Source organism: Phocoena sinus, chromosome 17 (genome assembly GCF_008692025.1).
Source record: "Phocoena sinus isolate mPhoSin1 chromosome 17, mPhoSin1.pri, whole genome shotgun sequence".
Taxonomy (NCBI): Eukaryota; Metazoa; Chordata; class Mammalia; order Artiodactyla; family Phocoenidae; genus Phocoena; species Phocoena sinus.
Genome location: NC_045779.1, coordinates 77,558,870 through 77,630,163, shown reverse-complemented (window position 1 = coordinate 77,630,163; position 71,294 = coordinate 77,558,870).

Sequence of the window (71,294 nt, the reverse complement as noted above, 5' to 3'; positions counted from 1 at the left end):
GGTGAAGCTCAGGGGCTTGATTTCAGGCCCATCAGACTTGCGGGGATTGGGGTTCTGTTTTCATCTCGTGGGGAGGGTGCCTTTTCCCACTTGAATGGAGAGTCCAGGGAATCTGGTCCCAGACACCTTCCCAGCCTCACCTCCAATTTATCCTCCTATACTTGCCTCCCCCAGGGGACTCGCAAGGCTGGTCACCGCTGTTTCCAGACCTGCCCCAGCCCTCCCACTTGGAGAAATGGGAGAATAAAGCTACCTGGTGGGGTGACCTGAGGATGATAAGCAGGAAGGTGGGGTGCCGAGCACAGAACCTAAAATGTAAGAGAGTTGATGCCCCACATGGGCTTCTGCTCATCTTGTATCAGCAAGGATGCGGTTGACAGGCTGTGGAGAAACACAGAGACGCTGGTGGTCCCCTGGTAAGGAGGGGTCACAGACAAAGGTGTGGGCAGTGGGTGAGGCTCAGCTGAATCCAGGCTGGGCCACCAATGAACTGCACAGCCTTTGGGACATTTCCTGGACGCTCTGAGCCTTGGTTTGTTTATCTCTAAAGTGGGTGTAGTGGGTTGAAATGTGCCCCCCCGCCAAATATGTCCAAGTCCTAACCCTGGGTACCTGTGAATGTGACCTTATTTGGAAGTGGGTCTTTGCAGATGTAAGTTAAGATGAGGTCAGTGTGGAGTGGGGTGACCACCCATCGATGTGACTGTGTCCCCATCCTCCAGGTCTGCAAGGCCCCAGATGCTATGGGGGAGGGGTGGCTTCTCTTAAATCCCTTCCTGGTGAGGTGGTCTTCAGAAGAAGACAGAGGATTCCAACCAGACCCCAGCACCCCACCCCGCTTAATGCTTCTTACTGGCATTTATCCATGATTGCTTAGTCACTCAAAAATTTACTCTGGGTCAAGATAATACCAAGGGCAGGGAGAGAGAAATGTCGGGGCTTGCAGTCTGGTGGGGTCACATGAAATATACACGAGGCGCCCCGAGAGCGGACGCAGGGCGTGGAAGTGAGCTGGACGCTGGCGCAGAGTCCCTGCAGGGACGGAGAGTGTGGCAGGTGATGGAGACCAGGAAGGCGTGGCACTGGAGGCCAGCCTGTGACACGGGTGACAAGACGCCGGTGTCACAGGAGCTTTGGGATCCGCGGTGATGCAGCGTTACGGAGGGCATTTCTCGGAGGGCCTCGTGCCATGAGGGAGCTGGGGCTCTATGCCCTAGGCGGCCATCAGCATCAAAGTTTGGGCGGGGGTGGGGGGGGTCTGGAAATGCAGATTCCTGCCGCCCCGGAAACAAAGGGCGCGGCCCCTGCTGGCTTGTGGGTTGGTCCTGATGGGACTGAGTGGTTCTGCTTGGACCGTGGAAAAGCCACAGCCTCAGGACGTGCCCCAGGATCAGGCAAGAGTCTCCCCAGATCCCACGATGGGGCTTTTCATGTCACGTCCTAACCCGTTTCCCCGGACTTTTTTCTTGGTTGTCAGACTTTGGCTTTTCATTCGGTCACAGTGCCTGCTACCTCCCATGCTAACGGTGTGACCTGGGGACAAATGCACGGGCCTTCTGAGAGCACGTGGTGTGGGGCCCGCAGCGCAGCATCAGCCCGGGGCCCCAGGTGGCGCTCAGACCTGAGACTCTCCCCGCTCCCATGCACAGAGGTAGGAGAGGCAGGCAGAGGCGACGCCTCTGGAGAAGGACCTGGCCATCAGCGGTGCAGGGGACACCGGACATGAATTCGTCGTCAGCTGTGCCGTACCTGCGGAAGCCTTCGCGATTCCTGGTGCAGCAGAACCAGGCACTGTTTTCCTCCCATCGGGAAGGGGCCGGGAGGAACGGTTGGAAGTTTCCTCCTTCGAGACAGACGCTCCTCTCAAGGGCTGGGGTGACAGTAACGGATTTCGGAAAACGGCCTTAGGGAAATTCTTTTCTCCTACTCCCTAAGCAGAAGGTAACATTTGTTCATTCGGCTCAGGTTAAATCGCCATATTAATTATTCAAGGGACTTAATGCGCTCAAACCAGAATCCATGTACCGGATCTGGGGGGAACCGGAAACGAAATCGATGGGTCCAGAGGCCTTGAGAACTAATGAATAATGAAGTCTCCTCCCCCTTGGAGTGAAACTGGGAAAGAAAGTTTACACGATGTGCAGACATGACAGATAACAGAGACAGCGGATAGACAGACGGATGACAGATGGGAAGAGAGGGAGACGGGTTGATAACTAGATAGATGATAAATAGAATGGCAGACAGACAGATGATAGATAGATAAAAGAGAGACAGAGACAGAGACCGAGAGGGGACCTGGGGCCGAGTCCAGCTGAGTCTCTTTGTCCTGAGACCCGGCTCAGCTGTGGTCATCCGCGTCAGGAGTCACGGCACTAATCGGGTTTAAAAGTGACTGCAATTCCATGCGTCTTTCAGCGTGACCCTGCGGGAGGGGCTGGGCCTCTGCGGTACCAGGATGGGCTTCATGCCATCTATTTATATCCAAATCAATTCTCAGTCACTTGCAGGACTCTGCTTAATCGAATCTCTTGTCCTTCATCCACCAAGATGAGACGTCCGACCCTGTGCTTCTGGGGGAGCTGGGCCCTTCTCCAGGTGGCTGAGCCGCGGACCCAAGGCAGCAAGTTTTCAGATTGGCTCAGTCTGTGGGGGCTTGTTCCTGCTACTTTTCTGATGGCCCAGTATTTATTAATGAACAGTCTTGCAAAGAGCCCCAGGCTGACCGGGTGCTGGGGAGAGTTGAGGGTGCCCCGCCGCCAGGAATGTCCGTCCAGTCACTGAACTTCTTGGAGGAGCCTGGGTGCCCTTTGCAGAAAGCGGGGGTCCTGTCACTCACTGCACGTCCTGGGCGCCGGGAGGGGAGGAGGTGGAACCTGCACGGCCCTTGAAGGGCGAGTGGAGAGCCTGCTGCCTCTGCTCAGAGGCTGGACCAGAAACCCGGGGCTCACAGTGGCCAGCTCTGGAGTCTCCTGGGGGCCTCAACATCCCTCCTTCCCCAGGACCCCCCAGAGCATCATGGGGGCAACCACGGGCCTGGGCTGTGGAGCGGGGTGGGGAACGCAGCCGGGGTGACCAGAGGAGGGGTCCCTCCGTGCCCCGCAAACCCTCCCCTTCTCTTTGTTTTCCTGGGTCTCCCCTTCCCTCCCCTTATCATTTCTCCTGAGCTGTCCCTGGGGCACCGCCTTGGTGGCTGGAGACCTGGACCTCTGCAGCCTCTGGAATCGTTGGGAACGTGGCTCGGGGATCAGCGACCCTGGGCTCCAGCCCTGCAACTACGTGGCCTTCTGACTTCCCTTTTCTTTTCTTTTTTAAAAATGAATTTATTTATTTTTGGCTGCGTTGGGTCTTTGTTGCTGCACTCAAGCTTTCTCTAGTTGCGGCGAGCGGGGGCTACTCTTCGTTGCGGTGCACGGGCTTCTCATTGCGGTGGCTTCTCTTGCTGCGGAGCGCGGGCTCTAGGCGTGTGGGCTCAGTAGTTGCAGCATGTGGGCTCAGTAGTTGTGGCTCGTGGACTCCAGAGCGCAGGCTCAGTAGTTGTGGCGCACGGGCTTAGTTGCTCCGCGGCATGTGGGATCTTCCCGGACCAGGGCTTGAACCCGTGTCCCCTGCATTGGCAGGCGGATTCTTAACCACTGCACCACCAGGGAAGCCCTGACTTCCCTTTTCTAATCCTCAATGTCCTCGTCTCTAACGTGGAATAACAAATGTGCTCACCGGGGAGAGCTGTTGTAGGGGCGGGGTGGGGGGGTGAGATGATGACAGTAATAATAATGAAAGCCGCCAGGGCCTTAGCGCAACCCCTGGCACAGAGGAGGTGCCTGATGGGAGTGTTCAGTTACCTGTTCTTGTCTCACAAATATTAATGGATAATGTATCCAGGCTCAAGAACTCACCTATCTGCAGCGTAAGACACCAAATTCACACCTGTTGTGTGTTCCCCTGTGACAGCCCCTGGGGCATCAGCACAGGAAAGAATTAGCTGTGTGGTTGGCTCTGTATCCAGGATAACGGGGAGCCCAGGTCCCAGACCTGCCTGAGCGAAATCACAGATCACGGGGGAGGTTTTAAAAGCAGAGGTGAGAAGGCTTTCCTCTCCTCCTGGATGCTGCCGAACGCTTGCGTGAGCCGAGCGACCCTTCACCACATCCGGTGTGTGTGTGTCGGGGGCGGGGGCGTGGAAAGGTTAGGAGAAGGGAATCATTCGCCCGGGTGGTGGGGGTGCACGTGGTGGAGCTGGGCTGTGACTCGGTGGTCACACATTCTGTAGGCATAGGCTGCACTCTTGAAACAGCCTCTGTGGGTGGAATCTGGTCCCTGGGGGCTGACAAAGTGCCCCAGGATGTGAACCCACAGCAGGAATGGCCAATCCAAGGGGCAGGCGGGGTCGGGGAGCACTTGAGGAAGGAGAAAACCTCGATCTGCAGGATGGGAACTGGTGGCGTGACCACTGGGGAGCCATGAATCAGCAATTACATTCTTCCAGTTCCGGGTCACACTGAGCAGCCTTCAGCCATACCTGGAGCCTGCAGAACTCACCCACCATCCGTGGTAATGTTCTGTATTATTTCCGTTTTAATTAGAAACAATTGATTACACTTCTTACTCACCTGTCCTCCTCACCCCCTAGCTCAGTGCTTCAGGTAATGCATTTCTTTAATGGGTACCCTGGGGGTTTGTTGAAGAGGACAGTCTCATCTCACCCACGCACAGTTCCTACGGCTGCAGAACGGCCAGGGAACCAGTGGGCAGCAGAGGGCGCTGGGAGCACATGGCGCCCCCTGGGGGGGAAGCAGGAAGCGGTATGGTGGGGAGTTTACACGGTGTGGTCTGAAAGATGGCCTATAGTTCCCCATCCTCTTGGATCTCAGCAAGATTCTGAAAAATGTCCCCCGGGCGACTGCCTGAGAAGCACACGTTTATCTGATGAGTACCTACGCTGGATGCCCTGAGTTCAGAGCACTTAGTCGGTACAACTTAGAAGGAAACCCACAGACCTCTTTTTTTTTCTCTTTTCACCCAGCACCAGACTTACACCCACCAGTAAGACACCCTGGGGCAGAGACGGCCACCCGTTCACCAAAAAACATGCTTCCTCTCCTTCTGAGCACATAATTAGACTGCGTTCCCAGCCTCCTGTGGTAGCCGGTGTGGCCAGGTGACTGTGCTCTAGGCAGCAGGTGTGAACCAAATGCATGTTCTTCACTTGGGGTTTGGGGCCTGGGCCCCCCTTCCTCCAGCTGGGTGCAGACATCGTGAGGTCCTGGGTAGCACAGCCGCAAGAGGGGAGGTGCCTGGGGACTGTCCCTGGATCTCCCGAGGCCTGCCCACCCAGCTTGCCTCCAAGTGCTACGTGTAGCACATTCCCACCATGGTCCAGCCATGGTACCTGGGTACCGTGGGTCTGTCTGTTCTCCAGGTACCGTGGGTCTCCCTATTCTCCAGGTACCGTGGGTCTGTCTGTTCGCTAGGTATCATGGGTCTGTCTGCTCTCCAGGTACTGTGGGTCTGTCTGCCTGTTCTCCAGGTACCGTGGGTCTGTCTGTCTGTTCTCCAGGTGTGTGTGGAGCCACTCCTACATGCCAGACAGTGGACCAGGTGGGTGACAGCTGTGGCAAAGGCTGGGGGCTCTGGCCTCGTGGAGATTAGCACGGGGGAGACAGAGCAGACGTCACCCCTGACAAGTGAATCATCGGCAGGAAACACAGGTGCAGTGATGTGGCAGAAGACCCAGAGGCAGTGTGGTCACGAGGGGCCCTCCGAAGATGGACACTCCAGCTGAGGCCCAGGGATGGAGAGGAGGCCCCTAGAGGGTGAGAGGAAGGGTATGCCAGCACAAGGAACGGCACATGGGATGGCACATGGGATGGCCCGGCGGCAGGAACAAGCTTGGTGGGCTCGCGGGCCAGCGAGGAGAGTGGCATGGCGGCCTCCGGGAAAGACAGCGGGGGAGACGGGTCGAGGCAGCCACGGGTGGTCCTCCCCTCGGGCCACTGGGCACCACTCCCGAGCGCTGAGCTGGCCCCTTAGACAAGCGTTGGGTGGTGGAGTCAGAAGAGTGGGTTGGGAGCGTGGAAAACATGCAGGAGATGCTCTGCCGGGCCTGATGCTGCCTCTGCCCTCACATCCACCCTTCATCCCAAGCAGACCCTCTGGTGTGCCCAGCCCTGCCCACAGGCTAAGCTGGTTTGGCTGCCAGCTTTGCCTCTCGCCTGACTGGACAGGCTCTGAATCTCCCTGCACCTGTCATGGCTTCCCTCGTTCCACTGGGCACCCGCCTGCCCTGCAGGGCTGTGGTTGTGGTCCCAGGGGGACGTGTCTGTGAAGCACACAGCACGGCGTGGCCCACAGCGGCTCCCTCCAGCCCATGACCCCCTTCCCTTCCTCCCGACTCCCTGTTCCTGGGAGGGGCCCCGGGCATCTGTGGCCCATGCTCCTGCCTGAAGCAATGGCCTGAGGACAGCCGATGACTCCAATGATTCCATCCTTTCCAGCTCCAGACAGTGAGGAATGTGCCCTGAATCTGTGTGGTTTGGGAATCAATACTGCAATATCTTTATACTAGTGGGAGATGAGGTGAGGAAATAGAGCACAGCCTTTGAATTCTCCCTCAAGGCCTATGGAGGCCACGGCATCTGGGGGCCAAAGGACTACTGGGGACTTGTGAGCCCTCATCCGTGAGAGAGGGAATGGGGGAAAGTGGCGGTCAGGGCAGAGACCCTGGCGCCCAGGGCTAACCCGAGCAGGGCCTCTTGTCCCTGCTTCTCATTGTGGAGGATGTGAAGAGCTCTATAAACTGCCGAGTGACTGGCACAGTACATCAAGTTGTGATGGCAGAGAGCCAAATGCTGGGGACCCCGAAGTGCCCCAGCCCTGGGATGTGTTCTGCAGCGTCTGGATCTTCAGAGTGATGAGACCTCAGGCATCTAGCCTGGTCCCAACCTGACAGGCAGCATCGCTGACTCCTAAGAGATTAAGTTGTATATTCAAGGTCGTACGTCAAGTTGGGGTCAGGATAATTTTCTAGAACGTTGGCTCTGAGCTTCACTTTGCTCACCAAGAGGGTTTAGGAAAGAGAGGCTTTGCTCTGAGTCACCGTGAGACCGAGGAGGGGGCTGAGGGACAGGGATCTGCAGGTGGGGCTCTGCTCACGGCCTTCAAGAGGAAAACCGGAACACCCTCCTGTCAGAGCAAACATCCATCTGTCTCCTTGTTGTTGTTGTTGTTTTTTTTCCAGAGCACCTCTGGTGAGAAACTGACTTATTTGCCGTCGCGCTGAGACTAAAATAAATGACACTATTTCCTGGCTCATCTTGTGAGTGATATTTTCTTCTTTAAAGAAGAAGCATCTCTGTCTCCTTCTGTTTGCCCAGCTGTGTGGGTTACTCATTTGTTCAGATAAGTCCTCCGAGATCAGATGTTTCGAGCTCTCCTGGCCAATAGAGCGATCAGAGTCCAGCTCATCCATCTGCCGGTCAGTGACGCACTCTTCATCACCCTCTGAGCAGAGCCTGGGCTCCGACACAGGGAGTTGTGTGCAGTGCCCTCCACTGAGAAGGCAGTACCCAGCTTGGTCACAAAGATACAGCTCCTGACCCCAGGGCATCATCCAGTATGATGGCGGAGGCAGTTCCTGACCTGCTGGACAGATGGAGGAGATACAGCCCTTGATCTTCTAGTCAGATGGGGGGAGCATAGCCCTTGGTCTGCGGGTCAGATGGGGGAAGCATAGCCCTTGGTCTGCGGGTCAGAGAGGAGGGACATGACTCCTCATCTACTGGGCAGATGAGGGACACACAGCCTCCCAAGTCTTATGGTCAGGTGGGGACACATTACTTCCCCATCTGTTGGTCGGATGTGGGAGACACGATCTCTATTTTTCATGGTTCCCTGGTTGACTTGGAAAGGCAAGATCCTTTCTTCTGGGAGCCTAGTCTCCCAGGGAAACCACTGCCTCTAGGGGCTGCACAGCCCTCACAGAGATTGGAGACCCCTGGTCCCTGCCCTCCAGGCATCCTGCAGTGTGAAGGGGAGGGTCGATACCTGTCCGTGGAAAGGCGTAGGGAGGGCACCAAGGCAGGTGGAATCACTGCTCCAGAGACAAGGAACATATGCCAGGGCTGAGGGGGTGGTTGCCTGATTTGCTGTTATTGACTCTGGAGGGAGCTAGGAGACACTTAGCCGACTGGTTGACAGGGAAGTCCAGATGTTCTCAGTCACGGTCATGCTAAGTGGCACACGTGGCAAATCCCAGATGGTGGACTTGGTGTCTTTGCAATTCCGACCCTGGGCTCTGGCTGGGCTCCTGCAGGTGGCTGGGCCGGATGATTGCCCCAGGGGCCAGGAGGCACCATGAAGACCGTGACGTGAGACGTGGGGTTGGATGGGGGGTAGGTGTTGGAGGGAGACCCATGTCACATCCTCCACAAGAATTCAGGCCCAACCTGCGTGGGCTCTGCCTGGGGTATCCCAGGACCCCTTAACCAGCCCCTTTAGAATAAGACCCCAGAAGATCCATCCCTGTGGTGCTCAGGCTGTGGCCCAGGGCACTGATGTCCCTCTAGGACTCTGGAATGAGCCATGGCCTTCCCACAGTTTGAAGTCCAGGACTCTGATGGGTTTCCAGCCTCATCAGAACCTCTGTGGCTCCTGGACAGTCCAGGGCAGGAGAGGGGCAGAAAGCTGGAGCTAAGACCTGGTTCTCCACAAAAGCCTGTACGTTGAGCTCTCAGTGGTGCGGAAACCATCCACTTTCCCTGGCACTGCGTCTCTGTGTTACAACTTTTCTGTAGTCTAGGGCCACTGTGGGCCTCGATCAGAGTGGGCGGCTATCTGCCTGTGGTTGTAGGGCAGCCAGCTGTGGGGCCTCCTACCAAGAAGTACCTTCCCTCGCCATCCCACACGTCGTGAGCTGTCTGCGCACTGGAATACGAGGTCATCGGGTCAAAGACCCAGGTCTGTTTTCTCTGTACCCTGCACAGACCTGTACACGGTGTCCTGAGCCCTGCAATGCCTAGTCAACATTGCTGGGTGAGTGGGGGGAGATTCTCCAGAGCCTGCCTGGGCCTCGGGCCCAGTTCATTACCTAGTCCTGTGAGAAGTGAAGGAAGAGGGATAGAATGTAATAAATCTAAAGGGGACTCAGAAGGTAGCTTCCAGGATCTAGTTCTACGTATAATTCAACCTTCTAAAATAGCCCCTCCAATCTTTGTCTTTATGACCATCAGAGTCCCCATACCTTCCTGAGTGTGGTCTGAGGTCCTCCGAGGAGAGGCTGCCACCCTTCCTCTGAAGGTTAGAGAGTGCAGCCAATGGCAGGCAGCAACAAACCCCAAATGCCTCCATCAATGAGGGCTAGAGTTTCAAGAGCCAGCCTCAAGTATCCAACTTCTCTCTGTCCTTTTTGGCCCAAACTCATATTCAATAAACCTCCAGGATGCTTCCCCTATCATCTGAGCCAACATCGATCTCTTTCCTCCTGAGTGCCCGTGGCATCTCGTTTTCTGTCGCACGTGTCCAGGGATGATGGTATTTTCATATTTATTTTGTTCTCTAATTTCCTGAGTATTCCCCTTTCTGCAGGATCAATGTCTGATTCATCCTCCTACCCTTCATCACCTAGCACAGGGTCTTGACCTTTTAGGAAGTTATTGAATGAATGAGCAACTCCCATGACTTCCGCTCCTAGTAATACTGATAATAATTGTGTCCGTAGGGCACTGTTTTAAGTCCTTTTTCGCACTAACTCTTCTGTTTGTCCTCTAGACAATGCCAAGAAATCAAGTAGACACCGTTCTCAGTTTATATGTGGAGCACAGAGAAGCTAAAGAAACTGCCCAAGGTCACACAGCCAGGAAGCTTGTTCCCAGAGCCCGCCCTCCCTGAAAGAAAACAAGCAGAACCCAAGCACAGTGAATCTGTTCAGTGAGCTTAGGTGTATGGAGCGGGAAATAAAGTCAGTCCTGTCTTCCTTAGAAGAATAGAATCTCATAGGAATATGAGGCATTATAGATCATCTGGTCCAACAGAATGACTTTATAAATGAGGCTTTGCACGTATGAGGGGTAAGGAACTATACCACACTTGGCCACATGCAGATCGGGTTATGAGCAGGGCCAGGACGTCCCCACCTGTCACCTGGGGACCTGCAGGGCCACGGCAAGCGGTTATCTGAGAGCTAGAAGATTCCACGGGTGTACGATGCCTTGGGTCACTGTGGTGCTTGTGTTTCCACAATGAGGTGGTCATGGTGAGTTGTGGTATTAATTGCGGCCACCCTTATTCTCCGTCACATCTGGGCACAAAACAGAGCCCGGCCTGGAGCATATGCCTGCGAGTGAGGGAGGGAACGGACGGATGGCTGACTAATCACAGGCCTGGCCCGGGAGGGAGTGTGGCTGGATACTCACTGGTTAGATTCAAAGGCGCAGGAGGGCCTCCATCCCCCGGGCTGTGTTTCTACTCCCTGCTCTGAGAGTTTCTCCTTAGCACGTGAGCCTGGATCTGGTCCCAGCTCTAACGCCAGTTCGGGAGGTGGTCAGGTCACCCCCTTCTTGGACACCCAGTGTCTTCATTAGAGAGAAAGGTGGATTCCCTAAACCCTTTCTTGGTCTTTCCCAGATTCAGGGAACCTCCCCGCGATTTACTCTCCGGGTACCGCCCACCGCACAGCAGATCAGAGGCCGGGGCTGAACGGTTCGCACACAGGCTCCCAGCCCCAGGTTGTCAGATCATCGTCTGACTCTTGGGGACTTATGGGGAAGCCAGCTCTGCCGTCTGAGGGCTGACCCCAAACTTCTGGGGACTTGCCATCCACAAGCTGTGTGTGTCCTGCCCCAGCCTCTCAGGGGCACTTCTCACTCGAGGAAGGGGCCTCTCCCCGGTGCACCCGGGTCCTGCTCACCGCCCAGCAGCAAGGCAGGGAGGAAGGGGGTCTCCAGGCAGCAGGGCCTGGCCTTGCTGGCCTCTCCCATCTGCCCATTCGCTCTGGGACAGCGGGTTCCGTGCACGTGCCGCCTGCCAGCCGAGGGTGGGCCGTGGAGCGTGAGTGAGGTCATCCCAGGGCGAGGGCCTGACAGCTCCGGTTTGCTCCCCGTGTGAGCAATTTGCTTGTTTTTCTGCGAGGCGTCGTTGTTTGGACGGGAACCCTGCCAGGCCACAGACACGCCGCCACTGAACCGCCGACACGAGGTGCTCCTTCCAGAGCCGGGGCTGTTTATTGGAAAAGGGGCTGAAGGGCGCGCAAGCCCAGTTCTGTCGCGGCAGCCGGGTGGCCCAGAGCAGGTGCTGCCGCCCCCGCCTGGCCTGGGCTGCCTCAGGTGGGAAGTGGGATTCGCATCCCGCTGTGCCAGGCGGCAGGGCCCGGAGCCACGCCTGGAAGGGAGCGTGCGGCTCCCACAAGAGGGCCATCCGCCATTTGTGCGTCTAATTGAGAATTGCCCACACGATGCGGGTGTGACAATGGAAAATGAATTCGGAATTGGTGGGAACCATTCCAAAAAGTGTGGGCTGAATTTTCACCCTGGAAGCAGGTCGATTCCGACAAAGTTGCAGATCACCTCTGTTCAGATCCCTTTCCCCGGTGCCACCTGTCTGTCACCAAGGCAAGGGGAGCCCGGTGAGCATATCCCCTCCCTATAGGTCCAGGAAGTGCGGACCAGTTTGGACAGGGATGTGGGCGTGGGGACAGCGGGGGTGTTCCCAGAACACTTCTCCCACTGGAAACCTTGCCTACGGCCCGTCCAGATGTGGTGTTGGGCCATTTCCTTTGTCAGACACAGGTTCAGAGTGGACACGTTGTTCCAGCTGAGGCGGGAACGGCCCACGTGGACGGGAGCCTCCAGCTTCCGAATGCTGCCCTGAGGACGGAGTGAGACGTGGTATAAAACGCCAGCCGGTAGGGGCAGCGAGGGTGGCTCCTCCTTCTGAGAGAGGGCAAAGCCACTGGCTCAAGGGCACGCACTGGTCAGTGGTGACGTGCGGGGCGACGGGCTCACACCGACCACCTTCCTCCACCCAGCTCTGGAGATCCTAGTGCAAACAAGCTGCCGTCCTAGTGCAAACAAGCCTTCTCCTGGGCGAGGTGCTCAGCTAGACACTCCATTCATCATTTAATTTAGTCTCCAGACAGCCTTTTAAAGGGGCCCCAGTGGGATCCCCACTTTGGGGGGAGGAGCCTGAGGTCACACAGCTGGAAGTGGCAGAGCCGGGACTCGGGACTCGAAGCTCAGCCAGCCCAGGGCCGCCCCTCCTCTCCAGTCTGTGGGGCTGGGAGGCTGAGCCGCGTCCAACCACAGCCCTGACCTGGCTGTCGACATTCGGCATTTTCCAGCATTTAGAAAAGCAATAGCCTGCCTGGCCTGTGTTAACACACCCGTGGGATCTAGAACACGAACATTCTTGTAAAACACGTGGCTATCAGGTCTGTGACTTTCTGGGCAAGCCCATCTGCCGTGTGCTCAGGGTGGATTTTGCCCTCAGATGAGTTGATCTTTAGAGATGCTTGCCTCCTGGAGATGCGGGAGGAGGCTCAGTCCCTGGCAGGTGGCGAAGGTGACGATGTCAGGCGCACGGGTCCCAGAGGCTCAGGCCCACGGCAGGGGATGGGACACTCGACCTTCACGGTGGGTTTTTGTTAATTTTGAATTTTGTTCCATGTGCATTTTAACTATTTAACAAAAATTCAAATACTAAAAATAGTTGGTTCGGGCTTCCCTGGTGGCGCAGTGGTTGAGAGTCCGCCTGCCGATGCAGGCGACACGGGTTCGTGCCCCGGTCCGGGAAGATCCCACGTGCCACGGAGCGGCTGGGCCCGTGAGCCATGGCCGCTGAACCTGCGCGTCTGGAGCCTGTGCTCCGCAACGGGAGAGGCCACAGCAGTGAGAGGCCCGCGTACCGCAAAAAAAAAAGTTGGTTCATCACGGCAATGGCTGTGGCTGGTGTTCTCCGGACCCCCGGCGCTCGGTCTCCTGACCGCCAGCACACTCGTAAGGGAGCAGTGTCCGTGCAGCGGCCAGGGCAGCTCTGGACTCGGGTGCAGCTGGGCTCCAACCCTGGCCCTCCCGGCCTGGCTGCCGTGGGTGACGTCACCTATGCCTTCAACTCCTCATCTCAGAAATGGCCGTGACCTTGCAGTCGTGTTGGAGGCCTGGGCCCCGGCCCCAGGCAGTCGCGCTGGGATCTGATTCCATCTCATGAGCTTGCTCCGAGAGCCCCTCCCCTGGATGATGCGCTGAGGGGCGGGCGAATGGGTCTCAGGCGGCTTATTTCATCAGACACCCCGTGGCCTCACAGGATCGCCCCACGACATGGATATAGCCTGCTTGTCCCCTGCCAGGGGCCCAGGGTGGGCAAGAGATGCTGAAGGCTAAGGGGCCGTCAAGTCACATGTCTCAGAGAGAGGCTTCCGGTTAATCCCATGTCATTAAGCATCAGTCAGTTATGAAAAATTAATGACCTTCCGGCTGTGTAGGACACGTCTGATTACATACGTACTTGAGGTCTATAAATATTTTTAAAGGACCAACTACTGCTTCACTGAGGGACACTACTGATGACAGATCACACCCTGGAGACCCTCAGAGCAGAGTGGGTGCAGGTCCTGTACGGTCCTGCTCCCCCCGCGCGGCCCCTGCCCTCAGATCACATCTCCTGCGGGAGCCTCCCAGGTGCGCGGGCAGGACCCCTGGGTTTCCCGTCTCCTCTGCTCAACTTGTCATCAGGGGGTTTGTCCCCACCCCGAGTGCCGTGTCCTGTCCCCTTTCTCTCCCCCATTCTTTTTTCCCGGCTTTGTTGAGGTATCGTTGACAAATAAGAAGGGTACACCTTTACGGTACACAACTTGATGGTTTCACACGTCTGTATATCGTGAAATGGTCGCATGGTGCAGCTAATAAACACCCATCGCCTCACAGGGTCACCATTTTCTTCTTCTTCTCTTTTGTTTGTAGTGGGAACACTGAAGATCCGCTCTCTTAGCAGCTTTCAAGCACACAGCACGGTATCGCCAACTACAGTCAAGCTGTACCTTAGAACACAGAACCGACTCATCTCGCACCAGGAATCGCTGCCTCTGACCCCCTCCCCACGGCCCTCACCTCCAGGGCCCGGGAGCCTGCTCTGCGCTTCCGTGAGTTGTCTTTTGTAGGTTCCACACGTAAGTAGTATTTGCCTTTTCTCTGTCTGACTTCTCTCCCTCAGCGCAACCTCTTAAAGTCCATCCATGCTGTTGCAAAGGCAGGACTTCCTCCCTTTTAAGGCTGACGTTCCGTTGTGATCCATGTACCACGTTTTCTAGTCCGTTCACATGTCCGTGGACACCTGGGCTGATTCCATACCTTGGCCCTTGTGAGTGATGCTTCTGTGAACATCCTCTCTGTCTGTCTGTCTCTCCTTTTCTCTATCCCCTCTCTTCTCTTCCTCCATCAATCCCTTCTCTCTCTCTCTCTCTCTCTCTCTCTCTCTCTCTCTTCCCCTCCCTCCCTCCCCCCTTCTCTCTCTGTCTGTCTCTCCTTTGTTCTCTATCTCCTCTCCTCTCTCCCTCCATCAATCCCTTCTCTCTCTCTCTCTCTCTCTCCCCCTCTCTTCCTCCCCCCTTCTCTGTCTGTCTGTCTCTCCTTTTTTCTATCCCCTCTCCTCTCTTCCTCCATCAATCCCTTCTCTCTCTCTCTCTCTCTCTCTCTTCCCCTCCCTCCCTCCCCCCTTCTCTCTCTGTCTGTCTCTCCTTTGTTCTCTATCTCCTCTCCTCTCTCCCTCCATCAATCCCTTCTCTCTCTCTCTCTCTCTCTTCCCCTCCCTCCCTCCCCCCTTCTCTGTCTGTCTGTCTCTCCTTTGTTCTCTATCTCCTCTCCTCTCTCCCTCCATCAATCCCTTCTCTCTCTCTCTCTCTCTCTCTCTCCCCCTCTCTTCCTCCCCCCTTCTCTGTCTGTCTGTCTCTCCTTTGTTCTCTATCTCCTCTCCTCTCTCCCTCCATCAATCCCTTCTCTCTCTCTCCCCCTCTCTCCCTCCCCCCTTCTCTGTCTGTCTGTCTCTCCTTTGTTCTCTATCTCCTCTCCTCTCTCCCTCCATCAATCCCTTCTCTCTCTCTCCCCCTCTCTCCCTCCCCCCTTCTCTGTCTGTCTGTCTCTTTCTCCCTCCCTCTCTGTCTCTCGGGCATCTGTGCAGCTGTGATACATGTGTCCATGGCACTGCCCGTGTCACACTTGTGTCGCCTCAGCTGTGTTTCTTTGCTGCCAAGGAGACAGGTCTCTCTGAAGCCCCAGTGCTTGGTACCCCAGGAGCCCCAGGCCTGAGTCCAACAGGACACAGCAGGGTGGGCTTTGGAAGAGGCAGAGGCCCTCCCACCTTCTGCTCACCCTGTGGCCCTGGTGGGAGGGCCCCCAGAGAGCCTGGGTCTGTGGGGTACGGGACAGCCCCCCTGAGCGGCACCTGGTGGGTGGCACCTTCCCTTCCTGCTCTGTGGTTTCTGTCCGGGGAGAGTGTGGAGTGCAGGCTGCTCAGACATCGTTGTGGAGGACTCAGGTTTGGTTTGCCCTTGAGATATCGGGTGTGTGGACACGCAGAGGGTAGAGGGCACATCGATGGAAGAATTAAAACCCGTCCCGCTGGTCCTGGAACTTCACAATCACCCTCTGCTCTTTGTAAAGTCAACTTTATGGAGCTACAATTTACATACATAAAAGGCACCATTTCACGTGGCAGTTTGGTGAGTTTAGACAAATAGATAACATGACCACCAGCACAATCAAGACGTAGAACATTCCATCACCTCCAAAAGCTCGCCTCCGGTGGGGGGTCAGTGTCTCCCCAGCCTGGCTCTCAGCAGCACTGACTGACCGTCCCCATCTGCGTGCAGTTTGGGCCTTTATGTAAATGACACCACATGGCTGGTGCTGTGACCCTCGTGTCCGTGGGCTCTGTGGGCAGTGCCGCACGGCCCGAGGTCAGCCTCTCCGGTGTTCCAACATCAGATGTGTGAGACGATGAGCATTTGGGTAATTTCCACTTCGACCTGCTCTGCTGAGGTGGGAGGCTGAGATGTGGACCAGGGTCCTGAACAAGCAAGGGGCCTGGCCATGGCCGTGCGGGTGGAGGGTACAGAGCCCGGGGGCTCAGGGCTCTGTGCTCCTTGAATCAGCCCGGGGTCCCGCTTTGCGCCAAAGCAGACCCCCTGCCAGCTCCGCCTCCTGCCAGGTCTCGGGGGTGGAGGACACTCCGGCCACATCATTTAGAGACGCAGGTGGGTGGATTTCCAGGTGGGAAAACGCACCGATGCATTTCTAACCCACGGGGTGGGCCCTACGTGTGTGTACACACATGCACACGTGCACCACACACACACGCGGGTACAGCCCCCCACTCCCCTGAGGCCTGGAGTTGCTCAGCCGGGACCTCCTCACTTCTGTCACGTTTGGAGCAAAATAATTTCTCTCAGGACTGCAGTTACTGAGCCCGGGCCTGTCCACTGGAGACACCCTTGGGCCCTGTTGGGAGACTTTAATTAAAATCTTCTGTATGGTGAGGACTTGTACTTGGGTGTCTGCTGTGGGGAGGGAACGACGGGACAACTGCGGGGCCTGGGTGGGTGGGCCGCGGTCAGGTGGGCCCCCGGGCCATCGGGCGCACGCGTGGCCTGGCTCAGCCACGGGCACTCCTGGGTGCTGAGCATCGATTTATGGTGTGGGGTTGGGGGTCACGTGGGTGCCCATCACAGGAGAGGTGGGAGATCTGGAAGCAGCCCCTGTGACATACTTAGCGTCAGGTGGAAGGAAAGCATTAGCTGACCCCTAAGGGCACAGTACAGAGCAAAGCAGATGAGCAAACAAACGAGGCTGTCTCCGAAAATTTAAAGTATGGACACAAGTCGCAACACACATCTTGCCAAAACAAAATCGAACAAAAGAATCCACCTTAAGCCCGTGAGATGATAACCTGTGCGGTGGGAAGGGACAAACAGGGACCGACAGCTGCAGCAGAGGGGAGAAGGGCCTTGCCTGGACCAGGCTCACCGGGACGCGCGCCTGCCTCTGGGACGGAGGGTCGGGGGCTGGGGAGCGGACACGCAGGCCCCCGGCTGCCCGGCTGCCAGGAGTCACTCAGCCGTCTCCCGCTGGCCAGGACGGTTTGGGCAGCCTTGGCCTGGTGCTGGACGGTCCCCTCTGGAGGCTGAGAGTGGTGTGGTTTGTCCTCACTGCTGTCCATTCACTCTTCTTCCCACTTTCTCTATAAATGCTGGACGGTGTCACCCTGAGTCAGGCGGTGCTGTGTGCTGGGGTCCAGGATGGCAGGAGCGCCCCTGCCTCCCAAGGGAGTCCAGGGGAGGCTCCTTAGCCGGCGAGTGCACCTGGGAGACTGCCTGGAGGAGGGAGCCCCGAGCAGAGTCCAAGTAGTGAGGGGAAGGGCTGCACAGAGACGCCAGGCTGCGTGGGTCCAGCACGGTGGCCGAGACTCCACCCTCTCTGGGTGCTGCCTGACTCTCGGGCGCTCATGAAGAAATCTGCCTCATGGCGCCGCCTTTGTGAGGACCAAAGGAGGAAATGCACGAGAGAGCTTTGCCCCGTGCCTGGTGGCCCTTAGTTCTCACTCTGCTTCCCGGCCGGGGGCCCTCGGGGAGTCCTTTCCTCTCCCCACGCACCCTCTGCGGAACCCTAACGCCCCTGCGTCTACGGCTGGCCCGGCCCAGGGGACCTCATGGACACACCCACGGGAGACAGGCACGGCACCTCCGCTCCAACAGTGTGGGCTTCCCACCCCGTCTTTGGATGGAACTGGGAACGTGGCGCACGGAGACCTGCCCCCCTCCCCCGACCCTTTCTCTCAACCTCACACCCAAGAGGCTGGCACGTCTGCAAAGACCGACCCCACTGGCCTGTGTGCCTCAGCCTTGACTGGACCATCTGAGCAGTCTCCTCACTGGGTGTCCTGCAGGCCTGTTTGTCCTCCTCTGACCCCCTTCCCATCTGTCCTGCCCCAACAGGAGTTCTCAGTGGCTCCTGACCCCAGAGATACCTGGGCCCCGCCCCCTTTGCACCTCAATCTCCAGCAATGTCAGGCTGCTTCTGGTTCCTGCAGGATTTTACACAGCACAGTGGGGAGGGTATTACTCCCCTGAACCTCTGCACCCGTCGTTCCATTTTCTTGAATGGCTTTATGCCCTAACTGGCAACCTCTTATCCATCCTCTAAAACCCTGCTAACACATCTGCCTGCTGTGACACATTCTCCGACGTCCTCAGACAGGATTCAACTCTCCCCGCTATGCTTAGATGGCTTTATTTTTTCTGTATCCTAATTTGTTTACCTGCCTGTCTCCTCCATCAGATCAACAGTTTCTAGAAGGCAAAGCCGCACCTGCGTTTCCTTAGCCGAGGTCGGCCTCAGACCCCCGATCGATCCACAGGCAGGTTCCCTGAGTGGCTGAGCAGAGGGACCAACGAGGGCCTCCCGGGCGTGGCCCGTCCTCTGTTACAAGTCCAGGGCGGTCAAGGTCAGGCGTAACACTTGCGTGCTCGCGTCACACTGACTCCGTCTTGGACCAAATGACAGTGTGTCTCCAGAGCCACTGCCAACTCGGTGGCCCGCCAGCTTCAGTCAGGACGGCCGCTCAAACTAGGTCAGAGGCCCAGCTGCCCGCCTGGTTCCAAGGAACGTGCTCTGCGATTGTAGAAAAGAGTTAAGCTTGCGTGTGATTATTTATCCATTTGGCTAATTAGATTTTAATAGGGCCTGCACACGGCGCCCCGCAGCACTGCGAGAAGAATTGAAGTGCGCTGGGCCAGGAAGCCTGTTGGCATTGGCCACTGACCAGAGGCTGGAGCAGGGGTGGGAGGGGCATGGAGGGGGATGGGCACGAACAGCAGGGCCTCTGCCGGCCTCCCGGCCTCTTCCCGCTGCCCCTGGGCCAGCGCTCCTTACTCACATCCATCTTCCCTTCTTTCATGGGGCGCCACCTGTGCCGGCTCTGAGGACAGTGGGGAGGGGGCTGCCCGGAGCCTCCCCTTGGGGCGTACAGTCTGTTGGTAGAGGAAGACACCGATGACAGGGCCACGGCCCCCGTGGGTCGTACCAGGGCTGTCAGAGCACTTGGCGCATATGAACTCATTAGATATTCTTATCATCCTCTCCCCACATTTTACACACCAGGAGATCAAGGCACAGAGAGGCTAAGCGGAAGGCCCAAGGTCACACAGCTGCAGGTGGAAGAGCCAGGATTCGAGCTCAAGCTGCATGCTGGCGGGGCTGTGTGTTTACCTGCCCATCTTATTGCCTCTCCACATCTACCAAATGCATAGGGGACGATGGTGCTAGGCGTTCAGAGAGAAATTAGCCTCGGGGAGAGTCAGGGGATGCTTGGACCAAGAGTCAAGGCCACAGGAAGCTTGTGCAGCAGAGGGAATAGGAGGTGCAAAGGCCCTGAGGCGGGAGGCCCCTTGGTGAGTGGGAGAAAGTGAGTGAAAGGCTACCTGGACTGGGATGGGGGTGGAATCAGATGAGAGAAGGAGCATCAGGGAGCCGTGGGGCTGCATGAAGGGAGTGGCCGTCCCAGTGCCGTCTCCCCGTTCCTCAGAGGGCAGGACAGGGGTCCCGCTCAACTCTCCTCCTCAGGGAAGCCCATCCAGGTCGCTCCCTTTTCAGGAGAGGCAGCTGGTTGGCTGAGGTGGCCTTTGGTGACCTCTGTCTACCTCTCTATTCCCATCCCCTCTCCAGGTGACTCTGCAGACGTACGTGTGGTATTCTGGATGGAGGGTAAGTCAGGCATCCTGGGTGAGAATCCAGACCCTGCCCCTTTTGCTGTGTGATTCTGAGCAGAGGACTCAGCCTCTCTGAGCCTCAGAAGCCCCATCTGTAAGGGGAGGATATGGGTTCATGGGACCAGGCGTGAAGGGCTGAGTACAGACCCCAGGATGCAACAGATGGTCAATTAGCAAGACGTCTGTGTCCTGCTCTCACTCACTCCCTGCCTTTGCCCCTCCAGATTCCGCTCCTTGGCCCTTCCTCTGTGGGAGTAAAAATCCAAGAATAACCGAGTGTGTGTGGGGGCAGCAGCCCCTCCCCAGAGCCCCTCCTGGGCCTGGGCTGAGGAGGACAGCTACACAGACGCTCTAGCTGGTACAGCCCCGCCCCATAAGTTTGTCTCATTTTCGTTGAGGGTGACAGCCACCCTCAATCTCAGCTGACCCTGTCACTGGCTTCTCTGTGGCCCAAGTGAGGACAAAACCCTTTTGTGCATTTTGCTCTCAGCACAATTGAACACCTTGGCTTTGTCAAAGACAATGTTTCAATTAGAACTAAAAGCCGGTGAGAACAAAACAATAAGTGAATTCGAGAGCAAACACGAGTCATGACTTCAAAGCCAGGGTTTCGGATCCCAGGACACCTGGGAGAGCTGTGAAGGGCAGAATTGTATTCCGACGTCAGGGGCTGGGGGCGGGGAGAGGAGCCCCTACCAGGGGCCAGGCCCATGAGAGGCACGTTTTACATGTGTTATTTCATTAAATCCTCAAAATGATCCCTGAGTAAAGTGTTTTATGGAACATGAACCAAGGACAGAATGCTGAAGACACTTGCTCTAGGTCCTACAGCGTCAGAGCTTTGGATAACCGCCGTTTTGCCCTTGCCTAGTGACCATCCCCAGCTTGGAGCTCCCCCCACCCACATTCAGTGTGACCCACAGGGCCTCTCTTCCTGGGAGGATGCACTGCTGACCTCTCTGGGACGGAAGGGACCCAGCGTGGTCAATTTGCCACCAGTGGTCAGTTGGTCCTCCCGAGGAATAAGCCTTAGCGGAGGCTCAGCATTGACCTTCGTTGCTGGCGGGAGGGGCAGGCGGCTGGGCGGAAGCCATGGCAAGCGGGAGTCTGTGCTTTTGGGTCGGTGGACAGCCTCCATTTCTGCCTCTGTGGCTACTCCCTTCACGTGTCATCAAGCCAGCACTGGGCTGGCGCTGCCCGGGTCTGGCTAACACTCCTGACCAGTCAGTCTGTCCCCCAAACATGCTGCTCTGGCCTCATGCCCACTCCCACTGGCACTTGTCCATCCATACGTACCCAGGCCTCCCTGCCCGAGGCTTGCTGGTCCTGGTCATTCCTGACCACCTCTCCTGCCCACGTGTCTGTGTACCTTCTAACCTCGGGCTGCTTTTCTTTCACACAACACCGATGGACAGGGGCACTGCCCAGAGTTCTGTCCGTGGGATGGCTTTTCCTCTCCACCGTCTTTCAAGGTCATGCCAAGGAGCCTGGAGTACAGCTTGTATCCCACATGCCAAGTCAGCCCATCCGCCAGCCAAGATGTAGACTTTCCTCCTGCTGTGGTGGGTCCTTTGGGATTCCCCTACGGCCGCGGGTGTGCGCTGATGGGTGGTAACGATGCTGCGACCGTGGTGACCTGAGGTCCGGGCTGCCCGCTGTGCCCTCCAGCTCCCTGTGGTTGGTCCCAGGTGTAGATACCACTTCCAGCTTATAAGGGATTTTGCTGGGCCCACCTACGCTTGTGACTCGGTGGCCTGCACCTCCTGCTGTGCCTTGTCACAAACTCCACAGCTGTTCCCTCCCAATATACAGGGTCCGCCATATCGTGCAGCGTCCGTGTCAGGCCGCTAGCACCACAGCCTGGACCCACCAAGAGCCCTTTCGTGCTCTGTGCCCCGCCAAATTCCGGGGTCTGAATCGCAATCCACCACTGGGTCTTGCCACAGACTCTTGGCTCTGCAGTGTAGACCTGCAGTTTTGGATTTCTGGTTTGATTCCATTATGATCTGCAGACCCATCCTGTATGATTTCTATTCTTTTAAATTTGTCAAAGTTGGTTTGATGGCCCAGAACAGGGCCTGTTGCCGTGAGCGTTCCATGGGCGCTGGAGAGGAATGCACGTTCTGAGTTGATGTCAGTTAGGCCTGGTTGTGGACGGTGCTGTCTGGTTTCACACATCCTTACCGAGTTTCTGCCCGCTTGTTCTATCAGTTGCGTGGAGAAGAGGGTTGATGTCTGGACTCGAATTGTGGATTTCTCCTTTCAGTCCCATCAGTCCTGCGTCCTGGATTGTGAAGTTAGGCAAGTCTGCCTTTGAACGCAGCCCTTTGTTATTATGTAATGTCCCTCTTTAGCTCTGGTTATGTCCTTGTTCTGAACCTGCATTGTCTGATGTTAATTTACCTACTCCAGCCTCCTTTGTTTGGCGATGGCTCCCTACCTTTCTCCATCCTTTTTCTTTTAACAGATCCACATCTTTTTTTTTTGCTGTACGCGGGCCTCTCACCGTCGTGGCCTCTCCCGTTGCGGAGCACAGGCTCCGGACGCGCAGGCTCAGCAGCCATGGCTCACGGGCCCAGCCGCTCCGCGGCATGTGGGATCTTCCCGGACCGGGGCACGAACCCGTGTCCCCTGCATCGGCAGGCGGACTCCCAACCACCGCGCCACCAGGGAAGCCCGGATCCACATCTTTATATTGAAATTGGTCAGAATAAAATTGGATTTTGTTTTTTTTTTTAAGATCGACTCTGACAATCTCTGCCTTTTAACTGCTGTGTTTAGACTATTCATGTTTAAAGTGATTACTACGATGGATTAAAATCTGCCACATTGACAGCTATTTTCTATTTGTTCCCCTTCTACTTTGCTTCTCTTTCTCTCTTCTTCTGCCTTTTCTGAATTTAATTGGGCACATTTTATTCTCTCTGTTGACTTATTATGTATAGCTCTTTAAAATGTACTAGGGTTTCCCTAGGGTGTACAACGTATGTTTTTAAGTGAATTGAGACAAACACTGTTAGTCAACTTTGTAGGTATCTTTACAATCTGATAACAGAGTATTCCCAACCCCCCTCAGCTTTTCTTCCCTTTATTTTACTTTCATATACTCTGTAAGCACACAATACCCGTTACTATTTTTTCTGAGGCAGTTACCTTTCAGAACTGAGGGCAGTGAGCCATGACTGGTGGCCTGTGTGTATAAATAAGGGTTTCTTGGCACACAGCCCATTTGTTTACATCCGGTGGCTGCTTTCATACTTGTGTACATACTTACAAGGGCAGAGTTGAGTGCAGAGTCAGGTAGTTGCAACAAAGAGCATCTGGCTCACAAAACCTAAAATATTTACTGTCTCTTTAAGAAAACGTTTGCTGACTCCTAGTTTAGATCACTTAAAACTAAAGAAAAAATAAATTTTATTCGACCTCGTTCATTTCATTTCTACCAAGCCTGTAAATACATTTTCTTACTGATATGTTCCTTCTGCCTGAAGAATTTCCTTGACCATTTCTTGGAGCCTTGGTCTGTTGGCAGTGAATTACCTCAGGCTTCGTTTGTCTGAGAAAGTTACAATTTCTCCTTCATTTATTCACGAACTCTGTTTTTGTCATCAAAATTTTAAAACCTGTTTAAAATTGGAGGGGTGCCGTGTAATGAACCCCCATGTAATCATCCCCCAGCTTTTACAGTATCAACACTGGGCCCATCTTATTTCCTTATACCCTGCCCACTCCTTCCTGAAAATTATATACTATCTTCCATAAAATGTCAGTAAGTATGTGTAAAAGATAGTGACCTTAAACCATTAAAGATAAGGATTTAAAAATCCTAAAAAATGAGAGGGTTGCCCATGAATAATTAGCAATATTTTCTTAATTTTATCAAATATCCAGGCAGGGTTCGAATTTCCCTAATTGTTGCATAAAAGTTTACTCCATTTTTGAAGGATTTTTTTGAAGAATTTGGGAAAGATGTTTCCCCATTGTCTTCTTGTATTCACAACTTTTGAAGAGAAGTCGGCTGTAATTCTTATCTCAGTGCCTCTGTAGGTAATGTGTTTTCCACCTTCTGGCTGCCTTCAATATTTTCTTAATTTTGGTATTCTGAAGTTTGAATATTTTGGGAGAGGAGAAGAGTAGTATATCCTTCTTGCTGTTCTCTGAGCTTCCTGAATCTGTGGTTTGGTGTCTTTCATTAATTAAAAAAACTTGGCCATTGACTCTTTATATATTTCTTCTGACTAGCCTCTCTTCCCCTTACAAGATTCCAGTTTTGCATATGTTAGAGCATTTGCTGTTGTTCCCATGGTTCTCAGATGCTCTGTTCTGTCTTTCCCCTCCCTATTTTTCTCTTTGTGTGTCTGATTGGATAATCTCTAGAAATGTACTTTCTGGTTCACTGATTCTTTTCTCAGGTTCAAGTCTACTGATGACACCATCAAAAGTGTTCTTCATCCCTGCTACTGTGTTTTCTATTTCTAGCATTTCAATTAGAATTTCCTCTGTCTGCTGTGATTACCCATCTGATTCTGCATGTTGTATACTTTTTCCATTATGACCTTCAACACATTAATCATAGTTACTTCAATTTCCCTGACAGATAGTTACAACTTCTGTGTCCTATCTGAGTCTGGTTCTGACAATTGCTGTGTCTCTTGGGAGTGTGTTTTGTTTTGCCTTTTTGTATGCCTTAACTTTTGGTTGGAAGCTGGACATATTGTTTAGAATAGAAGATACAGAGGTAAATATATTTTATGCTTGGAGATGAGCATGCTTTAGCTTCTGCTTGGCCTTTAGTATTCAGGTCTGCATTAATCTAGGCAGGAAATGGGCGGGCATGGACGTTTACTGTTGCTATGACTACCCTCAGTATATTATGGGCTGCATATTCTGGGGGTGTGGTCTTCACAGGGCTCTTGTTCATCCTGCATCATAGTTCTGGTCACGGCACATGTACCTGCACCACCCCCAGGGCTGGAGATTTTATTTTTTCTCTTTTCTTCTCTCAGCTACCGTGGGTTGTCATCAGTGCCCTTGATGACGATGTCTTTTTGCTCTTTCTCTCACAGATTATGCTGTTGGATTTTCAGCAGTGGCTGATGTCTTCCTCCAGCCAGACCACAGGGGAAGCTTTTCCAGGAAGATCCCAGCACTGGGTGGGGTTTGTGGAAGAAAACTCTGCAAGAAGGTACACCCCTTCATACATCTGCAGCCCCTGGGGGTTCACACTTTCATGGTAGCCCACACTTGGTCTCCATGAATTTATTACAAATTTTAGCCAAATACTTTCACCAGCATATATGGTGTCTGCCCCAGGTAGGCAACGTCTTGGGTCCTGTTTCTCCCTGCAGACTCCTTCCTACTTCAGATTTTGAGTTACTTGGTTGTCTTATGACATCTGTTCTCTGGTGGGCTCAATAAAAGTCACTGATTGGCAGTTTTCTGGCTTTTTTTTTCTAAGAATGGGAATGATGCACTTGCCTGCTCTCTACATCACTGAGCTGACACCAGAAGTCCTGGAGTGTCAATAAACAATGAAATGATCTAGAAAAATAAAGAAACCAGAGCAAAGCTTATGATTTGGAGTTATGGTGATACCCACTAGAAGCATCAGATCCCGAAATTGTTGACAATGTTTGTTTCCGGGGACAAATCTGGGGGAGTCTGGATGGGAAGGATGTCTGTTTTCATTTTGCGTTCCTCTGTGCTTTTCTCTTAAAGGTAAATCACAAACTTGTGTTGGTTTGCCCATGAAACGGTTTTACACACACACACACACACACACACACACACTTAAGGGAGCAGACAGATGAGTAGTGCGTGGACCAGGGTGGTCCATGCATGCAGCAGTCGTTAAAGAAAGATGAACTTTCCGGAAGGAAGGGTGTCAGCGTCAGCGTGGAGAGTCATTCTGATGAACTCTGCTGTCCTGGAAGTTTGAAAGTCACTGATGGCTCTCTCAATTCTTACTTTCAAAAGATGATGTAAATTCAGGAAGGAGTCCATCACTCTGGATCTTCATGTAGCCCATGAAGCATTAACAGGTATCCCTCTAGCTTAGTTGCTAACATCGGCGTTCAGCTGTAGAACTGGGAGAAGCGAAGTGAGTTCTGAGGCATGCCTCCTGAAGGGTGTCGACTGGCGTTACCATAAAAGCGATTCTGTGGCCAATCAAGTTAAAATGCTTGCTGAAACAAAGTGAATAGGATGCTTGGCTGCAGAACTTCTCAGAGCCTTAAATTGGCCCCATCCATAGTGATTCCTGACGGGGCCATAAGTATGCTTGGTTTATCAGAACTGTTTTGTCTGGAATCCCTTTTTCTTTTGGCTGTTTCCTGGAATTACGAATTCATCAAAGACTCGTTTTGAGAATGCCGATAAAAAGACTGTGTGTGTGTGGATCTTGGTTTCCCTGACTTAATCACTCTGAGCCTCAGTCTCGTCATCTATTAAGTGGGTTTAAAATGACTTTTGTGATTATTGTAGGGATTAGGGCAGTAAAATGTGGGCATCCTGATGGAGGAAGCCAGGTCTGCACATCCCCAGCCTCTGCCCTGGGCCGGGCTGCCCCCCTGGCCAGCAGGGATGTGAGGTGGCAGACTTGCTTCCTTGCTCATATGAGGTCCTTGGTGGGACCCCCTGGAGGCCAGCATCTCTACTGCTGCATCTGGAGATGGAGGTCCCTCCTGCATGTTGGCAGGGATGTGCTGAGTCTGAAGCCTCAGGCAAATCATCACCTTGGGTACCGAGTCTGTGTGAACCATCGATTTTCTGGTCCACGCCTGTCCTCACAGGCTCCCATCTGGAATTAGGGGGCAGAAGCCAGTGCTAAGGAAATGGGCTCTGGAAGCTCAGCTGAGAGCCTTTGTGGACAACTTCTGGCTCTACTCCTGCTCTCAGGAGCAGGCGGCCCCATTCTTTTTCACCCCTGGTCCAGCTGGGCTGCTGTCCATATTTAATGGGCAGTGGGTCACGGGTACCACACCTGCCAGTCCCACTTGCCTTCCTGCGTGCCCTTGGTACCTGCAGCGTGAATACCATCTGCTCAGGAGCCCGGGCCTCGGCTGCCAAGTATGCGCGGTGGCAGGAGGGACACAGACGGTGCAATGAAGGTGTTCAGGATTCAGAGGCCAGAGGCCTGCAGCTGCCTGCTGGCCACCCTTGGGAGCCTCATTCATATACAGAGAGGAAGGGGCGGCTGGGGCAGCCACGAGGGAAACTGTGCCGAGCACTTGAGCGTTCTCTGGCTCATGGACTCCCCTGGAGCCATCATCTCTCCCTCTGATAGAGAGGATGCTTCTGGACGGCCTTATGACTTATGGAAGACCTAGCTGCCCAGAATGGCAAGATTGGGAATTGGCCTTTCACTCCGAATCCCACGCTGCTCCCAGCCCGTGCTGACATCCTGGGGAAAGATCACCCCCTGCCCCTCTTGTCCTCATAGGAGGAGGGGGAGGATATAGGCAGAGGACTTCCAATAGAATAATACTATTATCTAAATGATATAGACTTGATTTGGATAAATAAGATAGATTTGATTTCAACAGTTTTTTCCACGAGTGCCCTTTTCCATTTTGGGGTTCAGTCCAGGGCACTACTGAATCTAGTTGCCAGTTTTCTGAGCACCTCCCAAATGCTAGTTTCTCAGTTTCTCCTTGTCGTTCGCAACTCTGACACCTTTGAAGTCTGGTCCACTCTCTGGGGAGTCGAATTAGGCACACCTCCTGGAGGGAGTCGCATCAAAGTGTGGACATATGTTAGAATAACGACAGTAATTAATACATACTCCGGGAGACGCGCTTTGAGGTTTTGCAAATATCCCACTTCTCAATGCTTTCCTTCCAAATTTGACATTCATCAGTGGATCTCGCCTAAAGCAATTGTCACCGTGGAGTTTTAGCAGAGACTTTTTATTCTTTCGTTTCTTCTGTATTTATTATTTGGAGTTCTTCTGTAAGGAAAATTTGTTCTTTCTCCTCACTTATTTATTTATTCAACCATTTATTTATATCAGTATGGACACATGAGGAGTTATTTTACACTTTGGGTTTTAATCTGATACTCCGCTAGTTATTTTCTTGATCAGATAGTCCCGGCTTTGGCCGCTGGGAGAGATTTCAAGTTGTCTTATTTGGTGTCCATTGTTTACCATGGCCCATCTTTTTTTCTTTTTTCTTCCTTTTTTGAACACTTACTGTCTGGCATGCATGCATCTTATGTCTTGTCTGCTCCATCTCTAGAATGAACCAATGCAGTATGTTGGCAAAGGTGTCTAGAAACCAAGATCTGGGCACTGGGTGTGCTCGTTACTGCTGGGGTGCCCCTGCTACTGGGTGCTCTCAGTGGGCAGTGCTGGGGAATGTTTGTCTGTATTTCACCCTGTGTGTGTACATTTCTGTATCTAGTCCTGTGTGGATCTGTGCATATAAGAATACGTATATGAGTTCATCCTTCTGTCTCTGACTCTGAAGTAGCCCTACAGAATTGATTCTACTCTTCCTCTCTTACTTACTGGTAACTTCCATCACTAACAGTGAGAAACTGGGCTCCCATGATCTACATTTACTGATTTATTTGTTCGACTGTAGTGCACATGTAGTTTCAGAATTGCTAGACTATGTCCCTGTGAGAAACAATCTACCCACTGGAGTACAGAGTTTATGTACAGCTCTTTTTTTCTTTAGTCTTACGGGATCTAGTCAAAACAGTGTTTTCCAAATTGTAACTTCTTTTCACCTACTTTTGTCAGTGAGGTTATGTCATACATTTGTTATATTGTTGGATTCACCTGTCATACGCTGCATTCCATCCTGGGGCTACCGATAGCCTCATTGTTTTTTGTTTGTTTAATTTGGATACAGTAAAGTTCACTTTTTGTGATATACGTTTTACAGGGTTTGCCAAACGCATTGAGTCATGTACCCACCATCACAGTTCCATTCAGAACGATTCCATCTCCCACCTAAATGTGGCTCCCAGTCATCAGCCCCTCTTCTCCACCACAGTCCCTGGCAACCACTTTTTTCCTTCAGTTTTATCTTGTCCAGAAGATCATAGAAAAAGAATTGTATGATGTATAGCCCCTTGGGTCTGACGTCTTTCACTTCCCAAAACACATTTAAGAGTCCTCACATGTCTGCATCAATCAGCGAGTGTTCTTCATCGCTGGCCAGTGTTCCATCGTATGGACACACTGCCCACCATTTGTTTATCTGTTCAGTGGTTGAAGGCCACGATGGTTGACTCCAGTTTGGGGTGATGAGGAATCACCTACACATTTTTATGGGGACATAAATTTTCAATTCACTTTGGCAAAAACCTAAGATTTAGAGTGGGATTGCTTGGTCTTACAGCAAGTACGCATTTAACTGGATAAGAGACTGCCAGACTCTCCTCCACAGCAGCCATTCTGCATTCCCACCAGCAGCGAATAAGAGTTTCTGTGGCTTCACACCCTCACCAGCGTTGGATGTTGTCAGGTTTTTTTGTTTTCTAACTTCAGCCGTTCTAATAGGTGTGTTGCGTTATCTCATGTAGTTTTGACCTGCATTTCCCTAAGGACTAATGGTGTTGAGTATCTTGTGTGCTCATTTGCCATCCATGTGTCTTCTTGGGTGAAGGGTCTGTTCACATCTTTTGCCCACTTCTCACGTTGGACTTTGTTTTCTTACGGTTGAGGCTTGCCCACCTGGCTGGCCGGGATAGGTGCATCTCCGGCTCTACCTGAGTGCAAGGCACCTTTTCCTGGGGTCCTCTTGGGTGGTTCTTTCTCTGGCCTCGGCTAGTTTCTTTACATGTGTTCTCGGCTACACATGCTCAGGAGGCCTCTGGAGATCCTTAGAGCTCTCTCTCTGTGCAGCTCTTTCCTGCTCCATGGACCACTGTGGTTGCCCCAGACCAACAGCTCTGTCTGCTCATCTCAGGGGTCCAGAGCCACGGCCTGGACACTTGGCCAAGGCAGTAGATACTCACCTCACTTGCTTCCCATCTCTCAGGGATCATGGTCCCTCATTCTCTGGTGTCCAGTATTTTGAACACCACGTGTTTTGTCTTTTACTTTTCTTATTGTTTTAGACGGCAGGATAAATCCGGTCCCCACTGCTCCATCTCGGCCAGCCTTGGGTGCATGTTTCTATAGCGTTTCCCAGTTTACAGAGTATTTCCAGATACATCATTCCCGCTGATCCAAACAACAACCACTACCATGGTCAGCACAATTTCCCCCAAGTTACTGTTGCAAACATTTCACTGCACAGGGCAAAGGTGACTTACCTTGGAGTTCAGAGCTGGGGCAGGACCTCTTGTTTCCTGCTGCCGGGGTCAGCAGTTTTCCCGTAAACAGGCCAGGATGGGGAGAAGGGATGGGGGAGGGGCATGAGTGGTCAGGAAAGGCTCAGGGAAGATGTGGGACTTGACCTGTGGCCGGACTGGCTGACCTTGGGGATGAAAAAAGAGCAGGGACTCATCCTTGGAAGTCAAGCCAGCCAAACCGGGGTGTAGAGTCAGGAGGAAAAGAGACATCTCCTGGGAATTCATCGCTGGGTGATACCCACACCCTTTCTGGTTTCCACCATGCCTTGTATTTGACAGGGATGGGGCTGAGTCTGTATCTCTTGGAATCTCAGACCAGTGACCCTAAGATGGCAGAGCTGGAAAGAACCACAGCCATCCTGCAGTTCTGTGCTCCCTCCCACCTTGGGATGGGAAAACCAGGTCAGAGCACGGCTGGCTCTGGAGTCCAGCAGGGCCGGAGCACAGCTCCGCTCCAGGACTTCACTCCATCCTCACGTCCACGGCTGGTTAGCATTGTCTTCCTTTGCACTTATTTATTTGTTTTTTATTTTTTGCCCTCAGAGTGAGCGCGTTTTCATGCTGCTGATGTATAATTAGACACGGCTTTGGATTTCTTCCTTTATCTTCAGGGCACATATTTACATACATAGCAGAAAGGGAATGTTCGAACTGTTGAAACACTCCAAGATTTTAGCCACAGGGCTGAGGAATCCACTACGTATAAAATACGGCGATGTCAAATAAAGCATGTGCTTCCGCCGCTTGCTGGCGGCCCCATCACGGCAACTTAGGCTCAAAGCTGCCACAGACCTTTGGTTCTTCACGGGCTACAGGTCCTGGATGAGCCCCAGGCTCTGTTGGTGGCTAGACTGTGTCATTTACCTTTGCGCCCGAGCACCTAGTTCAGCAGAACCAGATCCTCATTTCACTCCTGGTCTCCTCTTCCCCATTTCCCTCATCTCGGTATGTACGGTTGGTGTTGTTGGATCTGTAAAATGCTGGAGCCCACGAGACAATTCTGAAGGTGCTCGTAGCTTTCGCCTCCCAGGGCTGTGTTCTCCCCTCTGACACCACAACCGTTACTCTTCCTTCAGGACCTGAGCCGAGGCATTGCTCCTTCCCTGAATCTGTCAGCCGCTGGCACTGTAATGCTGTGTAACAAACACACACCCACACACGCACGTCTCCATGGCTTTCGGCATCAGGCACCCGCTTCTGGTTCACAGGTCTGTGGGGTGTCTGTGCTTGGCCGAGTTTGCCTGGGATCATCCAGGCTTGGTTCCAGGTCTGGCCCACGTGTCCCTCGTTCTAGAGCAGCTGCCCGGGGCATATTCTCCCCTGGCCCGTGGCAGATGCCCAGGAGGCCAAACCAAATGGTGCAAACCCTTCCAAAGCCACTTCTCACATCATGTCCGCTAACATTCCATTGGCCAGTGCAACCCAGCGTGGCCGTGGTAGGGATGTACACCCCCAGCCTCAGTGCCAGACACCACAAAGCAATGTGGCAGGGGGTGAGAGTGGACACCGGGGACAGTGTCCCGTCTACCACACTCCCCGAAGCCCCTCTGAACCTGCCCGGCTTGGACCACAGCCTCACTTAGGAGAGTCAGTCTCTTCCTGGGGAGGTAGGTCCTGCTTCCTGGATCCCTGGGGAGGCCTTGCTTCCCAGCTCTGTCATTTTATTTTTTTGCTAATAATTCTCCCCTGTGTGTCACTGTGTACTTCTGGGTGACTTTCTGGAGAGATGCAGCCCGAGGTAGAATTAACGTAGGAGGAAGAGGGTGGGCATCATCAGATTCATTAAATATCACCAAATGGCTCTCACGGGGGCTGCACTGAATCACCCCCTCACTGGCTGCGTGCATTTCTGTTTTCTTCCCTAACTGCTGACACCACCAGCTTTACAGATTTTGCTCGATTCGTGGGTGTTAAAGGGTGAGTTACTCTCGTTTTAATTGCACTTCCCTGATGAATAGTGAGGTTGAACATTTAAAAATGCATTTACTGGCCGTTCACATTTCCTCCTTTGTGACCGGTCATCAGCTCTGCTCGCCCTCACTGCTCTTGCTTCTGAACTGGTCCGCTTTATTTAATTGATTGGTTGGCGTTCACTATAGCTTCTCCTTACCAATCCTCTGTCAGCTATAAGATCTGAACATTTTTTCCCCGTATTTTTCCTTTCTTTGTGGAGTTTCTGTTGTAGAAGACATGTTAATTTTAAGCGAGTCAAAACGACTCTTCTTTGAAGGTCACGGGCTTTTATATCTCGTTTAATTAATCCTTTCCTACCTCAGGTTTACGGAGATATGATCTAATATTTTCTCAGTAAAGTTTTGTTCTTCACCTTAGGGATTTACTCCACCTGGGATTTATTTTTGTATTTGGTACGACGTGAGGATCTAATTTGATTCTATTATGGAAAACTGTTGTTTCTGTGCTATTTACTGCACAGCTACGATGTTCTACACTGAATCAAGCCCCTCCCCTGACATTTCTCAAGCCCCTCATGTGGAAAGAGACTAGTTTCTGGTCCGTTTTCCATCTCAGCACCAGGGACACACGGACGCGGCTGCTGTCACTCCCCGGGTGTTGACTTTCGATGGGACACAACTACCTTCCTCGGCTATTCTAGACCTTTCATTCTTCCTTATCAATTTCCTGATTTGCCAGTAAGTTCGATGAAATACCTACTGAAATTTGATTTCAATGTAATGACTTACAAACTATTTTGGGGGAGATTCACATCGTAATGGGACTGAGTCTTCCCGTTCACAAACACGGTGTGAGTGGTGGTCACCGGCTCTGGGCACTGAGCATCCCGTCTCTCCAGTCCAGAAACGGGCACGTGGCACTTCCTGCCCCTCTGGGTGAGGGGCCGTGACACGTGGCACTTTTGGGGCTGGGCATGTTGCTGCAGAGTTCCCTTCTTCCCTGGCAGGCACAGAGACCCCCAATGCTAGAGGTGGGGCAGCTCTGCGGTCGGGACCCCCCCCACCAGCCCTCAGTGGACCGGCAGGGTGGGTGAGCAGTGCACGGGTGGTGTGCCAGCGCTGGCTGGTACCGGCTCAAGAAAGCCAGTGTTGGATTTTCTGGAACGTTGAAGAATGTTGCTTGTTTAATTCATGGTGTTCTCTTGAAGTCCACCGTGGTAGGGATATTCACACCACAGGAATCTACAAATGCAAGAAACCAATACTAGTTTTTTCCTGAAGGGCAAGACTCTTTACTCTGTTTAAATTTTGTAGCTCTGGGGACACTGACCATCGTGCCCCTGGCCGCACGCTTGCTGGTTGAAGCCGCTGAGATGCCAGGATTGTTTTTTGTTTTTTACATCTTTATTGGAGTATAATTGCTTTACAGTGATGTGTTAGTTTCTGCTTTATAACAAAGTGAATCAGTTATACATATACATATATCCCCATATCCCCTCCCTCTTGCGTCTCCCTCCCTCCCACCCTCCCTATCCCACCCCTCTAGGTGGTCACAAAGCACTGAGCTGATCTCCCTGTGCTATGCGGCTGCTTCCCACTAGCTATCTATTTTACGTTTGGTAGTGTATATATGTCCATGCCACTCTCTCGCTTTGTCCCAGCTCGCCCTTCCCCCTCACCATATCCTCAAGTCCATTCTCTAGTAGGTCTGTGTCTTTGAAGTGGGGCTCACACACCTCCGGAAACGGCCCGTCTCCCCTTCCATTCAGAGCTTCTACATCTTCTGAAACATTTTATATATTTAAAGACCATCTTCTCCCCAACTCCAGTGTCCACACCATTCCCACTGGGCTCAGTAAGACACGCGGTAGTAGCCTCGGGACCTCGTGCAAATCCTTGACGCATTTGTGCCTCGGTTTCCTTCATTCCCCTTATGGGCAGCTCGTGGCTTCCAAACTGAGGGTAACAGCAGAGTCTGTTTCAAAAGAATCAGCACAGCCAAGCAGGTAAAAGGTACACTGCTCTGAGGGCAGACCCCCTCGGCCTTCCCCACTCCCCGCCAACCCCGCAACCAGGGAGCACCGCCCTTGTCCCGGTGGCAGATCTCTCGGCTCCTTCAGTGTCGACACACACCAGAAGCCAAGAGGTTTCCAAAATTGAAGTCAGCCCAAGCTTTAGAGAGTTCTAGAACTCTGCTGGGGAAGGGAGCAGGGTCCTCCAACCTCAGGCACCGCGTGTTGCAGGGCGCCTTGGGCAGGGAGGGTCACCTCTCAGCTATCAGGCTCGGGTAGGGGTCCTGCTGGGTCCCTCCCCACGAGAGTCTGTGTCTCGAACAAGATGCCCCATTGGGCCCAAAGCAATTTGTTCAAAGCAAAAGTTTGGCTTCCACAGGACATCTGGATGAGCTGGACCATCCAGCACCTGTGAGAAGCTACAAAGCCACGATGGACTGAAAAGACCACCTGCTCGGCTCGGGCCCCTTCTGTAGCACAGTCATCTCTCCTTCCCTCGACATGAAGTGTCCGGGACTCGCAGGTCGGCGGTGCTCTCTGCACGGGGAACACACGGAGGTGCTCTGTTCTCTGCCCGTAGCTTCTGAGTGTCCTGTACGAAGCACCGAGAGCTCGTCTATAAGAACTATGAACTAAAACCACAAAAGGAACCATGAAATTACATTATTGCTCAATATTTAGCTTCTCTAAACCAATTAAGGTTTTTCGCTTCTTTCCCACACGCACACAGCATAGAGTAGGAAGGACTGAGTGACAGAGACGGGAATAAAAGAGCCACAGAAGAGACCACGTAATGCGTGAAGGCTGGAAACGTGCCTGCCATTTCATTTACAGTTGCAAAGCTGATCCCTAACACATGCAACTTAACACGTCTACAATCAGTGACGGCAAACACTCATTTTTAACTAAATAGCTCCTAACATATTATTACGGCAATTAGCTTGTTTTTGGCCAAATTATATTTGGCCACTTTCTTCTCGACCAAATTGGTTTTGGCCCAATTACATCTTCCTCATGGTTTCCTGGTCTGTAAAAAAGAGATAATTGGATGTAGTTTTGAAGAATCAGCATGGGAGATAATGCCCACCTGCTTCCTCCAGGCCTGACACACAGCTCGTGCCCCCCCCCGCCCCCCCGGTGATGCCACCTCCCTCCTCTTGGGAAGACCGGCTCTGGCCTTGCCTGCGAGCATGGACAAAAGGTCCCCGGTGCCCCGTGGCTCCTGGGGCTGCCTGGGGCCACGCAGCCCGGCCACGTCTAGGCCCCCGTGTCAGCAGGGCAGCATCCATCCTCTAACCCCATCAAGGCCTCCACAACTGAAATCCTCCTGGGAAGCTAAGCCCTCACTCTGCTCACCAGAGACCCGGGGGTTTTAACTATTCATGAAAAAATTGGACATTTGTGAGCTGGGCACAGGGCTGGGGCAAGAAGACGGGGTGAGGGGTGCCCTGCAAGGGGGCTGCAGGGGGCAATCCACAGGGCACCCTTGTGGAGGTCTGTGGGCTCAGTGAGGGGGGTCTGCGTCTGAATCCTCCCCTGGGCTGGGGTGTGAGCGTCACCAGTGGCTGGTGAGGGGAAGTGGGGGTGTATCAGCTGAACCTTGGCTTTGGTGCAAGTCCGGAGGTGACCGGCTGACTGAGTCCTGGGAGCCCCCAGCTGGTGGGAGGACAACCCCCGCCTTGACCCAGCTCCACGGGTGCTGGCGGCGTCCTCTCCCTATCTTCCTTCTCCAGAGCAGGGCGGAGAGGGGCAGGCAGAGGGCAGGGCCCTTCGAGCCGGCGGTGGCTGAGGCCCTGCTTCTCTCTGCTAACCCTGGGCTGGCTTTCTATGCCCCTCACCCGAATGTCCTATGCATTTACATGCATTTATTTCCCAAGGACAAACTATTACTGAAGCTGCCAGAGGCGAGTGAGACCTCGGGCATCCATGTGCCAGGGCTGGCGCCGCAAAGCTGTTTCCTCTCTGCAGACCCAGGAATGAACAGCTCCCGCGCCTGGAAGAGGAATAATGATTTGAGGAAAGCTTCCCACGGCCAAGGTGCATGGGGGCACGGCTCCAGCTCCCGTGGACCCCAGAGAAGCCAGCCAGGGCTGCAGCCCCCCTACCCGGCTGTGCGTGAGAGTTCCCTCCAGAGCCCCGGCCGCCAGGCCCATCTGAGGTCCTGTGCAGACTCAGTGGGCGGGGGTGTCGTGGACTCTCAAGAATGGACAGAGGGCAGGAGTGACCCCTATGCCAGACATCTCCGCTTTCTGCTTTAGATGGAGTAATTCTGGGGTCAAACAAACGGACTCAAACCCCAGGCTCACCCTTGCTTACTGTGTGGCCTTGGCAAGTTGGGGAGCCTTCCTGCCCTTGGTTTCTTCAGGGTTATGGAGAGGGAAGAACACAGAGGAGGGGCCAACTAACTCACCCAGGTGAGGGTCAGGGCGAGCAATAGAGTTTGGGAAGGAATGGTGTTTCATCAGTTGGAAAATGGAGGGAAAGGATGGACAGTCAGGGCTGGTGCTACAGCAAAAGCAAAGGCCAAGCTTTACGGCACTATGAGCAGTTCAACCTGCCTGCACTGTGGGGTGTCCATGGGGAGAGGCTGGAGAAGGAGGCCACCAGCAGGAAGCCTCCCAGGATCGCACCAGCCCGTGTCTCCTCCCCTCCTCCAGCTCAGACAATGCCAGCCTCCTTCTTCTTTTATAATTTTTAAATAGATTTTTAAATTGCCCTTAAAAATAACATAAATTTTAGTATCACGGTATTATAAACTGTGAAAAAAGAAAATAACTATTAAAGAAAATAAAAACTTGCAAATACTAACTGTTAAATTCATGTGTTTTAACTATCATTTTATTTTCTGAACAAAAAGATAGTTTTTAAATTACTACTGTAGTCAAAATTTGGTTCCTACTTTTCTCACTGACTATTATATCATAAGAGAAATTTGATTTTTACACTATTTTCGTGAACATCATTTTAAATCGTTACAAATATTCCAGAATGTGAGTACATTATAATTTATTTAATCGCCTCCTTCACTGGGCAGAATATTTCCAAGTTTTTTCTGGCATGAATAATGTTTCTTTGGGAATATTTGTATACCAACCTAATCAAAAGGATTATTTTTTTTCAGGATAGATTTCCAGAAGTGGAATTAATGGGTATAAGAGCCTTCACATTTTAAAGTCTCATTTTTCCCTTGCATGCTTTTATTTCACCATAGTTTTTTTTTTAACTTTTTAATTGTGTTAAAATATACATAGCATGACATTTCCCATTTTAGCCATCTTCAAGGGTACGATTTAATGGCGTTAAGTACATTCACATTTTTGTGCAACCATCACTACGATCCATCTCCAGAACTTTTTCATCTTCCCCAGTTAAAACTCTGTCCCCCCTAGACCTTGGAAGGTCAATGAAAAAGAACAGAGAATGCAGAATAAAGCCACGAAAATATGTCCAACAGACTTTTGACTAAAGCGCAAAAGCCATCCCATGGAGGAAGGACAGACCTTTTAACAAACAGTGCTGGAGCAAGCGGACAACCACAGAAAAAGTGAACCTTGCCCTAAATCTCCCACCTTAAATCAGCGCGGATCATGGACTCCAATATAAAACCCGAAACTATAAAACTTTTACAAAAAGACATAGGAGAGAATCTTTGGGGGTATCAAACTTGTTAAAGAGTTCTTAGACTCGGCACTAAAAACAAAATCTATAAAAGGAAAATATTGGTAAATTAAACTTCATCCAAATTCAAAACCTTACTTTACGAAAGATCTCCTTGAGAAGATGAAAAGTGAAACTACTGACTTGGGAGAACGCATTTTGAAAACAACATTATCCAACAAATAATGTATCGAGAATACAGGAAGAACCGTCAGAACTCAAAACGAAGAAACAAAGCCCCAAACAATCCCTGGATAAAGTAGGAAGAGACACGTCACTGACAAAGATATACAGATGGTAGATGAGCCCATAAAAAATGTTCAACATAATTGGCCATTGGGGGGATACAAATTAAAACCACAACGAGATACCACCACACACCTATCAAAGCGGCTAAGATAAAATAGAGCGAGGACATCAAATACTGGAGAGGACGTCCGGATACCTGCAACCCTGGTGAGTGTGGAATGCAGTGGCCTCTCTGGAAACCGGTTTGTCACTTTCTTTAAACATCCAAACACCCCCCACCCAGCGATGGCGCTTCTGGGCACTCACCTCAGAGAACTGGTGACTTACGTTCACACAAAGCCTGTACGTGAACGTCGTAGCAGCTCTACGCCCGGGAGCTAAAAGTTTCCTAACTATCCAGATGCCCTTCAATGGGTGAACGGTTCAATCCACCCTGGCTCGTCCACACCGTGGATTACGACTCAGCAACGCTAACAGAGAACAGATCAGTGGTTTCCAGGGGTTAAGGGGGTGGGAGCGGAGGGACGGTGCTCTAAAGGGCTCCCTGAGGGATCCTTCTGGAAAGATCCCGAGTCCTGTTTTAATACGAATATTCTGGGTGCGATTTTGTGCAACAGTTTTGTAAGATGTCACCGTTGGGGGAAACTGGGTAAAGGGCACACGGGGTCTCTCTGTTTCTTATCTCTTACATGTGAACCTACAGTTAGCCCCAAGTAAAAAGTTTATTGAAAAAGCTAAAAAAAAAAAAGCAAGTCACAGGCCAGCCTACCCGAGGGGGCATGATACAGGACGTGAGGACCAGGTGGGGTCTCAGGGGTCCCCTAGAGTCTGTCCACCACAGGTAGGAGGTCCACACAGGGGGACAAGGGTGCAGGGTGGCTGGGAGACCCAGGGTGGGGTTCCAGTGGTGGGGCTCAGCTTGAGCCTTGGGAGAGCTGGGGTCCTGGTTGGCAACAGGGAGACATCTGGTGGACGATCACAGGCGGTCATGGTCAGTGGAGGTGCAGCTCAGATGGATCTGCAAGTACTGAGATTAGGGTGGAAAGGGCACTAGAAGCTGGCCGCGGCAATGGCCCTTGTTCCTGTCACTACGCTTGCCGGGCTTTCCACAAATGCTGGGGTCCTCCTGACACCCCAGGGAGGTGGGACGGTGCCCTGTTACGGTGGGAGGAGGAGGGGGGAGGGGGGGGCAGGTGCCCCAGTTACAGGGGAGACTTGGTGGGCGCTGGCCTCGCTGGCTTGCGGGTCTCCAGGGCTCTCCTGCTACACGTGGATCCATGTGTGGCCAGCCTGATGTCCTCTGCTGTCAGGCTCCTGGGGCTTCTGCTACAAAGTGCCACACGCCCGGGGCTTAAAGCAACAGGTGTTTACCCTCTCACAGGTCTGGAGGCCAGAGTGTCAGCAGGGCCGTGCTCCATCCAGAGGCTCCAGGGGAGGGTCCTTCCTGCGTCTCCCAGCTCTGGAGGCTCCACGTGTTCCGTGGCTGTGGCCCCATCACTCCGGTCTCTGCCTCCGTCCTCACATAACCTCCACCCCTGTGTCTGTGTATCCCTCTTATAAGGACACCAGTCATTGGGTTTGGAGCCCACCCTAATCCCAGATGATTTCATCTTGAGATTTTACCTTATTTACATCTGCAAAGACCCTTTTTCCAAATAAGGTCACCATCTGAGGTTCTAATGGACGTGAATTTGGGGGGGACACTATTCAACCCACTACACCCCCTCCCACCAGCCTTTGGGGTCTCCAGAGCTTTCCCTGGGGAGCCCCTGGTTTCTGCTGGCAGGAGTCTGGGAGACCAGCTCATCACCATGCAGGGGGCTCCCCGGGGGGCAGCTCCGATCTGAGCACGTGGGCACTCGTACATCACAGAGCTGAGCTACTTCCAGGGCCCATGAAATGTAAAGGCGGCAGAAAAGTGCTCTTAGACACCACACAAGTGATCTTTTCTTTAATAAAAAGAAAAGCCCTCATAAAACTCCATAATTATTCTCTCCTGCTGTCCTTGCATGCTCTGGGGCTGGTGAATGCCTGGAGGGGAGGGATGTGGTCCCGGGGCCAAGCTCTCCTGCATGTGAGCTGGGGACGACCCCTCCCCGGGCGAGGTGAGTGTACACGCTTGGCAGGGTGTGTGTCTGGCGCGTTAGAGGCGTGCGTCCGAGAACCACACTTCACTCACCAGCTCATTCAATGGCATCCACTCTTTGGAGGGCACCTGCGGACGCGGCTGGATGAAACGGAGGGAGATCCTTGCCGCAGGGAGCATACCCGCCTGAGGGAGTGGGTGCTTTCACGAAGCGCACACCTGAGTTTGCATGCGTGTGCAACGGCGTGGAAATGCGTTCACAGGCACCTCCGGTGTGCCAGGCGTCCTGCTAGAGGCACGAGTGGGCGTCGCCCTCTTCTTCCTCACCAGTGATGTCGGCACCATCCGCATCCCTGATTCCTGCCCTGAGTTCTTTGCTGCCCAGGCCAATGGCCTCCGACGTCAGGGGCCGGGACAGGGAGAGCCCTGGGAGCCCGTCCTGTGCACTGGGGTCGGGGGAACTCACGCACACCAGTCCCGCTCATGGCTCTCACCTAACCCCCACCACGGCTCTGAGCGAGGAATACTGTGCCCATTGCCCAGGTGGGCAAAGCGAGTGTGCCCGGGGTCTTAGAGTGAGTGGGAAACAGGCCTTGAATGCCGACGCCAGCCCTGCACCCGGCCTGTGCCCTCCCTCCCTGGCAGGGGAGCAGGGCAGCCACCCTTCTCCTCCTCCTGCTTCAGCCCTCAGCCTTGGTCCCAGGCTCCTGGGGCCCAAATTATCAGCGCTGCTGGATTCAGGGTTAGGGCCGTAGGACATGCCTCCGGACACAGTGCCCGTGCTCTTTGCTGCATAGGCGAGGAGCTGAAGGCAGAGAAGCGGAGCCAGGCGGCAGGCAGAGCCCTTCCCAGAGGCTGGCTCTTCCTTCGGCCTTGCGCCGCATGGGCCTCCCTGCGAGGCCTCGGCTGCGAGCCTGAGGCTGGCTGCCCTGACTCAGAGACACCTGTCCGCCACCTACCCCTGCTGCCAGGCGGCCACAGCCATCCCTCGGGTCGGGGGGCTGGGTCCCGCTCTGGGGGTCTCTTGGCAGTGGACTTGCAGCCGACCCGGGCTTCCGTTCATCCCATGGCCTCTTCTGGCACCTGGCCAGGGCGGGCTGTGGGCACTGCGTAGCTGCGGGCCTGAGACAGTGTCTGCGGGGGCGTGTTTGTCCATCACTTCTTTTGCCGGCCTCGCAGTGAAGGAAGCTTCTTGACGCTCCCGTGGAGCCCAAGGCGGGCTCTGCGTGGGGCTGGCAAAGCCCTCCACTCCCGGCCGGCCCTGGTGGATTCTGAACAGAAAAGGGACACGAAGGGACTTTTCATTTGTTTGGCAAAGTGACATGTTGACGGGACACGCTTCAGCCGAGTGCGGTGAGATCAAACGGAGTTGTTGCCTCCGAGCTTGGTGGCAGTCGCTCCGTGTTCTGAGATGTCCCTTGTAATTGCCTGCGCTCTCCTCAGCAGTCCCCTCGGCTGCCCTGGATCCAGCGCGGTTGTTGGCAAATCCCGCGCCACCCCTTGTGAAGCCGACCTCTGCCCCCGCCCCCCAACCCGTGGCCCAGCACCTGCTCAAAAGCATCAGTTAGTGCCCTGGGGGACATTCCCAAGGCCCAGGGCTGGGCAGGTGCAGCCTGATCACGGGGCTGGGTTCCCAGTGAGTGTAGGCGGGTGGAGGCCCCAGGGATGCCGGCAATGAGCAAATGCGCCCAAACCTACGCACTTCCCTCCAGCCCTCACCCAGGACCTCGGGCATCTCTGGACAGGGACCCTCGCTTGTCAGCTCTCCCCCGGACACTGCCCACTGCCCAGAGGATTTCCCTTCCCATCCCACCCTTGGGCTGCGGATTCTCACCTGCCACCCACCACCCTCTGCTCACGGGCCTCGTCCTTCTGGACTCGAGGGTCTGCACTTGGAGGCCCGGATTATTGCAGGACCCCAGGGGGACCCCAGGGACACGGATGGGCTTCAGAGTGTCAGGCGCTCCTGGTGGAGCCCATCCGAGCCCTCCCTGAGAAGGAGATTTGGACGAGGGAGGAAGATGCCCCCCTTGGTGTGGAGTTTTCCAGACCAGGGGCTGGCGGGGCTGCCTTGCTTGCTGCTGGTGGAGGGGCCTGCACAGAGCGAGGCCAACGCACAAAGTCAGAGACGAGCAGAGGACGGGGGGCGCAGTGCCTAACGATGTGCCCAGGGCGGGTGGCGCCCTCGCAGGCCAGCCTGGCACCGCGTGGTGTCGGGAAGAGTCGGGCGTTAATGCCTTGGCCGCAGCCCCATCCTCTCCCAGCAGCCTCGACACGAGGCCAGTGCCAGGCACACAGGGCTGGGCCGTGATGTCCACTCTGATGCGGACCAGCCGGGAAAGCCGGAAGGGCGAGGCTGCGGAGATACTAGAGAGCCCTAGTCTGCAGGGCGAGAGCTGGAAGGGGCCCTAGGGGCATAGGAAGGGCTTGCCCGAGGTCACGGGGAAGGTCAGGGTCTGGGGCCCGGGAAACCGGGCACAGCCCCAGGCCCACGGCTGGGCTTCGCCAAGGCCCCAGCGGCTGGACGCTTTCACTGTCCCCATGTGACCGAGGCGATTGCAGGACCTCACGTGTGAAATGCGACGGCGACCTGCCCACCTCAGGGGCTCGGTGGGAAGATTAAACGAGCCTTGGCATCAGTGCATCACTGACACAGAGCGAGTGCTCGAGCCTCGTGCCTCGTCTTTAGGGGTTACCCTTTGAGGGCCCTCCAGGCTCCGCGAGGAGGGAACGAAGAGGAGGTGCCCCTCCTGGGGGACCCAAGACATGGGGAGCATTGTGTCTGCAACCCCGGCCGAGGGGGAGGTGGTGACAACCAGCTGGGATGGAGCGTCCACTGTGTGCCAGGAGAGGGGACACCCCTGATTTCCGCTGTGTCCTGTGCCGGTTGAGTTGGCCCCGTTTTATTGACGGGGGACCGAGACTGGGGGCCACAGCCAGCAGGGGTGGTGCTGATGCGGAGCCCGGGATGCCCTGAGCCCGGCGTCTGCATGCTCTCCCTGCACGGATGGCCGAGGGCTGATTTCAGTGGGGGTCAGGCTTGTAGGCCAGCTGTTCTGGAAAGGGGACTTGGGATGGTCTGGAGGGGAGGGTAAGGCACATCCCTGCAGAGCACAAGGGCAGGAAGGCCTGGGTGCATGAGTCCTGCACGGACAAGACCCTCGTCCCAAACCGTCCAAAGTACTCGAAATGCAGACTCTGCTCCTCCCCCGTGAGCAGTGGACGGGGGGACCTGAGGTGGGCTAGGAGGATCCACCTTTACAAGCTCCTCCAAGAGCGGTGAATGCACGAGGTCTCAGAACCACACCGGGAGGCCCTGGGCCGGGATGGGGGAGGGAATGGGCTGTGAGAGCCGGCTGAGCAGCTCGGCCACAGCAGGGGTGGCAGCTCATCACCACGCACCTTACAGGTGGAGGTAGGGTGGGGAGGTGGAAGCAGGAGAGGGCCGAGGGCCCGGGGGTGACCTCGGGTGCAGAAGTGACGGCCGACCCTTCTCAGGCAGTCTGCACGCCAGCGTGTCCCGGCTCGGCAACCGGCAGAATGTCCAGGAAAATACATAAACTAACAAAGTTACCTTCCCCCTGTTTCCTCAATGCAAGCTCCTGGTAGAAGTCCGGAAACTACAGGGAAGGGTGATGGGGAACATGAAATCACGTGGTCCCACTCCCGCACGTGCGTCCGGGGTCTTCACAGGGCGGCTGTGGTCCTCACACGTGGCACAACATGGTTCGTTCAGACTTCTTTTATTTATGAATTTGTTTATTTAGTTTTAGTTGTGGTAGAGTACACATAACATGAATTTACCGTCTTGCCCCTTTTCAAGGTCACAGCTCGGAGGTATTAGGTACATTCACATTATCGTGCTACCGTCCCACCCTCCACCTCCAGGACTTTCCATCTTCCCACCTCCCCCAGCCCCCTGCCCACCATCCTACTTCCTGTCTCTGTGAACTTGATGACTCTGGGTGCCTCAGATCAGTGGAATCATCCGGCATTAGTCCTGTGGTGACGGGTTTATCCCACTGAGCACAATGTCCCCAGAGTTCATCCATGTTGTGACAGGTGACAGATTTCCCTCCTCTTGTGGTCGCCGTGTGGATGGACCACACTGTGTCTCTCCATCCATCCGTCGACGGACACGGGTTGCCCCACATTTTGGCTTCTGCGAGGCGTGCTGCTGTGAGCACAGCCGCACACACCCATGTGGTTGGCATCCTGCCCCGTCCGCTTCCCCGGAGCCTGGTCCAAAGTCACTAGAGCCCAGCGGTGGCGCTGGTTCTCCCACATCGCATGCCGTTGGGTGGCACGTTGCCCTGTGCATTCCTTACCACAAGTGATTCGACGGGCAAATGAGTTCATAAGCTTTGTTTGTATCTTAGATCATCTCCTTCCGACAGGACCTGTGGAGTAGAATTACTGGGTCAGCCCTTTTGACCGGCATCACGCCCACACGTCAAGTTACTTCTCAGAAGAGGAGCTGGTGGTACACGCGCCCCCTGGCGCCCAGCGGGATAATTAATCCGCGCACACTCGATAGGCGGAAGGGCATCTCGGCGCTGTTTCTATTTTCATTTCTTTCATTACTCGGGAGGATAACTGATTTATCTCCATGTGTGTCTGGCATTTGTGATGCCTACTTTGTGGAGTGTCTTTTCATGTATTTTGCTCATTTTTCAGCATGCGACTTGGTATTTTTCTTATCAGTTTCTAGAAGCTCTTTATATAATTAGAAGTCAGCATTGTTGTAATTGCTACAAACGTTGCCTGCCCTTCCTTTGCCGCGTGGTTTTTGATTATGAGTCTGACGTATAGAAATGTAATTTCTGGTATCACATCGTTTGCACTGTGCTTCCTTCTTTGCTTGTAGGAAGCCCTACACGCGGGGCGAGAAAAATCTCCATTCATGTTCCCTTCTGGTTAATTCAGAGGCATCCTTGGAAATTCAGAGTGAACCTGGGCTGGGGGTAAACATCCAGCCTGAAACCCCTCCTGGCTCCTGGTGACCTGGAACAGCCAGGGTCCCCGTGTGACACTCAGGGGCCCTCTCTGCAGCTCTCCGTCCCCGCTGTCCCAGCACTCAGGAAACTTCCCGCTCATCAGGCCATCTGTTGGAGGACTGCCCGGCCCTCCCAGACACTGTTCCCACCACACAGAGCCAACCCGATCCCAGGACCAGCGCCGGACCCCTCACACTGCCGTCCTTGAACTTCACGGGGAGCACCGCCTCTTAATGACTGACCTGTCCCTTTGCCAAGGCAGGGTCCTGTGCCCATCACTGAGTTTAGCGCACAGCAGGTGCTCTTAGGGAGCTGAGGCCAAACTGATGCCGTGCGAGGGCTGCAAGCTCTCTTTACAGCCTGACGTAACTGGGCTTTGTAAGAAAGCGTTATTTAGTGCTTTGGAGTCACCATTCTGAGAGTTCCCAGTAGACACGCACCTGGATAGGATGCCGAGCCCCGTCCTGTGTCCTGCATCCCTATGGGCCCAGCTGAGGAAGGAGGCGGGCAGACACTCAAAACTGCTTCCTTTCATGGTGTCCTAACAGCCCCCGGGACCGCTGCCCCTCCCTCTGGGGCTCCAGTGTCTGGACAATGGGCAGGGTCTTCCTCTGTCAATCTCACCACCACCACCCCCCGCTCCCTGCAGGGACCGTGCTCAGATAACGGTCCGAGGTTGATTCTAAATGTGGTACCCCACCCTTGGCTGTTGCCAAACTCACACAACCAACCCCCTCCATCCAGGTTATTAAATATGGTCCAGACTCCATCCTACACCCAGACATCCCCCAGACCCTGGGAGCTCTCTGTCTGCAGCCCAGGGACCCAGAGTGCACGGCTCCGTTAAGTGGGGTCTTTTCAGGGGTCCAGCCAGTGCCCTTTCGGATGCCCCCCGATCCCGGGGCAGGGCCTGGTCGTGGCTGGGGCACCTCCTGGCTTCTGCTCCCTGGAAACTGCTCTGTCCCGGCTCCTGGCTGACCCAATACTCCAGCTGCTTCTCTGCTGTCAGCGCTCTTGCCACCCTGGGGCCAGTGCCAGCCTTGGCTCCAATGGCCTTTCTGTCCCTGGTCCAGTCACCACCTGCCCGGCTTCCTCTCTGTGTCTCTTCAGCTCCTGTGGGTGAGAGGCCATTGGCCACTCACGGGTTGGCGCCCCCAGGTCAGGGATCTGCCCCAAGACAGTTGTCACGGGGTTCCACGTGGGCCACCCTCCTGGGTTCTCAGGGCAGCTGGGGCAGAGGGTGCGCTGGACTCTCCAGGCAGGGGCAGGACGGAAGGCCGTGGGGCTTTGACCTCACCCACGCCCTCCAGGCCCGCCCGCAGGCATGCCCGCAGCTCTAACCTAGCAGCACACCTGTGGCCTCCTGGCCTGGGTCTTCTCTTCTCCTTAGTTTCCAAGTGAACCCTCATTCTTCACGACCAGCTTGGAAGCTGCTTCTCGGGGGGGTGGGCCTCACCTCCCTCACCTCACAGACCCCCTTGTGTGATGGCCCTGCTTCCCCCAGCCCCTCAACTCACAAAGTAACGGGAGCTTCAGGCTGCCTGCCTCCACTGGGGCTCTCAAGGGACTAGGGACCCCTGAAATCATCCACCTGAGGCTGAAAAGAAGGGAAAAAATGTCAACTGGAAAGAGACAGGATATTTCATCCACTCATACGAACGCGGAGACTTCCAGACAGCAGCTGACGTTTCTCAGTCTGTCTTCTAAACCTTAGACCACAGCTTCCATGAGATTACACGTTGGGGGTGGCGGAGAAAATCTTCAAATATCTTGTCACTGAATTCCTTGTTCGTGGGAAGGGGAGTTCCCTCTGGATGGGAATTTCCTCACCTGGAAATGAGGGGCAGGGGCTGGGCCATGCAGGTTTCCATTCTCTGTGGTCTAGGTTAACGATTGCAGACACAAGGAATCACCTAGTGCGTTTTCCCCTCAATCCTAGCTCCACAAATAGTGGTGGAAAGCGTTAGCCCTCATAATAAGCAAGAAATCTTAACTTGCCAGAGACACAATTTAGATAGAAATATCAAGTGGAGACAAGCTAGTGAGTTTCGTACCACTGTGTTTACCTGACTCTTGGCTAAAATTTTGGTATGAAAGCTACAAGGTCTCCACCTGTGCCTGCCTGTCTGTCTGTATACACATAGATTACGTATATGTGATAGTTTTCTGTCTCTGGATGGTATTACCAAATTAATTCATAAAATGTCATAAAAGAGCTCTATTTCAGTTGACTTAAGCATAAGTAAGCATTTACATATAAATTAAATATTTCAAAAACTTCCAGAAATATAGAAACTAACCCAGATGCTTTTCAAGTTTGTGACCTGGGTAACTCTTTGGTAAATAAGATTAGATTAATATTGCTGGTTTAATAAAAATTAGTGTATCTCCTGAGTTATCAGCATAAAATAGAAGAAGAGCATACAGTTTTATTCTACTTGGGCTTACGAGTTAGAATTACGGAACATAATATCTACCAGATATTTAAAATTATAGAAATGATAAATTCAACCTAAGAACAAATGTGTAAGTAAAGATGTCGTAAAAAGATGCTTGATGTCCATTACTTCCTGTTTATTAAGCACAGTAGTAAAAGAGAAAAGAAAAGAGAAAGAAAAAGAAAAGAGAGAAAAAAAACCCATTTATTTAGCTTTGTACGTTTTTGCTGTGTGATACTTGCCTAAAGGCACACGCTGTAAAAATAGTTAACAGGGAAAACACTTGAGATGATGGCGAGCTTTGTTTAATCCTATGATATGTCTGCCTGAAATAATGTCTGGATCATTCTTCAGTCAGCTGAACCACAGAAGTGGTGTGAGTGTCATTGCCAAGTATCAGTTTATGTCATTATGGGTTCCTTTATGTGGTGTAGAGAGACTAAATGTATCTGAGTCTGTTAATAAATATGCTCTTTCTGCCACTTTGAAAAAAATGCTACTTAATGAAGCATACGCTTATATAAATTGTGAGATGGTGAATTGATAAAATTTGTTTGTCCCCTACAGAATGCTGGTATGTGACAGACAATTCACAATTGTTTTCCTCCTAGTTTTCTCTGTAAAACAAGGGTTACATGGTTAAAAAATTATAATCAATATATGTAAACAAAACTACCAAAAATAGTGCAGGAAAACAACTTTGTACGCAAAGTGTAAAACAAAAAGTAGGATGTGTTTTGATAAGGGCAAAAGAGAGTAATTTTGTCCTAAAGTAAGATGACTGGTTGTCTCCCAATAAGAAAATATAAAAAACATAGACCAGAACCTGAATGGATATAAAAAATTGTAGAAGATTTGTCAAAAAGGAATTTTATGTGCGTTCGAGCTGTGATTGAATGAATTTGTTTATAAGGTTTTTAAAAATGAGCTCCACAGTCTACTGACTATAAAACTAGAGTTTGGTTTTCTTTCTCTGCCGTAACAATCTTTTCTTGGATTACCGGTCTGCCCTTCGTAAGAGATTGTAAAATGTTTTTCTTTACATCTTGAGTAATCTCCATTATAAACAGTTATTTAAGAGAAGCTAAGTATTGTTTCATAGGGATCAGAGGTCCTACGTAATCACGTGTCCAAACCTTTTGGCATTTTTGACAACTTCCCAAAATCAAATCCTAAGTGAAATTTTGACCTCAAACTGACCTTGAGATTTTCCAGCAGGCTCCTGGAAAATCTCAAAGGATTTGTTTTTTAACTTGTAAAGAAAGAAATGCTTAAAAATAATTTGGTTTTTTTGTTATGTTGAATTGCATGAAAAGTGTTGTCAAATAAGAAGAGATACTTAACCTTCCCGAGGTTATGTTTGACAGGAAAATGTTAGTAGCATAGATTTTTCAGAAATGATAGGAAGTCCATAGAAATGTGTTAATCCTCTTGTTTTCCATAATATTTCCAATGTAATGTTATCAGTCCAGTTACCATTTTAAACGTTCCATGCCACAGAGATAACCAAATTTCCTTGTCAAATGAACTCTTGTCCCTTTAACAACCATTTTAAGTCTTTTGTCTCCCACAAATAGTTTTTGTTTTACTTTATACTCTGAAAGCATTTGGAATCAGATACACAGATCAGCGTGTTCCATCTTCAATAAAAAGGGACTGTCTCAGAGACCCATGGAAAGGACTGTGACAAGTTCTCTGGCGTACAAGCTTTCGATGTCATTGCTTAAATAACTTTGAGATTTAACTCACTGGACTGAGTCAGGAGTTCCAGATCTCTAGCGGTTAAGCCAAGAGCAAGCAGAACGAGAATTAATTACATAAGACTAAGGGAACTGATAAAGGATGATTATGGTTTTGTTGGGTACATTGCTGGTTCTTTGATGCTCTCATTTCTGGATATAAGAAACCTCTGTCCCTTTTTTCTTATCTATACTTGTAACAACAAGTAGATTATACTTTCATAAACAGAAATGAAACATTTATCTTTTCTCGCTTCCTGATCGCTTCAGAATTCGAAGCTACCATTCAGCATCATGGCAATATAATTATTTGCATAATTTCAGTAAGAACCTGTCCTCCTTGTGATAGGACATAACTGGAAACACTGGTTCTATAACCAAGGCTTTGACTGGAATCACTTTCGTATTTGAAAATGATGACCAAACAGTTTTAAAGAACTAAAGTTGACTTCATGGACCAATGCTTACAAAACTCTCTTGGGACCTGGTGTACAGGGCTCCCAGTCTTTCAGACGAACGAGGGAGGTCACTTCCTGGCAGGCCCAGGAACCTGAGGATATTTTGGGGACCTTGAGAAGAGAGGAATTCACCCAAGTCTATAGGCATCACAGGCAAAATCCAGTGGTGGGTTCTTGGCTTGGCTTCCTAGGCTCCAGAGTCTTTTAAAAGTCCAATCTGAGATTTCTTATGTAAAGTCCCAGCAAAGCAAGCCGGAAAAGGCTTTTGTGATCAGTTACCATTCTTGTAGCACTTACATAAATAATTAGGGCAAATCTAATGAGACCAGACTAATTTTGTAAACAAGAATAACGTTACTTTGATTATCTTTGATCAGAAAGGCAGGTGACAGTAGAGATAAATCTTACGTTTTGGTAGAAAATGAAAATTCACCCTGTGGGTTATTAAATTCTAGTCCTATTCATTGCCTTTGAGCTATTTTCACCTCTTTGTAAACTGGATCCCGCCATCTTGAGTATTTTGTCAGAAATTAACGTTTCCATTTTTCTCTCATCCTCCTGACTTGACGTCACTGAGAACAAAAGCTGCCCTTTCCGGAAGTCCCGCATGCTGAAGCCGGGCAACCTGCCGTCTCACCATGCCTGTGAAATGGTAACCACTGGCCCCACGCCACTGCTAGGATACTCTGAACCCAGCATCGAGAAATCTCATGGGCTGTTCTCTGGACTCAGAAAATAGTCTGTTCCAACCATTCATCTGTGTTTCTCTCTTTCTTTTCATAGCAACTCCCCTAATTACATGACTGACTGCTCTCACCATCCAGCCGGCATTCTCCACTACTGAGTGTCGACGTTGGTTCAGATGTCCCTCCATGAACAAAGGTGATGGAATGAGAAATGGGGGTACATGGTGCAGATACAAGAAGGTGTCTCTTCTCTCCTTGAACGAGAAGAGGGGCTCACAGAGACTCCCTCCTCGACCAAACTCTAGGCCGTCTCCTCGGAGCCTTCTTCCGATAGGCTAGTCCTTGGCATGTCCTCAAGAGCCCAGCTGTAGCCCAGTTGTAGCAAGAATCCGACAACAATTCTACAGGCAAGTCAGATTAGCCAGAATCCCCGCCTTCACCAGCTGATCACATCCCTCATCCCACACCTCATCCCACATCAGCTCTGATCACCTGGCCTGCTGTCAACAAGAATCCAGTTAGGTCCTTTTCACCAGAATCCACTCCCCGCATCACCCCTAAGGTTTCCTTCTAATAATTTTCCATCCACTAACCCCCACCTCCTTCTTGCCTGTAAATCCCCACTTGCTTCTGCTGTATTTGGAGTTGAGTCTGGTTCTGTACTGAGGTTCTTTTATTGCCATAACTCCAGAAAAAAATCTATTTTTACCCCTTTACCTCCTATCCAGCTCTGATTCTCTCTGACATAGGTGCTGGGAAGGGCCAGGCCTGAGCCTGACTCGTGGGAGGGGCCAGCTCCAGGCGGGGAGCCCCAGCCGGGCACCAGACAACCCACTGCCACTGCCTCAGGAGGCCCTCTCGTCTGGAGAGACTCGTCACCTCCTGGGCAGGATTTAATGGTGCCATCCCCAGCCCTGGGCCATGAGAGGGTACAAGCTGGACCCTGACTGTTAGTTCTGTCATCTGCATGTAAGGGTGGGCAGGGCTTGTCTGAAAGCACGTGAGAACAGGGATGGCCAGAGCAGGAATGGAAGGGGAGACCGCCCTCTGCTTGGCTGCGGCCACGCCCCTCTCCTTGCAGACACGCTTCCCACCGCCCTTGGATTTGAGGCTATACCTCCTCACAGCTGTGTCTCTCAGAAATTGGCTCTGGGACTGAGCAGGGAGCCCACCTGAGCCCTTCCTCGGCATGAGCTTAGGGCCGCCATGCTTCCCTCGTAGCATCTCTCGCTCTGGGCGGTCTTCTTGTTTCCCTGCAGGGTGCAGGGGTCCACTGCCTGTCCCCTTCCCTGGAGAGTGCGTCCGTGTGGTCAGGGAACTTTGACATCTTGCCTACCCTGTGTGCTTTCTGTTCCCAGGAGAGGGCCTGATGCACGTGGCCAAGCGGTCTGCACCTTGTGATCAGACCTCTCCCTGAGCGTGGACCACGGAGCTCGGTGACCGCCCAACAGGAGGTTGGAGGACACACCTTCACTGGGCCCCTGGGCACTGTGACAGAATAAGACAGTGTGTAGGAGCACAGGTTGCATACAATCATATGCTAATTACAAGTAATTCTTATGTGTTTGTTAGAGCGGGTCCTGTAAGACCTCCCCCTAATGAGTTTGTTCTGGTTTGTGTAACTTTCATGTTTTCTCAGAATAACAAGGCTTTTAAAATTCTATAATTTGCACTGGGTATCAACTCAGTTTGGATTTAGAAAATGAGTCTCAATTACCTCTTGATAAATGTTCCCAAAGAACAGAAGAGGTGGCTGGCAGATCAGGGGGAGGTGTGTGAATTTCCCGCCTTCTAGCACTTTCATCGATGCGTTTCTCCTTCACCGGCGATGCTACGAGGACACAGGTGTGTAAGTCCCCACTAGGTTTTGGAAAAATAAAAATATAAATGAGAGATGGCCTTAATTCTTGAGAATTACCTGGAGATCAGGGAAAGACAGCTGCAAAGTAAGGAATTGGAATAAGCCGTGACTGACTTGGTCACCCAGGGAAATTCACACCACCCAGAACACACCCATTGAGGGGGTAGAGGGGAGTTCAAGGTAATGGACAGGGCAGAATCAGGCTTGCCCAGACATGTGGTTGCCTTAGGTCCTAGGAATATCGTTAAAAATTAATTTCCCATATTCACTCCGCTCCCTATTTGGGGAAGAAAATGCCCGTAGACATTAATTTTTCAAATTGGTCCTCGTCTTGTAACATCACATCTTTTCAATACTTGTGTGAATTGGATTACTTCCCACACCTTGCAATTCCCAGGTTATTTCAGTCTCCCCACCACCCCTGCCAATAGGTAGTTATGTTCATCTTAACCTTATCATCTAAGGATCAGTTGAGATCTGCTTACAGGCAACGTTGAAATTAACAGGGCATTTATTTTTCATTTTGTTTTATTTTTATTAATTTTACTGGAGTACGGCTGCTTTACAACATTGTGTTAGCCTCCACTGCACAGCAGAATGACTCAGCCATACACATACAGGACATTTAGTTTTAAATCTCTCTAGAGTATCGGGAATTTTACCAAGCGCTGTGGATTTGTCAAGGCATACATGTGCTTATGTCATTTTTGTTTCATTTTGACCTTGAGTGTGTTAAGTGGTTTTTCTTCATGGATTTAGGGCTTTATTAGTTAATAATAAATTGTTTCCAGGTAGAAAAAAAAATTGGGCTTTGTGGTTGTAGCAGCCGTGGAAGCCTTGATGACTTTTTTTAAAGGCCAAATAAATCCTGCTCTCCGTGTCCAGGGGAGACATCTCTCTGGCGTTACGTGCCATTCAGAGTTGCTGGGTCGTCGGGGCTGCGGCCATCAGTTTTCATAAACCTGCTGTGTCTGGTGATGTCATTTAGGAAATTGCTATGGACTGGAGTGTGTCCCCCCAACCCCCAAATCCAGATGTTGAAGCCCTAACCCCCAACGGACTATACTTGGAGATGAGGCTTTTAGCAGATTATTAAGGTTAAGTGAGTAGAGTCCTGATCCGATTGGTGGTCCTGTAGGAAGATAAAGAGTGATCCCCCCTCCCCCACCGCCTCCATCCCCACCGTGCGAGGACGCAGTGAGAAGGTGTTGTCCATCCACAGGCAGGAAGCAGGCTCTTGCCAGGAACCAACTGGCCGGCCCCTTGATCCTGGACGTCCAGCCTCCAGACGGTGAGAAATGCGTTTCTGTCGTTTAAGCCGCCCAGTCTGTAGTGTTTTGTTGTTGCAGCCCCACTGACTAAACCGGGAGGGAAGCTTGGATTTCTGTGATTACAGACCTGCCCTCCATGCCTTTCAGTCCACGCCAGACCTTCCTAATGTTGTCAATCAGTATTTATTACATTTTCTACAAGCCGGGCGCTGTGCTTCTTGGGGCAGGACGCTGGTGTGAGAGTGGCCCATCCAGAGCAGCCCGTGATCAGATGATGAGAAGCTCGTCACTATTGCTATTGTGTTATTATTGATAGTTTCAGCAAGTCCGCCCCATGGGCAAAGCGCCCACATAACCTTTATCATGTGATTCCACCAGCCTTCAGGGAGGCAGGCAGGCATTTGTATGAAGAAAACAAGGTGAAGTAGAGTAAATGGCTTTCCAGAGCTCAGGAGGCTGAACAGACCTGGCCTGGACTTGTCCCTGGAAAATATAAAAATATGTCAGTATAAAAAATTTTTATTCTCAGGAAAAAACATGACCTGGAGGAAGCTCCTAACATTCCCTGGGTCCTGTCTCAGGGAAGTTGTGGGAAGGCCAAGGTCAGCTCCCTGACCGGAGTCCTGCAGGGCAGTGTGGGCACAGCCAGGTCTGCCATGGAAGGGTGCACAGGTTGTGCACTGCCCAACTCACAGAGCGCTGTTCGCATAGAACACTGTGTGACTCACGCTCCCTGGAGCTGAGCAGCACGGGACTCGCACAACTGAGCACAGGGGTCCTTGTGCCTCCAGGGCCTGTCCATCATTAGCCATTTGCCGATGCTGACCTTGCGCTCTGTTTCTTCCAGGGAACAATCTGGGGTAGAGGCATGTGACCTAAACCTTGCTCCAAGGCTTTGTCTGGGATGGCTAGAAGACATCACTGAACACAGCTCACAGTGCAATACTGTGTGGTCTGCTGGGTGGGCCAGACAGAGGGACCTATGTGCATTGCTGGGGGCTGCATGGGCTCCCCTCCCGCTGTGAGAATCTCAGGCTGGTCTGGCTCTCAGCTTGTCCTGGGTTGCTCAGCAGGTAAAAACTGAGGCCAAGGACACCCTGGGCCTGCTCTTCATTCTCCCAGGAGTTGCTGATCAATGTGGCTGTGGAGAAAGGCCAGGCAGGGGAGCCAGGATGAGAGAAGTCACTTAACGGTAAGCTTTTCATGGGCTTATTCAAATCTACGGGCCTGGGAATGGGGACTGATGGATTCTTACAGACTGTTGCTGTGTTCGTTTCCCACCAAAATGAGGTTCACATCCAGGGCTAAGCGATGCAAATAACTCTCTCTGTCCCTCTTTTTTGGTTCGGATCAGAGCAAAGACTTTATAGCCGTGAGTCTGTTTTCACACTGATGGATGCAAATGCGGCATGCAGGCTGTGTCTGCCCCCCAGAGCATATGCACACAACTGGACACATAAACGTGACACACACATGCACCGTGGATATGTGCCCAAGCGCATATGCTTGAACACGCTCATGTGACCAGCGGGTTACACGTTGCATATCCCTGTGGCCAGGCGTGCACACGCACAGGATAGATGCACATGCAAACATGTGACCAGACAAGTGCGCTCAGACAGCCGCTCATGCAGGCCTTCGGGCCACACGTGTCCTCCTGCAAGGAGAAACGTACGGTCCGTGCACGCACAAGTATGCACTCACACCGCAGACAGAGCACGCTCTCCATAGAAAGCCCCCATTGGTCGAAAGCCAGACATTAAGGGCATTAATAAAAGACACTGTCAGAAGTTCAACAGCAACTTTGATTTCCGAGGTTGTCAGAGTCGAGTAAATAAACCCCAAGTGGCCTTTAATGTGGGGTCTGCTCACAAAGGGCCAGTCCTGGCAAGGAGCCAAAGCCGATAAAGGTTTACAATCTTCCGTAAAGCAGAGATGGCCGGGACGCGGGCAGCGTTGAGGTCTCCCAGCCCACTGGCTCGTTCTGTTTTGGGAGCAGGTGTTGCTCTGTTCCCGGGAAGCCAGCCAGAGCCAGTGAGGACCCTTGAGACCACCCAGGTACAGGCGGTCATTGTCCCTCCCCACAGCAACTCAGCGTCCATGGTACCCGCCACGGATGGCTGGGAGGTGTCCTCCTTCCCCAAGTCCTCCTAAAGTCCGAGATCACCCCAAGTTCATCGTTAGCTGCTCTGGTCCTGCCCATCAACTACCAGTGCTGAACTGTGTCCCCAAAATTCATAGGCTGAAGTCTTGAGCCCCAGGACCTCAGAATGTGACTGTATTTGGAAGATGGACCTTTAAAGTGATGATGAAGGTAAACTGGGGTCACGAGGAAACTCGGCCACACTAACCTGGTCTGACTGGTGTCCTTATAAGAAGAGGAGATCAGGACTGAGACACCGACAGAGGGGTGACCACACGAGGACACAGGGATAACACGGCCGTCTGCACTCCAGGGAGAGAGGCCTCAGGAGGACCCAGCCCTGCCGACACCTTGATCTCCAGAACTGGGTGACAATACACCTCTGTTGCTGTATCTCCCTGTCTGCAGGACTTTGTTATGGCGGCCCTGAGAAACTCACGCGCCAAACAGCCCTCAGCCACACCTCTGACCAGCCCCTAGCTCAACCCCACACTGACCTCCCAACGCTGGCCTTACACCGAGGCCTGACGCTCGTGGTGGCTGAGCTCCCGCCTCCCCGCCACACGTGGCTATGCCATTGAATCTTTTAGAGAGACTTAAAAGAAAGAAATCCTGTCCCTTTACCGACATAGTTTCCATTTTTGGTGTTCTTCGTTCCTTTATGTAGGTTAATGTTTCCATCTGGCATGATTTCCTTCTGCCTGTAGGACTCCCTTTAGCGTTTCTTGTAGGGTGAGGCAGCAGGTGGTGACATTTTCGCTTTTTCTGTGTGGAAAGGTCTGTTTTGCCTTTGTTTTTGAATGCTATTTTTGTGGGGTAGAGAATTTTCGGTTGATGGGGTTTTTTCGGCTTTTTTTTTAGTACCTTGAAGATGTTCCTTGAGATTCTTGTACACTGCTTCCAGTAAGAAATCTACAATCATCCTTATCTGGGCTCTTTTATACGAAACGTGGCTTTTTCTTTTCTCAGATTTTCTCCTTAACACTGGTTTTGAGCAATTTGGTTATGATGAGTCATGGTGAAAGTTTCTTCTTGTTTTGTGTTTGGTTTTCTTTTTAACTTCTTGAATCTGTGGGTTTATAGTTTTCATCAAATTTGGAAAAATTGCAGCCATTACTTCTTTAAATATTTTTCCTGTTCTCTCTTCTCCTCCCTGTCTCTGTTCCCTCTTAGGTGCTGTGGACACACCCACCAGGCTGCTGGGAGGCCCCTGCTCACTAAGCTCTGCTAATTCTTTTACTCTGTGTGTTTCATTTTGGATACTTTCTATGCCATGCCATCAAGGTCACTAACCTTTTCTCCCGCAGTGCCTAATCCATCTTTAATGTGTTCAACGTACTGTTCATCTCAGACATTGTAGGAGTTTGATTTCGGTTGCAGCTTTACACTGCCTGTGGCCCAGCCCCAAAGAGCTGCCCCGTATTCGGGCCAGTGTCAGAGTTACAGTTGCTGGGAGGGTGAGCCCTGTGTGGGCAGGCCCCTCTGACCGCGTGTTCAGAGCAACGTCAGGGGCAACAACAGGATCGGGGAGCTGGTCAGGGAGCTGTCGCAGGTCCCCAGGTGAGAGACACAGCAGCGGAGATGGTGAGACAAGATTGACTGTCTAAAGTAGAGCCGGCAGGACTCCCGGATGGAGGGGAAAGGGCATAAGGGAGAAAGAAAGGCATCTAGCAGGATGTGGGCGGGGCCTGGGTATCAGGGAGACTGAGACGGGCGGCCTCGGGCTTGGGAGGAGAGTAGGAGTCGAGGCTGGACGCTCTGACTTTGTGTCATTTGTCCAGAAAGCACTGTGGGACTCATTCATCCTGAGTGTGTGGATGTGTGGCCCGGTGTGGCCAGGATTCTGGGCGCTTGGCTACCTCCTCCGGCTTGTTTTGTGAGTCACAGGTGGTTTGGGACTTGAAATTACATGGTGGGTGGACGCTGCCTCCTCATTCAGACCAAGGGCCTCCTAAGGGCAGGGGTGTTCTCACCTTTCTCCCAACTCCGCTGGGCTGGCCTCCCTGGGTTCTTAATAAAGACTCCTAGATTCACCGGCTGATTACAGAGTCAGAGATGGACGTGCAGACCCAAAGGCCAAGAGGAGAACGATGGCCCAAGAAAGATTTAATTTTCTTCCTCAAGTTTTCAAGGAGATGACCAGACAGGGTGTGCTACCAGGGTCTGAGAAGTGGGAGGTGGCCGTGGGTTCTCAGCGTCTGGCTCGCTTCTGCCCGGCCTTCCGTCCTCCCACACACATGGGGGGAAAGCTGGGGTCCGTCCACCAGCCCCAGTTTCTGGCGGGAAACAGGAGGCACCTCCATCCCTGGCTCCATGCCCAGGTCGGTAGCGAGTGCCCGCTGTGGCCAGTCCCCTCTCTGTCTGAAGGTCTGGCTTCCATCCTGAGTCCCAGCCCAGAAAATCTCCATCATCACCAACACTTACTGAGCACCTACTATGTTCTAGGGATTCTGCAATGATCCAGACAGACAGGAAGCCACCCTCTGGGGCCTCCTGTCTCAGAGTAGTTAGCTGGGCAATAGACAGACACACACAAATGTGATTTCAGGGAGGGAAAGAAGCCATAAGGAAGACAAAGGGTGATACCAGGCTGGACGGTGGTAGAGCAGGAGCTGTCTCAGCCAGAATGGTCTCTGGATGCTGGACCTGAGGCCTGAGTGGTGAGAAGGAGCTGCTTGTGGAGAGCCCCGCTGACGCATTTCATCATCCAGTCCCTTGGTCAGGGGCAAATCCTGTCCCCAGGTCTATAACCAGATGCTGGGGCCCAATGAATGAGTGAGTGAATGAATGAGTGAGTGAATGAAAGCCCTGAGTTAATCCCCCAACTCTAAGGAGGAGACATCCTGTTTTCAGGTGAGGAACTGAGGCCTAGGGGTTCTGAGCCCTTTGCACAGGTCATGAGTAAGGGCCCTGTGGACACCCAGGACACGCCGACCTCTACCTGGGGTCTGGTTTGCTGTCATTTGAGGGCGCCGTGCCACCTGCCTGCAGAGCAGACGGGGCCTGCCTGAGACAGACGGCAGGACTGTCACAGTTTCAGAGCTGATGGGTGGCCCAGGGCTCGGCCTGTCTCCAGCCGTCCCTTTGGGTGGCGGCAACGTGGCCGTGGGCCTGTGCCTGTCACTCTTGTCCGCTCAGGCTCTGTCCCTTGGCTGGGCCGTGGCCGCAGCCCCTCGAGACAGAGTGGAGAGGAATAGTTTTCACATCGAGGCCCAGGCCTCTGACAGCCTCCAGGAGTCACACCGGCGAGGGCTTTCCGAACACGTTCCTCATTTCCTCGCGGTGGCCGGGAGCGCGCGGACAGCGGCGCTGGTGGCTCAGATCCGCAGGCTGGACGGTGGACTCCTCGCAGAAACCAGCCCGGGAGCCAGCTTGCGGGGTGCTGCCCGCATCCTGCTTCCTCCATCGGGACCCTTAGCCCTGGGCAGTAAACCCTGCGGCCACCTGCCAGTGACGGGGCCTGGGGCTCCCCTCCCGCTAGGTTCCAAGTTCATGTTCCTGTGTGTGGTGGCTCTGTTGAAAAAGTGCATGGGGAAGTGTGAGCTCTGGGTGCATATTCACAGTTGATGCTCAAAGAGTAATGTCAGTTGGGTATGGTGTTTGGGACCATGGAGATGGAGAAAGTAGCTGAAGCCAGAAAGGGCACCCATCAGTGTGAAAATATGGAGTGATGGAGAGGCCGAGGCTGGAGCTGTTGCTGCTTTGGCGAGACCCACTTCACACACGTGTATTCATACATCTGCACTCCTGCACACACGCACACACATAACGCACACGGGCTCACACTTGCAACGCACACGGGTACACACATGTACGCGCAGGTATGCACACAGGGACACGTGCACACGCAAGCATTCGTGACGGACTTGCACGTGTGCAAATACATATACAAACACGCATGCATGACACATACCTGCACACGCGCACAAGCTTGCACGCACACGGCACACAATGGCGTGTGCCGCTCCCGTCTCCCGGGATGATACGTAGGCTCCGCCCTTCGTGCCATCCAGTGAGGGTCCAGCCAGCACAGCCCGTGGAATGCGTGGTTTCTGCCGATGCTTCAGCTTTGCTCCCTGGTTTCTTCCAGCTCCCACAACAGAGCACCAGCTTAGGTCACAGCAGCGGCTGCCAACCTCAACTTTGCCTTTTGCTTAAAGTCCAGGCGTGAGCTGGTGGCACCTCTGCCTGGCATGCTGGATTGATTACAGGGACTGCTGTGGTGCGGTGTGGGTTGACCATGAGGGAGAGTCCAAGCAGCTTTGAGAGGCTTCCTCTGCTCGGCAGACCCAAGGAGGAACCGGGTCGGAGATGCTGGGGGTGGGCCCATCTCCTGTGTACCCCCAACCACCAGCGTGCGGGGTGGTGTCTGTCATGGTTCTCTGGCTGCTCCAGAGGACAGGTGTGAGACCCCATGCGTCCCTCGAGGCCCCGGTACCTGGTGCACCCCCCAGGCACCTCTCCTTCGAGGTTGCCTGGGTTCTCGCTGCTGGACCTCCTCTCCTTCTGATCAAAGGCAACATGTCATCTCTCACTTAAGTGACAGGTGGCTTGATCTTCAGTTGGCTTTCAGCACATCCTCGAGGAGGGACACGTGGTCTGGAGTGGGGGAAAAGGGGGCATACCCCCAGGCCAAGGCTGACTCTCCCGGTTGGCTGCCTGCCTGAAATAGAAGGGAGGCTTCTGAACAGTGGGACCAGAGATGAGCCCAGGGCACATTTCGGGGAAAGTTCAGAAAGGGCCTGAGTCCGCTGGGCCACCTGCCAAACAAGGATGAAAAAGAAAGGAAAGGCCAGAAAAGCTGTGGGGTTCAGCCGCCCCACCTACGTAACCAGCAAGGTTTCGTGCCTCCGTTGGCCCCTGGCAGGGTGGGCAGCTGGCAGAGTGGCCATCGGGGGCATGACAAGGCAGGTAGTCAAGGGCCACCCAGGCCGCTGGCCGCCCCCCAGGCTGATCTGAGATCAGCAGACTCTGCCCGGGAGGGAACCACGTGGAGGGGTGCCTGGGTCAGGGAATTTGCATCTCAAAGAGATAAATGAAAGCTGGCAGTCAGCGGGTCCCTCTGCACTAGAAGAATTATTTGTCCCAGAGGAAGGGCAGAAGCACATTTCAAACGCTAGCAGGAGAGATTGCAGGTGTCCAGGAACTGTTTAGAAGGGTACTGTGGTGAGCTGACTTTCCCCTGGGCTGCCCCTGCCTCACACACAGGCCCCGGAACTCCCCAGCCCGCCTGCCTCCCAGCCCACCCTCCGGCTTTGCTGGAGGGGGCTTCCCTGTGTCCTGACCCAGTGGTGGCAGCGAGAGCTGGGGGCATGGTGGGAGACGGAGAGTCACTTGTTGGCAAGTGATTCCGGAAGCACGGGCATCAGAGGTGAGGGAGAGTGAAGGGCGGAGGCGGGGAAGCTCACATGGGGACGTGTGGTCCAGGTGGGCCCCGCTGTGGGCGGCTGGGGCTTCAGCCTCTGACTTCCAAGGAGCCCTGCAGCAGGTGCCACAGAGTTGTCCGCTGAGGGATGGAAGACCTGCCAGCACCCGCTCCCCGCGGCTCAGGGCTGCCCCGCTCCCGGCAGGTCCAGCTCGTCGTGTGTGCTGAGCGCCGGGTGGGCCCCTTCGGGCATCCCGGGAGGAACCTCAGCCCTCTGCGGCAGAAAGGGTGAGATGGGGGATTGAGGGGTTGGCGTGAAGCCCAGCGCGTGCCTCAGAGGGGGCTCTGAAGAGGATGGGCTCCCGTGGTCCAGGAGGGCAGCTGAGCATACCCCGAGCCCTGAAGCAGGAGTCCGCCTTCACCCTGTCTGTGGCCCCTCAGTCCCAGGCGGGGGCCTGGTGACTCTGCTGACTCGGGCAAGCAAGCTGGGGCGGCAGGGTCGGCAGAGGTTGTGCGGACCACTGGCCCTGACTCCATGAGCAGGTGGGGACGTGGGGCCCCGAAAGAAGGTCACCGAGCAGACAGTTGGCCGCATCACACCTGGCCCGGCTGTGCTGTCCCCGGAGGGGCCGCCCAGGCCTGCGGGAGCCCGGGCAGGGGCAGGAGGGGCCCGGGCTTCGGCATTGCTCTCCTGTTCCCGGCTCCACAGGGGCTGGCGGGCTCGGGGGCTGGGCAAGCCTGTGTCTGTCGCAGCGGCAGCAGCTGTCGGCCATCCAGAGCGCCGGCCCAGCCAGGCATGGGGGCTCGGGAATCTCCGCCAGCTGCCGTTTACGCCCTGGAAATCAGAGACGCGCTCCCTGCCAAGGGCCCTGGGAGGAGGTGGTGGTGCGAGGTGCTGACTACGTCGTCTGCACACACTCGGTCCCCAGGCACCCAGAGCCGGATCAGCCGGAATGGGCTCTTTCTGTGCACGTCTCTCCCCATTTGTGTGGGGGTGTGGCGGCCCTGAGCTGGGCTCCGTGGGGCCCAAGTGGAGGCAGAAGTGGCTTCTCAAGGGAGGGGGTCCTGACAGAGGGGCAGCAGGCAGCAGCTGGGAAGGGGCTGGCGGTGGCGGGTTCCCGAGCAGGGTGGGGCGTGCAGGGACCGTGCAGCATTAGGCTCTGTGTCCAGGACGCATGCCGGGCAGCCCGGGTAGGGCCAAGCCAGGCTGTGGGCGTCAGGAGCCAGCTCCAGCCTCTTCACCAGCACGTGGGACCTTCTCGTGGATAGCCATGCTGAGCCCTGAGCCTGTGTCTCACGTCCCTCTTCCAAGGAGCCTCTACACCGGCTACCTCTTAAACAGAAGGCCCTGTGGAGGAAGGCGAGACTCTTTCTCCCACTTTGTGGCTGGCCCAGAGGGACGAGGGGGGGCTGTCCAGGGTCACTCTGCAAGTGGCTTGACCCTGGCCATGATGATGGTGATGGTGGTGATGATGGAGACCTAGGCCCTTACATCCAGCAGATTTTCGTGGCATAAGCGAGAGAGCCCTGCTCCTCCCATATCTGGAGCGAGCCTGGAGCAGAGACCCGCCCCCAAATGAGTCTCCCAGGGCCGCCTGAGAAGGCGTCGTTTGGTTGGAAGCTCTCAAAGTCCATTTCACAGATTCAAGGTCTTTCGATCAGGAGGAAGCCCAGAGGTCAGCCAACCCACTGCTTGTTTTCTCGGTGAGGCTTGGCCATGGTCACGTGGTCAAATGGGCCCAACAAGGGCCAGGGTTGAGATCCTGGCGTATGCCCCTCCCACCCACCGTTTCTGCCAGTGCTGCGGCAGCTGGGCTGCCCCGGGACGCCAGTCCCTGCACCGTGCATCTCTCAGGGGGAAGGGGAGCAGCTTCAGACCAGGTGCTGGGGCCTGACACCTGCTGCCCCCAAGGAGCCAGCTCTGTATGTGAGCACCCTTCCGCCCCAACCCCTGCAGGCCAGGTGTCCTCCCCGGCACCCCAGGACGGCAGAGCAGGGACAGGGGCCCGGTGGGGCAGGTAGAAGCCAGGCCAGGAAGGCGTGAGGTTGCTCCACCTGCAGGGAGGATGCACAAAAGGGCTGTGGGAAGTGGAGGCCAAAGGGACGGGGGGCTTGTCTGCAGGAGGCTGGACAGGAAGACAGCAGGCGTGGCTGTGCACGGACCGTGCGCTCCAGACTCGGCCCCAGGCCTCAGCGCTCCACCCGATGAGTGGGGAGGATGGTGGCCAACCGGGAGCAGAGGAGCGCATGCTTCAGAAGGACAGTGCAAGAACCCAGAAGACCAGATGCCAGCCCTTCTGTGCAGCCCAAGGCAGCAGCGGCATTTGCCGCGTACTCAGAGCAAGAGTGGCTGGGAGACACCACGGGTGTGGCAGGAATTAGGCCGGAGAGGGTGGCCTGGGGCAGGTGGGGCAGTTGGGACAGAGGGAAGGGGCGAGACTGAGGTTGCAGAGGCCCGGGATAGATGCGGTGGGTTGAATGGAGGACAGGGGAGAGGAGGCATTCAGGGTGACTTGGATTTTGAGTTTGGTGCCACCGAGTGAAGCAGGGAAGGAGTTGAGAGGAGGGGCCGGTTTGCTGAGAGAGATAATGAACTGGGCTTTGGGACCAGCTGGGATGGGAGCAATTAATCTACGTGGAGAGGGAGGGCGCCTGCTTTGCTGGCCCAGTACCTGCACTGCTTACTCTGAACGCTCCTTTAATCGGCTTAGGGATTTATGCAAAGCCGGCTGTGAAGGCGCCCTGGTTGGGTTGCAGAGGAATTGTCCGGCCACCAGCCCTCATTTTCTCCGCAGCATCTTGGCTCTGAGCCCCTGCTCCCTGATGAAATCCCTCAGCCTAGATGGGGTTTAAACATAATTAGGACTAGAGCCAAAGGGGGTTTCCACAGGAAAAAGTACACAGGACCAGAGGCCAGGCCACCCTGGGACCAGAGCGAGATGCCGAAGGATGCTCTCAGAGTCAGAGCAGGGGCCACAGCAGGGAGGCCGAGAGCTCTGGCCCAGGGTCCAGACCAAGCCCAGATCTCAAGCACATACTGAGCTCTGAACTCCACGGCTACACACTGACCCCTGACCGCAGACATGAACTGAGTCCCGACCCTGGTCCCACTCTGAGCCCTGACCCTCCAGAACAAGAACATAGTCATAGATGGTACAGTGGCCTGCTGGCCTGGGCAGTCCGTGATCCTCTGGTTTTGTGCAAAGGGCTACTTATGAGCAGAGCTCTCCCCCCGTCCCCGCCGCTGACATGGATGAGTCTCGGAGTCCCCAGTGATGGCAGACATCACTCCTTATCCCACGGTTGCCCAGTTGTGTGTCCTCCCAGCTGGATGGTGAACCAAGAGGGCAGGCTCTGTGCCCATTTGCTCACGTGACATCCCCAGGGCCTGGCACAGGGCGCCTGTTCAGGATAAGTCTGTGGAGTTAATGAGAGAGTGAGTTGATCAAATCCAAACCACAATTTTTTTGTCAAATGACAGAGCAAATGGATCCCGTCCTAGAGCGTCCAGGAGGTAAAGACGGGATCAGAGGGTGGGAGGCACGTGTGGGGCAGTTGTGTTGCAGTCAGAGAAGAGCTTCCTAAGAAATGAGCCCCAAAGCCATGGTCAGTGGAGTCAGACCCATGATGTGTGTGTGTGTGCGTGTGTGTGTGTCTGTGTGTGTGCGTGTGTGTGTGTGTGAGACAGCTGCTGGGGGCTAACAGCCAAGCCCGCACAGTGGGGAAGGGCCTGGGGGTGTGTCCAGGGGGGCTTCCTCAGTGGGAGGCCAGGGGGAGGGGACAGCTCCCTACACACTGAGCTGGAGGTTAGAGGTGGCGTCACCACAGGTCGTTCTTCTCCTGGGGCTGCTGCGTCTGAGCCTTACGTCTCTGTGAAGGGTCGGGAGCTCAGGGCACTAGAATCTCTGGCTTCGAGGGGCTGCTGAGGCCCGGGGGGAAGAAGGCGAGGGGCGCAGAGGGGCACGTGTCATTCACAGGCCAGGCGGGTGCTGTCCTGGGCCTCTTCTGCCTGCCGCCGGGCGCAGTGTAGACCTAGGAGTCCTGGTTTGCTTTCAGTGCTTACTTTCCTCTGATAAGAAATTAGGGAAAACTCAGGGCATACATCTCAGAAACTGTTGAAAAGCATAAGTAAAAACACAGCAATGACTCATAATCCCAGTCCTCCGTCAGAGTCACTGTCAGGGCTGCCCTGTATGGTTGCGTGCTGTTCACTGCACAGAGGGGCTGAGAGAAGAGGCAGCTTCAGCCTGTGGTCTGCTCACCAGCCGTGCGACCTGACAGGGGCTGCACCCGCCTGGGTGGGGCTGGGAGGCACGGGGGTGGCTGTTTGCAGCTTCAGGGAAGACGCCGTGTGGGCTGTGCTCGTTTCTTCCAGACTCTCCAGCCCCAACATCATATAGACACGCCATATGCGCACATCTCTGTATCTTTATAAATGTGGAAACTCCTGTCCACACCGCTGCTGGCTGCTTGCTGGCCTCACTGTGAGATGCTCATGTCCCTCCGGGGAGGGCCCTCAGTCTGCTTCCCCTCCCCCAGCTGCTAGACCTTGCCTTGTTTCCAGGAGTTCACTTCCATGGACTCTGCGGTGACAAACACCTCTGCCCACGAGGGCTTCCACCATCCCTGCTCTTGCACAGAGACAGACTGCAGGACACGGAACCGGGATGCCAGGCGCGGGATGTTAGGGCTAACGATACGTGTCGCCGGGTCACGGGCTCCCTTGGTTGTGGGGCTGGTGAGTCTGAGCTTTGCAGGGCAGGCCAGCAGGCTGGAAGCTCAGGCAGGACTCTCATCGAGGCTGAAGTCCTTTTCCTCCAGGAGACATCCGGTTTGCTCTTAAGAACTTCAGCTGATGTCACAAGGCCCACCACACTTGCTTTCCTCCAAGTCCACCGATTGTAGCCACTGCTACACCTCCGAAATCCCTTCACAGCCACCTGGAGAATGGTGCGGACCGAATGCCTGGGCCCTATAGCCCAGCCCAGCTGACGAGCATGGTCACCTTGGTAGTGACACTGAAGGACGTTTCTACCAGTGCACACACAGGACTGTCGCTCTTCACGTATCTTCACCTGTACTGAGCGTCAGGAATTTAATAGTGAAATCAGGAGCTCTCGTAAGAGCACCTTCATTTCGCTAGTAGAGAATCCGAGCTTCTTTTTGCATATTTCTAGGTCATGAGACATTTGAAATGGCCCAGCGTGGTCAGACCACCATGGGGTCCCTGGGCTTGAGAAGAGAGAAGGTTCTAGAATGGAGACTTGGGTGCAGCTGTGGGGGAGAGAGTGCCCTGGGGCATGCAGAGCAGTAAAGGAATGGGGGTGGACTGGGCATCCACAACACCTGCTACACGTGGTCTGCTGGCCCAGCCCTCCTCCCACCCCCATCTTGACCGTAACCCTGGTGCCGAGAAGTTGCCGTGTCCTTGTGAATTTCAGACGCTCATGAGCTGGAACACAGGTTCTCGTCTCACTGGGCCGACGGGGGCCTGCAAAGCAACGGCACGTGGCCCGGTACAAGCGGCAGGCTCCATAAATGTTGCTTGTTGGTGGAGTTTCATTTAGAGAATGAACAGGGCCAGTGCACACAAGATGCCCAGCGCGTAGTAGGGGCTCGATAAGCCCTGGTCCTCTCTCTTCCCCCTTTCGTCTCATGGCTGTTTGGGGTTAGCGCAGTTGAAAGAATTGGGTCAGCTCCTGTAATACCCGCTAACTGATTCAGATCACTCTGGCAACTGCGACATCACTAACCCAGATCATCACACTCTTTAATCAACCACCGAGAACGGTGACACTGTAGGCACCCAGCATGGAGCCCAGCCACAAAGTGACAGTGACCCGGCATTTGCCAAAAACCCACTCGAGACATTTGGCATTTGAGGGATGGGCAGCCCAGGGCACGTGGAGACGAACTGTTCGTCCAGATTGCTCTGCTCTCCAAACGTGTATCAGCCCTGAAATGAGATGGTGAAAGCCTCCTGGATCCTGTACTTGGTCCAAATCACCGCTGTGTGTGTGTGTGTGTGTGTGTGTGTGTGTGTGAGAGAGAGAGAGAGAGAGAGAGAGAGAGAGAGAGAGAGAGAGAGAGAGAGAGAGGGAGGGAGAGAGAGACACACAGAGGGAGAGAAAAATAATGGCAGCTTGGCACAGAGGAAAGGGTGTAGACCAGAGGCCATGTACCTCCCTGGGGGAAGCTCTGTCACCTGCACGACGTGTGACCTTGGAGTGTCCTTGGCATGTCTGTGCTCGGGGCCCCTTCCTGTAAGCTGCTCCGGGACTCACCTACAGGCTGCGGCCAGAATCAGAGACGACATCAGGGAATACGTGGGCGGCAGGTGAGCGTGTGTTCGCTGTGGTCCGTCTCCCGGCTCTTCACTCTCCTCCCAACGTCACTATTTCCTGTGCGCCGGGGCTGCTGGCGTCACCTGCGTGTTCACTCCCAGGAGCGGCACTGGACACACCACCGGGCAGCTTCCGTGTCCTGAGCTCATTCCCGGCAGAGGCTGAGACTCGTCCATTTCTGTGGGAACCACTGTGGGCCCCCTGGAGAGGCCAGGCCCTGCATTGGGCATTTCAGTTGTTGCTGACCGTCGTGTTGACCGCCGTACGACAGAGCACCTCCCCGCTTGTGTGGGCACCTCTCGGGCTGTCGCCGAGCAGACTCGCCAAGGTCCAGGGAGGCACGTTATCAGTGTAGCGGCTGCCAGCATGTCCTCCAAAGTTCCGGTCAAGGTCACTGTTCACATTCCCCGTGCGGTTGAGGCCGTGTGCCTGGAGAGTGTGTCTGTACCACGAGCACCCACGCGGCATCCAGCAAATATTTATTGAATACGTGAAGGACAGACAAATGGATGAATGGATGGCTTTGTTTTTCTTTCATCAGCAATGCAGCCAACACCCCACGCTCAGCACTGAGGATGAGGCATGTGACCGCATACACGTGTGCACCGTGTCACCGCACACGTGGCCTCACTGTGATGGATGTACCCGAGTGAGGGCTTGGATCTGACAAAAAAACAACAAAAACCCTGTTATTTCAATGTAAAGTAAATAAAGTACTTAGCAAACAGAATGTCGAAGCCCCTTACCTGCTAGTAAATGTTTTAGGATGTAATGCGGGTTGTGTTTACGTCCCCAGATCCAGGACATTAAACAGGTGTTAATGATGTGACCTGGGTTGGGTTAAACCAGCAGAACGCGATGTGCTGGCCTTATATCAACCACTCTCCCCTCTGAAATGCCTCCTTCCCAGGGCTATGATTTAACTTTATGTCCTGGCTTTTACGGAAGGATATAATAAGAAAGATCTATTTGAAGGACGTCCCCCTATCTTTTGCAAAGTATAACCTAAAACTCATCCACACTGTTGGACAGAGTTCCTCGTGGGGAGGCAACGGCATACATTCTTCCTAATCATCCTGTCCTCCTGGGTGCAAGCTTGGTGCTACCAAGGTGGGGAACGCCGACCTGAGACCCCAGGCCCGTCTGGACCTGTGTGTGTCCCCAGACCCGTCCGCTGCCGGGATGGAGGTGGAGGTGGAGGGGACGGCTGGCCACCAGGGGCCTCAGATGGGGGATGGGTATGGAGGGGACAGTTCAGTCCAGTAACTCCAAAAGCTGCCGAAGGAAGGGGTCGAGGCCTTGTCCCAGCTGTTTGAATACCATGCACCGTTGCCTCAGGAGGTCCCTCTTGGGGGCAACTTATTCTCTGACCGTTGATGGGGATCTAATAACTTTGAGGCTCAAAGAGGCACGAAGCCCTGGGGAACGTTATCTGGACCAGACCCCGCGTGGGTCGTTTCCCTAATGTCTGGGACAGTTAAGTCACAGGCAGGCCACAGCCCTGTTTCTGGGTCATTGCTGGCCGGAGTCTCACTCTAGGCCTTGTCCCCGTCTGGTTTGTGGGCCACTCGGGTCAGACCTGGACCAGCGGGCAGTGGCAGCGCAGCAGATCAGACGGAACGCAGGGGCCGCGAATGCAGCCTGATTTGGAAAAGGGTCTCTGCAGGTGTAATGAAGTCCAGGATCTCGAGATGAGATCTTTCTGCATCTGGTTGGGCCCTAAATTCAGTAAGAATGTCCTTAGAAGAGGCGATAAAGGGAAACAGAGACACACAGAGGTCACGTGATGACAGAGGCAGAGACGGGAGGAATTCGGCCACAAGCCCAGGACACGTGGAGCCACCAGAGCTGGAAGAGGCAGGAAGGGGCCTCCCCTGGAGCCTCAGAGGGAGGCCCTGCCCACACCCTGATTTCAGAGGCTGGCCTCCAGAACTGGGAGATAATACACCCCTGTGGTCTTAAGCCCACCCACTTGGGGTCACTTGTTTGGGCAGGCACGGGCCACTAATCCAGGGTACAAATGGGCCCTGGCAGCTCCTGCCGTGGAAGCCACGTGGCGGAGTCCTCTGAGTATCCTGAAGGATGAACGAGCTGCTCGGGCAGAGGCGTGGATGTGGGCACACACCAGGCCCGTGTGGCACACGCGGGGGCCTGGGGAGCTGGGGGCCAGGCCAGGTGGGTCCCTGGATGTGAACGTCCAGAGAACCGCAGCCTTTACAGAGAGGGTGCATCCAATGTCCTTAATGATCACCCAGAGGAGGAGAGCAGGAGAGCCCACTGCCCCCCCGACCCATCCAGAGCTATGCGTGAGCTGAAGCTGCACCCAGCAAATCAGGTTGCAGCCAGAGGAGGCTGGAAGTTTGTGCAACACCCCGCTCAGCAGGGCTGACGCGTGCCCGGGGACTCTGGCGTGACGGATGGGCCCCATGTGCACTGCTGAGGGCCTTGCCGGGCAGACCAGGGGCCTTTCCAGCTGGGCTGCTGCCACGCCAGCCTGGCCCGCCACCCCTCACAGATGGTCCCCGAAAGCAGTGAGGATTGCAGAGATGGCGGGCACCAGTGTGAGTGAGGGATGGATCCCCAACAGCTACCGAGCACCCACCGGGCACCAGCCCTGAACTAGGTGCCGAAGGCAGAGGGGCGGGCACAGCACCAGCGCTCAGGCAGCCCAGGAGGACCAGCCCCAGCCAGGAGCGTGCCCAAAGCCACTCCACTCGCCCGCATCCCACCTCCACACCCTGCAGGGACTGTCCGAGGGCTCCCCTCCTCTGCCGTCAGACTCGGAACTCGTCCAAGCCCATCATCTCCAATGCTCCACCCGCCGTGGACTCCTTCCCCACCGTCTCGCAGTATCACCGCCATAGTCCTGGCACGTGGCGAGTCTGCTTTAAATATCTCTCAACCTGAATTAAACTCAGGGTGAGGTAACGTGCTGGGTTGAATGGTGTCCCCCAAATTCACACCTGCTTGGGATCTCAAAATGTGACCTTATTTGGAGACGAGATCTTTGCGTCTCCAATGTCATTGGTCCAGATGAGGTCAGAATGGAGTAGGGCAGCCCTCCATCCAGTGACTGACATCCTCATAAGAAAAGACGAGACACAGAGACACCCACGGAGGGAAGACGGCCCCGTGAGGACGGAGGAGGACATAAGATGATGCAGTTACGAACCGAGGGACTCCAAGGATGGCTGACCGCCACCAGTGGCTGGAGGAGAGGCCTGGAACAGATTCTCTCCCAGAGCCTCCGGAAGGAACTGGCCCTGTCAACACGTTCATTTCAAACTTTTGGCCTCCAGACCCGTGAGAGACTACATTTCCGTTGTTTTATGCCACCCGGTTTGTGGCGCTTTGTCACGGCGGCACCAGGAGACTCCTACAGGACGGTAAGAAGACACGCCAACAGGAAGCCGTGTCGGTCGGACAGGCTGAGCTAAGCCTTGGAACAATCCCCACGTCTCCACAGCTCAGAACCACCATTGTTTAGTCTTCAGACCCTTGTAGGTGTCAGGATGCTTTGCTCACCCCAGCAACTCGGGGACCTAGGCTGACAGCCACCACTCCTAATATCCTGCCTGCCTCCGGCCGAGGGCAAGGAGGGGACGGCGTCCCACACCAGCCAAGTACACGCTCCTGTCAGTACACGGTGCGAGCCCCTCTGTACAATGCACGTGGGCCATAACCAGTCATGCGGCTCCGCCCAGCCACAGGGGGACCGGAAGGCCGCCTCTCTGCCTGGAGGAGAGGAGACCCAGGAATCAATGAGGAGTACCAGTATTTACCACAGTCACGGAGGGCAGACAGCCCAGCCCGGTCAGGACCCCTCAGCCATGATCACCATGCTGTTTTCCTCTCTGTGTCTCAAGTCAGGACTGTGGAAAAGCATGGGGCTGGAATCAGGAGACTTGGTTCTGAATTCTTGTCCAAATGAAATTTGTCACAATCCTTGGTACAAAGTGGTCTATAGGTCTGACCCGATAGTCCTGGTGAAGGGGTGAAGGAAGGGAAGAAGGTTGGATG